Source organism: Fukomys damarensis, unplaced genomic scaffold (genome assembly GCF_012274545.1).
Source record: "Fukomys damarensis isolate Sample0158 unplaced genomic scaffold, DMR_v1.0_HiC HiC_scaffold_25, whole genome shotgun sequence".
In the NCBI taxonomy this organism is placed as follows: domain Eukaryota; kingdom Metazoa; phylum Chordata; class Mammalia; order Rodentia; family Bathyergidae; genus Fukomys; species Fukomys damarensis.
This window is the reverse complement of record NW_022900937.1, coordinates 30,463,858-30,535,946: the sequence shown is the minus strand read 5'-3', so window position 1 is coordinate 30,535,946 and position 72,089 is coordinate 30,463,858.

Genomic DNA, 72,089 nt, shown 5'->3' with positions numbered 1-72,089 from the left:
TTCTTATCCTGCCTCCTCCCTTCTCTCTCTGGGCTGCCTTGGGATGAACACCGTTTCCTGGCCATGCCATTCTTCCATGCTCTTTCTGCCTTGAAACCTCGGAGCCAGCCAAGTATGGACTGAAACTGTGAACCAAAGTGAATCTCTTCTCCTTTACCTCACAGGTATTGGTTATTTGGTCTCAGCCACGGAAAGTAGCTAACATAGTCCCTATCTCGGGATGTTGCATTCTCAGCACATCCAAAAGTTACTGTTGAGAACTGCATGGAAGAAATTTGGAGAAAGTGGTTTGGTCCAAGACCACTTTGAGAATGGCCCTGCAAAGCCGTTCTTGTTGATGAAGAACAGATTACAGTTGTTTTATCCCTTCCACATTTTGCTCACAACCTTATCCATTAGAGCGTGGAGCCCAGTATATTATTTGAGAGTCTGAGACAGAATGTGCCTACCTGGTATTCAACTGCTAGCCCTTCTTCTCCCATTACTCGGGTTTATGCTGCCCTGGTGAGAGAGACTTGAGCAGGCCAGTCCTCACTTCCAAGCTCCCTCTGCTCTCCTCCCCAGCACACCCTGCACGCTGGATTGTCTGCTCTCTTGAGGGCTGAAAGGGGGAGAGAACCACACAGACCCTTGAAATAAGTCCAAACCATTCATTCAGGAAAGTTTAGATCATTAGAGCATGGTGCTAGACAGAGGGGTAGGTGGGGATCCCTCCTGTCCACAGTGCAAGGCTAGAACCAGCCCTAAGTGACTATGTAACTTTTGCAAAGGCTTTTGTTCATGCCGTAAAACAAACCAAAGCAAATCACAAAAATTACAGCACTTTTGCAGAACATAGAGAATGAGAATGAACCTCTGTCCCCTGCCCCTCTCATTTTACTCTCCTTTGTTATAGAAAAAAAGTTGTGGATATGTTTTTCTTCTCTTGACTTTTTCCTTCTGATGCTCAGCTAACTAGTCCTGCTCTCTTTCCAGTTTAAAAGTGTTCTCTTTTGCCTTCAAGGGTGAAAAAGCAATGAACATAAAATAGTAATTTGCTAGCAGATCCTTGAGATCTGTCAGCACGTCCTGAGGCTGAGGCAGCTCTGCTGTGTCACATGACGCCCACAGATGTCCGCAGCTGTGCTAAGGGTCAGCCCTGTGCTCTGAGCTGTCCTGCCCGCTGAAGTTGAACAGAGGCCAGCATGGCCGAATGCACATTGTCCCTGTGTGTTCTGGAGCAGTCTGTCTTATTTCCCAGAATTTCCTCAAGATTTGAAAGATTAATGAAAGACAGGCAGTTATGTGTTTCTCTAGGAAACTAAATCAAACATGAATGACAATGCCAGGCTCTGAAGAAAGATTTCCTGTCCTAATAAAAAGTGAAATATTGTCCTGTGCAAAAAAGTAGACCTCCATCTGAAACAACAGTGGCAGCTGGTCATTGGACTATGAGAAAGATAACTCAGAGTGCCTGCATTTTTGTTGTTGATGTTGTTGTTTAAGAAATAAAGACATTAATAGGAAAGATACTTCTCTGATAAGAATGTGCTAGTTAAGAGATTATCACAACTTGCAGGTTGGATGAGTTCCTGGAATCTCCATTCAGGATAAACATAATCAAGTACACAATTCTTTTCTAGGTGCAAAAGAGAGCTTTAAAATTTTCGAAGACCACTTTGAACTTGAGAATTTCTGACCCATTTTTATGGTAGAAGTGGTTACGAAGACTGAACACCATTTTCCGGTGTCAACGTTGGAGCTGCCACACCGGGAGGGGGCTGAGGCGATTCTTGGTGTTTTGATAATTACATTTGTTTCTCTGATTTTTGGAACTTTCTAAATTGATTTCCCCCCCTCTGGGTCCCATACCTTGGAACCAACTAGGATTTATCAAGGTAGTACGTGTACACATAGAGGTCTGTTTTCAGTTTAACTTTGCCTGTACTTGTGATGAGACTGTGTACACGCACTGCTGAGATCAGAGTACGCACGCTGCTATTGTTATCGTGTTATTTCTTCACTTGACTACAGCTCTCTCCTCCACTTTCTGTCCTCCCACTTCCAAACCCACCCTTCACAATGTACTGTTCGTGCTGACAAATTAAATGCTTGTTGGCATGAATCACTTGGTGTTACATATTTTGCGGGATATGTATATGTCTGTGTGTGTGTGTCTGTGTGTGTGTTTATAGTGTAAACATTTGTATGTTTTTATATGTACATATAATGTACTATATGTGCGTATGTCATTTCCTGTTACATACTCTGAAAGCAGCAAAGTTGGCACTGTTCGCTTGTATTTCAAGCTGAGACCATATGATACAAACTTTCCAGCTTTTTATTTTCAACACTTTTGGTTTTCAGCATTTTTGTAGAGATTCTAGCATGATATATTATGACATTCTCAAGTTGACTTCCTTTTGCTGTTTCTCCCTGCCCTTAATAAGAGTTGCATCAAATGAGCCTTAATGTATTTGTGGTTTGGTGTTTGGTGTTTGGTGTCTTATTCTTGTTCCGTGGTACTGGGTTTGGAAGCCAGCACCTTTGCACTGATCTGCACTCCTAGTCCTTTCGGCTTTTTCTTTTGAGCCAGAGTCTCTACCATAGTCACCCTGAGTGCTGGGGCTACAGGTTTGTGTCACCAGGCTCAGCTTGGAGATTTTTGATGTTTCTGTTGTGCTGAGGATAAAGCTTGGGGATCTGCATTCCGGGGAAGTGTCTACCCCAGAGCCACACACGCAGACTTGTACTTGTGTTTCCATTTTGTGGGACCATTTCCTGGGGTAGTGTTACAGCATCAGAGGAAGGTTTTCCTTTCATACACTGATGGATGTTGCTAGACATCATTTGAAAACTCGAACAATTAAACTTTCTGTCATGGTAAGAATCCAATCGGCTGCAGCCTTGGAAGTCCTGTGCAGTGCACAACTTTTTAATTTTTATCAGTTTCATAGCTGTGAAGACTTCAATTATTGTTAACTCGATGCTCATTTCCCTGGATGCTATTGACTTAATTTACTTTCTTATGTATGTATTGAGATTTGGATCTGTGTTCCTGTGTCTTTGTACCTTTCAGCCACTTTTCCATTGGGTTATGTGAGTTCTTTTGCAAATTTGTAATCTCTCTCTCTCTCTCTCTCTCTCTCTCTCTCTCTCTCTCTCTCTCTCTCTCGCTCTGCATGTATGCCTTGTTTACCTACCTACCTATTTAAGAACTGTTTGGATGTAAGACTGAGGCATCTCTGTTTGGACTTTCAGTCTTCCAGTCAAACTTATGACCCATATTTAGATGTATGACTTAGGAACAAGAGTAGCAGTGTGGCCTTATGTTGGCATCTTCTATAGCACAATACTGTAATTTTTGCTGACTGCACTGTGTAGTACAGTGCTGTTGTTTTATGTTCTGTTACACATTACAGTACTGCATGTAAGAGCTAGGCAGATAGAAGCAAAGTTATCAAGTTGAAGTTTCCTCTGATCACTTCTTTGTTCTGAATATTTTTAAAATCTCTATTAAGTTTATTGATACATTTTATGTATACAATATAGTTACATTCATCATTGGGATCTTGTAACTTTACATGACTTATCTTGGTTCTTATCTTTGTTCTGAATATTGCTGTGTACATGCGAGAAACAATTCCTCATTTAACCCTCCAGTCATTTAACAATCTAGTCACAGGAATGGAACAGTCTGTAAATGGAAAATGTTTCTATGTGTATCCTATAGATATCCCTAGATATCTATATCTAGAGATATATGTATTCTGTTGCAGTTTTTAAAATGTCCACTTTCTGTTGCCTCTAATAAGTGTAGGTTGCCATTAAATATTTTCGAGTGTCATAAAGTCAAATATATCAACATTTTCTTCGAGATCTCCTGAGTTCATTTTTGGAAAAAGAGTTTTCATTTTCAGATGATATTTATAGTCATTACAAATATTGCAAAATCTTTAACCATATTTATTTATTCATTTAACTGCAGAACCGGGGGTGGAATCCATTGTCTTCCTACTGAGCTACAACTTTAGCCTTGTGTTTTATTTTTTATGTTGAGACAGAGTTCTTGCTAAGTAGCTAAGGTGTCCAGGCTGAATTCCAGCTTGCCTTGGCCTTCCAGAGGGCTGGGTTCACATGTGTGTGTGTCCTGCCTGCCTTTTCATTTTGGTTGCCAGAATATTTATACATATTTATGCATTTTAACGTGCTTTTTAAATTCCTGTACAGACTGGGTAGAGACCAACTCAGAGATTAGCATATTCCTCTTACATTTTCATCATTTCTGCATGGCAAATACATTCGAAATCCTCTTTTTGAGATGTATAGCACATTATCATTAACTATATTTACTCCACTCTATTGTAGGGTACCAGAATTAATTTTTCTTCCAAACAGTAACATCATACCCATTGATCATTGTCTCTGTTTTCCATTAAGCTTCAACTTTCCAGTCACTGACAATTGCTATTTGGTTCTCAATTTATATGAGGTTTTTTTTGTTTTATTTTGTTTTTTTTTGTGAGTGCGTGTATGTGTATGTGTGTGTGTGTGTGTGTGTGTGTGTGTCTGTGTGTCTGTGTGTCTGTGTGTCTGTGTGTCTGTGTCTGTGTGTAACCAGGGATTGGACTCTGGACCTTGACACTGAGCTAGATCCCCAGTCCTTTATTTTTCATTTTGAGATAGTCATTCTAATCTTTTCAGGTAATGATTGAACTTGTGATCCTCCTGACTCAGCCTCCCAAAATGCTGGGAGAACAGCTGTGCACCACCACACCTGGTCAGATCAACCTTTACATATTCAATATATGAGCAAGAACATGTGGTGTTTGCTTTTCTGTGCCTAACTTATTCTACTTAACATCAACACCATGCATATTGTCGCAAATGACAAGATTTCATACTTTTTATAGCTGAAAAGTATTCCATCTGGTATTTATATTACATTTTCTTCACCCACTCACCGATTAATAGGCATTTAGGTGGATTCCACATGTCGACTACGATAAATAAGGCTTCATTTAACACGAGAGTGCAGATTTAGTTTAATCTGCAGATTGCATTTTCTGTGGATGTATTCCCAGTAGCAGAGTTGCTGGACTGGGTCATAGTTTCATCTTTAAATTCTTGAATAAGTCTACTCCACTGCAGCAGGAAAGTTTAGAGTCTTGGTACTGGACACACAGCTGGCTTCCATCATAGCACGGCAGAGAGAGTGAAGGACAGGCATTTGCTACCTAATCACATGCATTATATTCTTCTGAAAGCAAATCCCAGGCTTAGTATTGATACTGTATTTTACAATGGCTCTACTAATTACACTTTGGTAAACAGTGTCTACAGGATTTATTCCCCTCTTTCTCTACATCTTTCTCAGATTTGTTATCTTTTGTCTTCTTCATAACAACCATTTCAGTGAGGTGATGTGGAATCTCTCTGTAGCTTTGATTTGTATTTCCCTAATGATTCATGTTATTCGGCGTCTTTCATTTTTCATGTATCTTTTGTCCCTTTGTTATGACCTCTCTTTGAGAAATATCTATTTAAATATTTAGTCCTTTTAATTTTTCAATTTTTGTGCTTATTTTATTTATGAAATATATTTTTGTGTTTGGGGTCCTACCTTTTTATATTATATATTTATATATATAATATATATATATTTATATTGCAAGTTGTGTTCAATTTATGCATGTTATCTTTTCTGCTTTGAATAATGCAATAATTTTGTTACAGTAAATTCTCATACTTTGATTTAATTTGGAATTATCAGTTTTTTATTAAACTTAATATCTATTCTTACATAAATGATAAATGCTCAGATTTCAGATGTTTAAAAGTGTTCCACTTTTAACTGAAATAATTTCTTCCCTTTTAATAATATCTTTTGAACTTGTGTCTATTTGGGGTTAATTGTCCATTAATATAAAATTTCAAAATATTATTTTCAATATCAAGACAATGTACTGAAGTACCGATTAGTAGTGAATTGAATTTATTTCTTAATCTTGTTTAATGGACATTTCATTTTGTTCTCTCTTATTAGAAAGAATGTGATACATTTTTTCATTTTATTTCCAAAAATGTGTTTTTATGTAGAGCTTTATTTGGGGTCTTTAAAATTATATCTCGCAACCACACATTTTTAGTTTAAAATTCTTCTTCTTATTATTTATTATTATTCTTTTTAAAAAATTCTTCTTCTTGTTATTTATTTCAAATTTCTCCTAGCTTCCACATATTTTAGTTGCTACAAAACAGAATATTTTACCTAATTCTTCTTCAAATGCCTTTGCTACCAAACAGATTAGCTATTGATACTTAATGCTAGAAATTTTATAGTGTATGCAGTCATGTCATGGACGGAAAGACTTCTTTGCCAATGTTTAATTTTATTTTCCCATCTTAGTCTATATTTCAGAATTTAAAGTGAACAATTTAAATAAAAGTAGTGGTAATAGGTTCCTAGCTCCTGACTTCAATGTAAATGATTTTACTTTCTAGGATAATAGCTAGTGATCATTTTCATTAGGTCTCATTGTATTTAAAATGTTCATCTCTTGTCATGATTACAAATCTCTGTTGAAGGATGAGTAGAAGAAGCTCACTTTTTCAATAAATTGTGTTCTTGATTTGAAATTATTGCTTCCCTCTATACTAAAAACTATTTTACATTTTTAAATAGTGTATTTACCAAGATTTGCATTCAAGATAACTTGTTTTTACCGAATGTAGGGAGGATGCTTAGGTGTTTTCCTATGTCCTGGAATGACCTAAATAACTGTAACTGTTGATTCTATTGAAGCTAAGTGATGGATACAATGGAAGTGGTTGGCAATTGCAATAGGCATCCTTTTCTAATACTTCATAATAATTAATTTCAAAATCGCACTTATTTGTGGAGTTATATTTTTGTTGGCGATTTTAGGTGGTTCAGTAGGAAGCCATAGAACTCCTTTAAGGTTTTCAATTCTTTTCACAATGTATTTCTAGCATGTATATTTATTGTATTCTACTCATCCTATTTTATTCTATTGCAAATTCCACTGCAGCTTTAATATCATTGATTTTAATTTTGATAGTATTTAAGATGTTTATATGGTCCCTCTACCTCAGGATTCATAAGCATTCAGTTTCATCCCACATTCAATGAGCAAAAGTCTCTTTCCCTTCATAATGAGCATGAATATTAAGCCTGTGGTTTTGTTTTAGCCGAACTGAACAAAGATGAAATTAGGTAACAGACGGCCCTCTCTGTTCTCTCTGGCTTGCTATGATGGAAGCCAGCTGCATGTTCTAGACAGGACTGCCCTGGTTAGGAGCTGGGGAGGAACACAGGAGCACAAACCCACAGTCCAGCAACCTAAAATGAACCAAATGTTGCTGACAACCACACCGATAAGATTAGAAGCAGAACTTCCTCCTTCTTATGCATCTAAATCAAGAAGAAATCGTGATTATAACCTCTTGAGAGATGTTGAATCAGAGCTACCCAGTTAATCCAAACCCAAATCCCGACAAATCAATTTTTTTCAGCTTTAATTGAGTTTATCGGTACATTTTAGGGATACAGTACAGTTACATTCATTGTTGGGATCTTGTGCCTCTACATGACAGGTCTTGATTCTCATTTTTTCCCCTTACCCCTGCCCTCCCTTCACCTCCTCCTCCCCTCCCCATTTACAAACACTTTATTTTCATCTTTTCATTTTCTCACATTTTTTCTTTTCCCTTATTACCCTTCCCCTAACCATCCCACCTTCCCTACACCTTTAGCTCCTTTCTTCCCATTTCTAAATGCCAGTAATCTTATTAGGATCTTATGTATTATTGCAGACAAATCAATTTTTGATGGTGATTTGTCACGTAGGAACTGGAAACTAATACGAAACCCTTTTAACTAGTTACTTTGATTTACTTTGTTTCTAATTTCTTTGCAAACCTAGACTTTGATTTTATTCCATATGATAAAGAAATCTGAATTTAGAGGAGCTAAACACTTTTTCTTCTGTGGAGAAAGACAGAAACACAGGGTGAGCTGGTTGGTGAGGTCATGAATATATTAGAATCTAGTTCTGTTGAACTCATTTGTGGCCACAAGGCCATCATTTCTTTTTGTGGGACAGGATTAAATTCTCCTAGGCAAAAAAATGATTGAGAAAAAGATCAAGGAGAATGGCTCTTGCCTTAAGGATTTTAAGTATATTTTTATATCACATTCTACTGATGGGACATTTTGCTGTATGCCTGCAAAGCAGACAGGGATAGGATATGCTTTGTCTGAGCAGTAATCATGCGTCCAGTTAAAAGTCAGAGTCTGTGAACATAAAGCCACCTGCAACTCTGGCTAATGAGTCAACTGTGGCCCATTTCCTGCTTTTCTAAATTAAATTTTATTAGAACTCAGCCACCACTTGTCAATTGTTTGTTTTGTTTTCTATGGCAGTGCTCACATTTTAATGGCAGACATGAGTAACTGTGACAGACAGGGAACGGCCTGGAAGCCCCAGGAGTAGAGCAGCAGGCCCTTTGCAGATCATGCCCGCTGGCCTCTGGTGACAGGGTCAGGACAAGTCTGGACATCTGATTCCAAGACGGGCACAAGGAGGCAGAGTTGCAGAGAGAGTAACCATTACTTCCTGAATTTGTCTTGACCAAAGTGTAGGAGTTCAGGTAAGCAAATGAGCTGACACAGAAGGTAATTAACTGCGTCGGGTAATTATTGTCATGATGGCACGAAGCACAGAATGTCTGGGACATGCAGTGACAAGCATGCACTTCACCCAAGAGGCTGTGAGTTGGGTGAGATTCACAGGCCATAGGCCAGACACAGCTGAGCTTTTCTACTGGTCCAGTTGGGCCAGCCATGTATCTGCAGCGAGCTGTTCTTGCTGTTCCGGGCTTAGCTGGTGGGAGGACACTGTTCCATATTTGATTACATCCTTTCTGATCAGTATAAGCTGGTCTGAACACATTTTCGTCATAGTGATTCAACTCACATCATGGTTTCAAGATGCACCCATTTTCCTACCCAAGACTCAGGTTTATCCTTCTTTTCTATATTAATTCATATCTTATATTTCGGGAGGCTGGAAGTTCCAAGACGAGGGGCCACCCTCTTGTGATAGCATTTTCACGTGTCATCTCCTGGCAGAAGATGGAAAGGCAAGAGAGCAAGAGGTGGGGGTCCCCATGAACCAAAGAACACCCATTAGATCTTACCTCCAACAGGGCCACACCGCAGCCAGATCGGGTGTCCAACATACAAGCTTTACAGGAGACATTAAAACCATAATATCATAGCACCTCATTTCTTATCTCTAAGGCTCTTTATGGCCAAACTTGGAAAATATTTATAAAGAAGGGAGCACAGACAGACTTATGCACCACATGCCTGTAATCCCAGCACTCGGGAGGCTGAGGCAGGAGAATCGCTGTGAGTTTGAGACCAGGCTGTACTACATAGTGAGTTCCAGGTCAGTCTCAACTACATAGTGAGACCCTGTCTCAAAAAGCAAAAAAAAAAAAAAAATTTTTAAAAAGGGGGTATGGGAATGTAGCTTCGTGAGAAGGCCCCAGGTTCAATCCTCAGTACTACAAAACCAACCAAACAGGCAAAAATTTAATATCATAAAGAGAAAAATATTACTTTTTGTTTGTTTTTTGCACCAGAGACTCCCTAATTGGGAAAAAGAAGTGGTGAGCTGGATGCAAGAATATTGTATTTTACTGAATCTTGAGTGTTTGAATTTCTAAAATAAGAAGCCAATGACTGAATTATTTAGTTTAGTAACCTATAGGCTTATAGGTTTAGTAACCTATAGGCTTATATGTGTCTAAAAAAGTACAGGAAGAGAGAGCGCCAATAGTATCTAGAAAAAATAACATTTAAGTTTTTATTATTTTTTGTAACTCTTTGGATTAAGCCTCATCAGTATATCAATTACAATAGTTAACAAACCATGGCGGCCTATGGTCTGGCTTTTAGAAGGGAAATTTAAATAGACTCAGTGATCTCATAAGAGACAAGCATTTAAAATGTGACACTTCAAGTGCACCATTGGCTTCTATTGTTCTTTTCCTTCATCTTTTAGGTAATGTGTTGTTAAGCTGGACTCTAGAAATTGACATGGACTCCTTCCTCCACCTTGAATATACTTTAATTTAAGGGGATATTAAAATACCTGAGGGGGTTGAAGACAAATCTCTTCTGGGAAAGTCTCTGTAAGATCCTGGGAAAGACCAGAACACTGACCCCAGTATGAACTACACTACCCTTTTATCTCATGGCTATTTTTTATTTTGTCCCATTGCTGGTTCAGTAAGAAACTGACTTGCGCAGAACTTTGGGTGAGTCAAAATTGCCCCTTACCGGCTCATTCCCCAGATTAGTCTTTATGTTCTGCTTTGCTCAATCTCTGGTCCACAAGGTTGTGATAAAGCAAAACTGGCATCCAGTGTGATAGAGCGTAGATTATCATTCCCACCACCACCACCAAGCTCGTGAGATTTGGTGGTGATCAGGATTTGGCACAATGACCCGTGTCAAGCCTTGAGAAATTTCTTGTACAGATGTCCCAGGGTAAAACCATTAAAGGAGAGCGAGCGTAGAGCTATATCGAAGCTGTTAGACACACGTACAAAGTACCCAGGAGCAATGGCCAGGCTGGGGAGTGGGTGGAGGACCAGGTAAGACCCTGAACCCGGTCTCCCTCATCTCACCTCTCTGTGTCCAGCCGCACTACATCAGCTTGTATTTGTGTGAGCCGTGTCCCCACTTCATTCTATGTTACACTTCCCTGCCATGCTCCTTATCCTCCAAGGAGGAGACCATTGTCTAGTGGGGATAATCCGGAAACGGAGGCAATGCCTCATCCGAGTGTGGCGATGACAGCGAGGAAGGTGGTGAGGCGTCTCCAAAGGCCAAGGCAATGGGGCTGCTGGGAGCTTCTCCCAGAAGAAATGCTTTCTGCCAGGCATGGTAGCACATACCTACGATCCCAGAACTCTAGCTGGCTGAGGCAAGAACACTGCATGTTCCAACCCAAACTGGGCAATTGGGCAACTTAGTGAGACCCCATCTCCACAGAAAGAATAAAATGGGTAGGGTTGTAACTGAGTGAAAAGGCCCTGGGTTCACTTCCCAGCACTGAGAGAAAACAGTCTTTTTGCTGAATTGTGAGAAATGAGTGCACATGGGGCAGGCTGAGTGGCACAGGGAGGGCCCTGCCCAAGTTCGGACAAAGGTACTGTGTCTAACGAATGACACTGAGCTGTGACAGCCCCAGCCGGGCCTCCACCAGCTCCATTGATCCCTGAAGCTGTGTCCTTGTCTTGGATGTGGTCTCGCCAAACCCTTGTGGTTGCTTTTAATAATCGAATGGGTCACTACCCGTGAAACCTCATTTAAACTTTTATTAATGGTTTGTATCTGGCTCTGAGAACATTGTTCTGCAGACAGCGAAGAAATCACATACTCAAAGTTCCTGAACTTAATGTTGCTCTGAAAGAAATTCAACTAAAAACCTAAATACCTATTTGCTTCTCTGATGAGAAGAAAGTAGGGATAGACTATCTCAACTTTTAATGATGTAAAAATATAGGACACTGAGTCATTTAGAAAGGGAGAAGTTCATCTAGGGTCATGATTTTGGAGGCTGAGAAGCCCAAGACCATGGCAGTGTCTGTCCTTGCATGGTGTTTCCTCCTGGTGATAGACACCAGCTATATTGGCTTAAAAGCTCACCCTACCCCATCTGAACTGGCCACGTCTGTACCAGCCCTGTTTCCCAATAAGGTTACAGTCATAGATCCTTGGGATTGAGACAACCACTTAACGTTTTCCCCAGTTCTTGGGACTGAACCTAGGGCCTTTCGCTGTGCTATGCCCCAGCCTTCTTTATTTTGAGACAGTACTTCAGTAAGTCTTTTAGTTGTCGTGCCTGGTCTCTAACTTATAATTCTCCTGCATCAGCCTCTAAGATTGTTAGGACTATGGCTTCCACAGAACTTTTTTTTTTTTTTTTTGGTACCAGGGATCGAACTCAGGACTTTACACTTTCCGGTTAGGCATGGTCACTGAGCTATATCCCCAGACTTCCACAGAGCTTTATAAGGGACACTTTCATTACAAGAAGGTTACTAGGAAGTAAATTTTTAAGGGTTCAGTCCAGGAAATTTCTAATTTCTTTTGCAATTCCAATAGGCCATAATACTGAGATTTAGGCCATTAAGAGTGTCCTTATATTTCATAGAGCTTGTTTTAAACTGAAGGAACATTTAAAAAATGCTACTGTATATATTTATGCACATGTACACAGTATGCCCCAGAATTCAGTGAGGGCAGATTAAAGCAAGCAGTGGTGGGAATGGACAGAAGTCTTTAATATACACCCAGCCCACTTAGACCACCAGGAGTTTATATATTACCTTGTTTCTGATGTTGGCCACTGAACAGCCTGCAGGAGTTTTGTTTGCACAAAGATGAATTTAGGGATTAACCAGGTGCTTTGCCGAAGCCCTGAAGGAGGCTTTTCATGAAAGCTCATAAAGCATATTGGTGGGTGTTTGTTAATGTTTAAAAAAGTATCTGCATGTGTACATGTGTCTGTGTGTGTGTGTTTTATTGGAGTCCCCGTTCCACAGGAACAGGAACTCCTAAGCTTCTTCCTCCTCATATCTCATTGTCTAAATGACTTACAGCACACTAAAAGTCAAACAAAATGTTTGAGGCATGCAGCCACCTATTTGTTGGAGGTCAATTTTATAGTGCATTAAGTAGTAGATAACAGAAGCTCTTTCTCAGTTTTTCCAAAGACTTTGGACAAAGATGTGACACGCTCTTGTGTGCCCAGGATGCACAAAAAGCCAGAGATTTGTAACAGGGATTTTTCTTCCAACTTTCAAGCATTTCCTTTCATTTGTATTCTTATGCGTATAGAAGAGAACTGAAAGAGAGAAGAGGGAGACCTAACTTATTTGGCTTTAGTAGGAATAGAGGAAGGCACTGATTGTTTTAAGTTTATATGACAAGTTTCTTGTACAGCTCATCACATCTTAACTTTACTGTTCCCATTTTATGGGAGGAGTAATTGAAGCTTTTGAAGTTAAGTCATTTGCCTCTGATTGCAGAAGTTATAGGAAATGCAACAAGAATTTGGGCTGAAAGCTGCTGTACTCAAAATCTGGAACACTTTTCCGTTGACTGCAGTGTGTGTGTGTGTGTGTGTGTGTGTGTGTGTGTGTGTGTGAAGATAGACCTCAAAGGAAGGCCATTTGGCAGGGATGCTATTAGGAAATTTCAAATTCTCCTATTCATTCCTTGCTCTAGAGATTTATTCAGATTCCTTCCTCTTAGTTACTTTACGATCCCTGGAACAACAATATCTAACAGCCACATCTTAGAGGGGGAGAGGATGAGTTTGGGTTACAGGTTCAGTTCATGGTTGGCAGGTTGTAAAGCAGAAACAACATTGCAGAGGGGCTTGGTGGGGCAAAAGCTACTCACTTCATGGCAGCCAGAAATCAGAGAGAGAAGGGCAGAGTGGGAGCAAGAACGCGCCCTTCCAGGTCACACATATGACCGCTTCCTACAGCACATTCAGCCATGAACTCAGCCAGGCGCGGATCCACTGATGAGCACAGCGCCCCTTGATCCATCACCTTCCAGACCACTGAGACATTTAGGGAATGTCTTAACTCTCAATCATGATGTTCTCCTTGAGCAATATAGTAGTGTTTGCAGTACACAGGAGTCTGTTGAACTAGATTAAGACTCCCTCAGGAATAAGTGGGTGAGGAATGAGGATCTTGGTATTGGGCTAGAGTTCTCCAAAGAAACAGAATCCATGGAATGGTTACACCTGAAGCGACAAAGGAAAGAACAGATTCAGATCCAAAAGCAGAGGGAGGGAGGGAGGGAGAAATGGGGGTACAGACAGATTTATGATCAGGAATTGTGTCTCATGTTTATGGGGTCTGAGAAGACCCAGGATCTTCCAACTGAATTGGCAAGCTGGAGGCCTATGAATTCTGGGAGCGTATTTGTAGTTAGTTGGAGTTCAAAGGCTTAAGAATTAGGAAGTCAGTAACATAGGACCAGTCCAAAATCAGGTGGTCTTGAGACCCAGGGAAGGTTAATGTGGGAGTTACTATCTGAAGACAGAAAACAATGATGCCCATAATCAAAGGCCTCTGGGCCAGTGAGATTGTCTTTCACTCAAAGGAAAATTCATCTTTATATTCTGCTCAGGTTTCCACTGATGCGGTAAGGCCTAACTGCTTACACAATGGGGCTCTACCTTACCTAGTCTAGAGCTTAAATGTTAATTTCACACCAGAATATTTTTCCATAATGCACCCCAAACAGTGCCTCACCAAATATCTGGGCTCCTTGAAGCTCAGCTTCCATTTACTATTTTCTGAAAATGTTTGCCTCTGAAAATTCATTATTAGTTTCTTAACCCCCAATGGGATGGGTTTAGGCTGTGAGGCCTTTGCAGAGATAATTGGATCACGGAAGCAGAATTCTTAGGAATGATGTCGTGCCCTTATGAAATAGGCCTAAGGGTGATCATTCATCCCTTCCACTGTGTGAGAACAGAGATGGAAGAAATCTTGTATGAGAGAATGAGCCCTCGCCAAATGCCAAATCCACCTCAGCACCTAGAACTGTGAGAAATGAATTCTGTTTGTTCATAAGCTCCCCAGCCTATGATATTTTATTAAGGCAGTCTGGTCAGACTAAGACCATACATTTTTTAAAAAGTGAATAATTCTAGTTGGATTTAAAGAGAAAAATAGGTATACTTTTGAACATTAAGAAGAAAAAAGCTTGCAGCATTTCTATAGCACAACTCTATCTCCCCTTTCACATCTAATTAGAGTTTTCTAAAGTTCTCCATAAGCATCACTTCCTTTGTTTCTTCCCACACATGCAATGTACAGAAAACGCCAGGGCATTCATGCTCCCCGAACACCCCACGTAGCCATGCGCACCTGGTCCCTCGAGTCTTTCTTCACGCTGTGTCCTCTGGGTCACTTGTCTTTTCCTGCTGCTGTCTCCTTCCAAAAGGAAACCAACTGATTTTCATAGGCCAATACCCACATCATCTCCTCTGTTGAGGTTTGCCCAGCTGAACCGACCAGCCCTGCAGAGAAGGCCTCATTCCCCCAGCACCGTCTGGCCTGGTTCCTCACTTGCAGCCACACACGTTGTTCACGCTGCACACCCACCAGGGCGCAACAGCAGCTCTGACCCTCCCTCTCCTGGACAGCCTGCTCAGGGCCTTCCCTCAGCCTGTCACTCATCACCCTCTTGAATTCGCATCTCCTTCTGAGGGGATGCTGTGTTGGCATTTGTCCCTGCGGATGTTGGGCTTCGGAGGCACTCCAGGAACAGCTGTTTTCTATACTGCTACATTATACTCTATTGCTTTCAGCTGGACCTTCCCAAGGGCCAAATCGCTAGCAAGAGCGGTCCTACACCTGGATTCATTCGTACAGAGCTTCTCAGGCTGGCCCATCTTCTCTGCGCATGGTGAGTTCTTCTGGTGTAAAAGTTATATAGTATTCATCGTGATGCCTCTTGAAAGTTTTCTGATGCCTTTAGTAATTTTTATGCCTAACAAATATATGTAGCATGATAAAAATTAAACACATTCTTACCTTGAGAGTCCTCTCTGATCCTCTCAAGATCTAAATTCTTGCTGCCTTTGAGGAGCCGAGTCTAATCCTCTTGGAAGTGCCCGGCCAGAAGTGATTTCCTATGGAAAGCACAGATTTCTCCTTTAACTGGTGGTGGATATATTCTCTGTCTCTCCAAATTGAAGAGCTCTGTGAACAATCAAAGCCTACACAGCATACATTTTCAATCACAAGTTTGAGCTGAAAAGCTGCCTTCAACTTATTTAACTCACTGTGCTTGATGCAGAAATCTCATTGTGATAACTGGTATCTAAACATCTGCAATATTCTAAGCTACTTAGTGCTGGATTCTGTTTCTTAAACTCATGTGGGTATCTTCTGGGGGCGAAGGCAACAGTTCAATGTCTCTGTTGCCCTAGCATTGCACACATGTGATTGAAGAGTGATGGGATTTGGGTATCCACTTGTCTCTTAATTATGCAGGAAGGGCAAAAGATAGTTCACATTTATTAAGGGCCCACTTCGTTTTCTGATGCTTGTTTTCAGTGGATGTCTGTGGTGCACAAAGATCACGTTCCTTCGGAGGAGTTCGTGCACACATGTGATGCATCTCTACTTTGTTCAATGATTCCTTTTTGGTATATTATGATCCCATTTCAAACACTTAACATTTCTTGCTCTTAGTTTCATTCCCTGTAAAGTAGAAGTAGTTTCTGAACTCCGTAGGATTGTGAGGATTGACTGCAGAAAGGGTAAATTGCTGCACCATGTACAGTAAAAGCTTGGATAGCGAGTGAATTGTTCTGCGACTGTTCTGCAAGACAAGCAGACTTTTGTAATAAATCCTAACTTGTTAAATGAGCAATGTCTTGCAATACAAGCAGTAGATGGTATTGGATGTTACATGATCACTACTGAGGCAATGGCCCTTCTCTTTTTGTGGAATTGTGGGTGATTAAATCCCAACAGCAAGAGTTTATGGAGATCTCATCTGCAGAGGAGGAGGAGAAAAAGATGGAAGAATCTTTCACCGCAAGTGGGATTAGAGAGATGTGTAACATGTTGGAAACCATGCAAAGTATTTTTGGAAAAGGAACACCCAAATAAGGCTGTCGCAGTGCAAGACATGAATCTGTTTAATGACAACGTAGTATCAGATAACCATGGAATTCTCAAAAGGAGACAGAGCAAGTGTCCCTGCACAGGTTCCTTGTTACAGTTCCGTGAAAAGAACAAGATTCCATTGAGCCAATAGAGAGCAGTGATTCCATGAGTGATAGTGAAAGTCATGCTACACAATAACCGTCCTCTCTCGTCTCCCTTACACCAGCCATGAAAGTTTCCTAAGGTAAGTGCAGATTAATTTGTTTATTTCTTTATTATTTTATATTGTATTACAGTATTATAATCACCTTTATATGAATATTTTTGGGTTGTGGAATGAGTCATGAGTTTCCATTCTTTTTTATAGGGAAACTGGTTTTGATTTACAGATTCTTTGGGTCGCAAACTTGTTTCCAGAAGAAATTCTGCTAACAATCCAAGGTTTTACTGTATTTTAAAAGTGTGGATTTAATAATATGAATTATACCTTAATAAATTTGTGTAGTTGCTCAGGTATAGTGGTGACTTGATTTGCTTTTGGATCTCCTCAGGGCTTTGGTGTAACTCACTCGTGGACGACTCAGTGGGTCGTGTCTGGTCCTATGTCTGGTACCTTGTCCTGTCCCGAGACTCTTCCTGTCTGGCATTGTTTCTCTGTTTTCCTTTCTGGCCGCCGTAAGGCAGCTGTGCTCCACTGCGCCCTTCTCCCAGGATGTTTCTGCCTTGGAGCAGCTGACCAAGGACTGAACCTCCATAAACATGAGCCAAGTTAAACTTCTCCTCCTTTAAGCTGTGAGTGCCAGGCGTTGTGTCCAGAAAGAAGAAAACTGACTAGTGCTATCTTATTCATTTTCAAAAGCACGAGAGTGAAACACCACCAAATGTCAGAAGTCACAATACTATAAAATGAAATTTTGGTGCGACAGCCTGATATGATTTTATTTTCTTACTCATCTGGGTTTCACTCAACAAGGTCATGCTTATTTTTGTTTTGTTTCTTATGTAGTCTGTTAGTCATCATCTGATCTTATCAGTTTTATATTCACTAATATTTCAAAACCAAATATTTTTCACTCATTAACTAAAACCTCTCATCCTGTTTTTTTCTCTATGCTTACAAAAGGCTATTAACTATGCCTGGTTTTCCCCTTTTCATAAAATTCTCTAAAAGGCTGTGAGGTGATGCTTCCAAAACTAAGAGTGTTATTCTATTTAGCTTAAAACCATTTAATTACTTCACACAGCCTATAGCTAGCTTTCTTTTTCTTTGTTAGCTTGTTGTGACATTCTAGGTGATTAAGATCTGACTTAAAATTATATAGCAATTAAAACTGAAATGCATGTTCCTGTTAAGTGCCACATTCGGATAAGCAAATGTGCCCTATCTAGGCCTGAAACTCTGCTATTTCTTCTGTGCCTTCTTTATCCAAACAATGCATTTTTTGCCAAAACGACCTCCAAATTTCTGTTTCATTTCCTGTTCTTACCGGCATATGGGTTGTCTCATCTCCGCTGTGGCCATGAAAAACTACTTTTTCTCAGAATACCAGCACACATCCCACTGCTCTAACACCTTCCTTATCCACCCAACCAGGAGTGGCCTCCCCTAGCTCTGCTTCCACAGAACACTTGTTGGTTGATTGCTTTACACAATGACACATTGCTCAAAGAAATAGGTTCAGAGTGTTAAAATACCTGCATGGACTCTCTCATCCTGCTCTTATACATTCAGGAGCTACATTCCTGTCTGAAGTCCACTCAGTCTGTGAACATTTTTGTATCCCGGGGATGATGGGGTCTGTATGTAAAGTGACCTCCTGTGTGGGTTTATTTTCATTTTCTCCTCACAGGAAAGAGCCCTTTGGAGCATGACTAATTTATTTTAACATCTTTGCTATTTCCTTGGTGAAAAGTATCAATTTTACTATTTCCCAGTGAAATAATTTGAGCAAAAAAAGAGGGGAAACTCAAGGAATTGTAATGGGAGAGAACTGGGAAATCTGGCTCTCTAAATTGTAAGCCTACAACTTTTAAAACTTGGTGTTGAGTGATTTATCTTGTACTGTAAATGGAAAACTTATTAGTACCCTACTTCCTGTGTAATCATTATAAATACTAAAGTGTAAATCACCAAGTTATATTGAGCTTTTTGTTTCTATTAAAACCATTTATATTCATAGCAGTACTAAAAGATTGACTTTCTACATCTTACAGATGCAGGAATTGAATTTTAGAGATGTAAATAACTGTAAATTCACAATAATATGCACAGATTAGAGATTGCTTGGGACAGAGCCCCAGATAGCTACATTTTTCATCATGACGATGGTTGAACACTGAGCTAATTTTGTACTCTGTGATAACATAACAGCAAAAAGAGAAACACTACTAATAATATCCAACAAAAATGCAAAGGAACTTCTATAAACTCTGCACGTGTAGCTAGTAGCCAAATCACTATGGTTAAATTTAGGAGCTCTTAACTCCATGGAGGTATGAAGGCAATAGTTATTCAATACGAACCATGCTCTGAATTTGGAATGTTGACTTTTCTCCAGCTAGTGACTTGTGGCAAAATCCTCTTGGAACACAGGCAGTGGTGAACCACAGGCCCCAGTTGGCCATGTAGCCATGAAGGTAAAGAGCACACCCTGAAGTTCTTCCTCACTGACAGACTCCAGATAGCCACTTGGCCCCAGCAACTTCTCCAAGTGCAGACCCCAGCAAAGTACTCATCCTGAGCAATAGCGCACACCAGTGAGAGTCTGGCAGAAGGGAGACCCAAAGCACTCAGGCCCCCTCCCTGTACCCAAGCCCTGAAAGCTTCATCCCTCTCCTCTTCCTCCCTAGTAAAAGCCCACTTCCTCTTGTATTTGGGGCCCACTCCTGCACTCGTGACCTAGGTATACAGTCACTGGAGAAAGTGAACCTCCACTGTAAATTTTTGTGCAGGTGGTCATTTTATTGATTTTGCCATGGATCTTTTGTGACCTGACATTTCCTATTACCAATCTTTTACTTTCCTTTTAAAATTATTTATAGTTTTGGTTTCTCATCTAAGAGGAACTACCCACATTTTAGCCTTCTCTGTCTGATGTGTTTTGCTTAGCATTATGGTCTCAAGGTAATCCCTTTTTCTACAAAAGTCTGAAAACCTAAACTCCTTTGTGCTGGTGTTTGTTGCTAAGCCTTCGGGAGAACTGAGGCTGGAAGGTGGATTTCCATGAACGTAATTAAAACTCTTATAAAAACAGATCCCTCAGAGATTCTTCACTCCCTCTGCCAGCAAGAGCACTCTGAGCCAGAAGATGTCATCAGATGTCAAACCTATTGCACCTTTGTTCTTGGACTTCTTAACTTCCAGAATGGTTCTAAGTGAACATCTGTTGTTTGTAGAATACATTACCTAATGCATTTTATTATAGGCGCTCAGAAGGATTGACACGTACGTACATCACAAATAACCAGTAAGCGAGCAGGCTGAAAGTGAGTGAACCCAGTGTCAGCACTGTTACAGTAAGCCCAGCCTCTTCCCCTCCAGGCTCCTCTGATCTGGCTTGCACTAAGTGACTATGACATTCCACGCAGGTGAAACTACGTGGAGAAGTGAACAGTAAGCATACCTTTGATTTGGACCATGTGTCTTTCTTTGCAGTGACCCCTAACCCTTTCCTTGAAGTTGTTGCACACAGAGGTCCTTATTTCCAACCTTAGTGGCCTTCTGTGACAGCCAAAGTAGTGGACTGTGTCAGAGTGGCTCCTTTGATGTGCAGCTCTTGACACAGTTCAGATGCTCCTGTGAGATGCACAGAGTGCGGGCTGACCTAATGAAAGCCTTCTGAGGACACTTGTACCTATCACCCTGTTCCTTTTCATGTTCTCAGACTCTTAGAAAAACCCCAGTCTTTCATCCTGGTGTTGTGGTTCTGTCTTGGAATTCACCCTCTGTCCAGTAGCAGGGATCAAAATGCTCCTGATCTTTGTTTATTCTATAACTATGGGCAAATTCTCTTCCTCCCATGCCTCGATTGCTATATCCTAATAACATATATCAAAGAAACGCTGGCCGCTTAACATTTTTAGTTATTTAAGAATGAATGAATCAATGAATGAATGGCGAGACTTAGTAGCACGATATGAAAAGAAGACTCCAAGTGCAACCATGCAACATTTCATCGTCTTTGTCATCTGAGGACCACGTCGAGCACTTTCTCATGGCTCATTTTTATTTATACCTTCTATGAAACATTGGGCCTTTACTGTGTGCACCCGGAGGGTTGTTTGACCTCAGAATGGATATAGCACACTTGTAGGATGTCACATTTGGTCTTGGAAGAGGGGAACCTGGTACCGAAAGAAAGAAAGAAAGAAAGAAAGAAAGAAAGAAAGGAAGGGGAAGGAAGGTTACCGAAAGAAAGAAAGAAAGAAAGAAAGAAAGAAAGAAAGAAAGGAAGGAAGGAAGGAAGATGCATTGAGCAATCTCAAATTAACTGCTAGGTCCTCTTCTTTGAATGTGACCTCTTCTTTAATCTAATAGCCATCTCATTCCCATTTTCTGGGAGAGAAAACTAAAGCACTAAGGTGCTGCCTTTGTAAATCATGCACACCTAGTATTTCAGGTGAGGCTTCCAGGACAGAATGTCCGTGCTGGAGACCCATGGGGCAGCAGGTTCCCTGCAAAGTTTTCTCAGAGACACCTGGTACCCAGGACAGAGGGCGCAGGTGACCCGCGAAGGTCTCAGCTGAGCCTCTGCACACTCTACCCAGAGATCTGGAGCTGGGAAAGTCTTTCAAAGTTGTCCTGATTTTAAGGTCGAAGGTGCACTGGCCTCTGTTTACCATGCCAGATAACTGGAATATCTGAGTTCCAGCTCAGTTATTCTGATCATTTAATGGAATAAAATCTCATTTTAGTATTCTTATTAATCCTCATGCAGTAGTTCCTTATTATTATCCTGGTTACAGTTCCTAAGAAGTTATGACGTTTGTTTGTTTGTTTCTTTGCTACTGGTCAATGAACCCAGGACTTTGACTCTAATGGTTTTATTTATTTGTTTTTAACTTATTTAGAGGCAGCTCTTCTAAGTCACTAAGTTACTCAGGCTAGCCTCCAACTTGAAATCTTCCTGCATCAGACTCCCAGACAGCTGGATTATAGGTGTGTTCCACCAGTCCTTGCTCCTTGTTCTTTTCAGGCATGTAACAATGGACCATTACATGCATTTGATGGGAGTGACAGCAAGTCAATGGTCCCAAACTCTTTTTTTTGCCAAGTCTTCATCCAAGTTACCAGGAGGCCTTTAAAAATGTAAAGTTCTCTACAACTCATGTGGTAATTCTGACTTTGTAGCTGTTTATGGTATAGAAACTCATTGTGCATTCCTTGTAAGGTAGCTCATGAGACCATGTAATAAATAAAATAAAGATGCAAGGGCCAGGTGTTCAGGCTGCAGTCCAAGTCACCTGTTAAGGTTCATTTGTTGAATAATGCAGCCTGCTATAGAGCAGTGACCACTAATTTTAGCATTTAATTTTTCCCCTGGTGTTTAGCGTCTGGAATAGAAACCACATTTCTTGCATAATTTTGCCTGAGAAGAAATAAATACAGCAAATTCACTTGAATTCATCCAGTCAAAATTTAGAAGGCTGATGAGTTTGAGCAAATAGCCTACAAGGCACAGACACCATCCTAAACACTGCCCTTGGGTAGATCGATGAAGTGAAATGTTATTTCAACATAAGCTAAAAGTCTGCCTGCCATCGAGTCTCCCATCAGACCTACTGGCGTGATATAATGTCATTCCGCATGTTCCAATAGCCACTAATTCTTATACTCCTGGGAAGAAGCTGTAGTGTTTTATGAGGCTGATTCCTACTCTCAAGTTCTATTCGCTTTCTAGTATTGATGGTAAGTTACTTACCCTTATGGTCATAACTGAGAGCTGTAAATTGTTCTTATCCCAACTCTTAGTTTTTTTTTTTTTCTACTGTACTCTGATCTGATTACAAGGAACACAAAAACAAAGATCCAAATAATACAAGTAAATTTACTAGCATTTACTTTTACCTCACCAATTTTCAGATAAGACTTTGGAGGAGTTCCCAAAATAACAAACAAAGATTAATATATCTACAGAAAAGGAGGAAGTATGCTTGTTAACAAGAAAATCTAAGACATTTACTATCATCGGTAAAATGTCTAAATCTAATCTTGCTTCTTTGAGCACAGAAAAGAGTCAATTTGTTGTCCAAAGCTTTTAGGAAAGCCCAGTATGGTGATACATGTTATAATCCCAGCACTTTGGGAAACTGAGGCAGGAGAACTCCAAGGAGTCCAGCCTGGACAATTTAGGAATTTAGCGAGACCATGTAATAAATAAAATAGAAAGGAATAGGGACACAATTCAATCTGAATTCAGTCTCCAATACCACAAAACAAAATAAAACAAAACAAAAAAAAATTATTAGAAACATTGAAAGATAGAAGCTTCTCAAGGATGGATGTTGTTATTGATATTATTCTCAAAATACCTAATGTTTCAAACGTTTCTTCTTTCTTTTTTTGTGGGGGGCAGTACCAGGGATTGAACTCGGGTCCTTGCACTTGCAAGGCAGGCCACGAAACTGCTGAGCTAATTCTCCGGCTGAAAGTTTCTTCTTTCTTCTGAGGTGTTTATGTAGAGGATGCCAAAAAATGAAAAGAACTATATCTTCATATAGATTTTTCACAAGCAAAAAACCAAATTTAAATATTTTTAAAATTGTACCTCTGGATAAAAGATAAAGGTCACAGTTTTAGTTTCATATTAAAGAGATAGTTGTCAGAACCCACTGTTCTTTTCTGCTGGATTTCCAACTTCTTCATATGTTAGCTCACTCAAATGAGCTAAGGAAATCCTAAAGAATAAAAGGCCAAAAGGTAAACCAGGATTCAGGAAGGAATGAATCAATTTTTTTCTGTATACATCTAAATCAAAAGCATTGAGAAATATGCACAAGTTTGTGGAAACACACACTTTTCCCTCAGGGTGTTCAACCTGGCAGAGAAAAGCAGAATGCTTACAATCAGTAGCTGTGATCACTACATATTTATAAACCTGAGCAAGATCATTGACAATGAGGAAGAGCCACATCAATAACTTCATATTAAAATTGTATCCTCCTCATCATCTGAAATGTGCAGAAGCCTGTGAATGCCTCATGTCTGAAGTGTACAGCACACTGTTCCAGGGTCAGAATCCCTCTTGGCTCTTGCGCCAATTTAGTCACTTTTGCAGGTGAGAATACAAACTTCAATTGTGTATTGGTCAGGTTTTCTGTTGCTGGGACATAATACCCGACACCCACAAGGTGTAGCAGGAAAGGTTTGATGTGGCTTAGTGTTTCAGAGGATTCAGTCTATGGTTAACCAGCTCCGAGGCAGAATCAAGATGGTGAAACAAAATTGTTCACTTCATGGCACCTGGGAAACACAGAAAGGGGAAGAATCCTAGGACAGATGTGTCCTTCAAAGGCACACTCTCAAGGACTGTTCTCCAATTAGGCCCCACTTGCCAAAATCCCTCTCTTTCCCTCTCTCCCTCTCTTCCTCTTTTGTGGCCTCCCCACTCTTTTTTTTTTTAGCATACACTTTAAATTCTGCCTAAGAAATCCACTTATGCCTCTTTTTAAAACATCTATTGGATAGGTAGAGTAGAGAGGCAATATAAGCAGACAACATAAAGGAGAGAAGGCAGCTACAACAATGATAAAATACATAGAATGTGCTATGGACTCATAGAGAGGGCTAACCACTCCTACCCGAGTGGAAGCAGGGAAAGCTTTCTACATAGAAACAAGCAGCCCGCACAAAGTGTTTTATACAAAACTATTGGAGTAATATATAAAGGTCCACTCCCTTAAAGACAGAATGTATCCAGTGAAAGGTTTGTGGTTTGTTCTTCACTGTTTGCTTAACTCCTAACAGTGATCTGATCTGTTGTTGTCTGTGTAGGCTAGAAATATCTACTCTTGAGACAGAAGAATTTCAAGTTCCAGCCCAACTTGAACAATTTAGCAACAAGAGCCTGTCTCAAAATATAAACTAGGAATAGGACCGGGCATTAGCTCAGTGGTTCTGGCACTTGCCTCTTAAGTGCGAGTTCGATCCCTGATATATGGAAGAGCTAGGGATGTGGCTTGGTGCAAAGGCCCCAAATTCAGTCCCTGATAACAAAAACACACACACACACACACACACACACACACACACACACACACACAGGAATTATCCAGAAAACGGGAAAGGAGTGAGTTAAAGGGTAATGTGTTGTAAGTGAGGAACACAGAAATGTTCATGAAGTAAAAGAAAAAAAAAAGGGAAGCTCATCCTAAACATTGGATTTTAAAGAACCCAGAATTTTAAAGGCCATCACTTATCCGTTTATGGTGATTTTTACTCCAACAGCCTCAGTTAAGGTTAGGGTTTAGAAAGCTAACACTGAAGAGAAAGATAACTTAGCAGGAAGTGAGGAGTGAGCATGCTCGGAAGTTGCTGTTGGTTGTGCAGATTCTGAGGCCGAAAGCTGATGAGGACCAGGGGGCTTGATGACGGAGATCACTAGGCCCTTCCTGAATACCTGAGTGCCTAGCATTTAGCCGCCCTATCCCTTCCACCATCCTCCCTGTGTGAAGCTGGGGAACTCTGCAGATTGGAACAGAGTGTCTGCATTTGCCCCAATATTTTTCCATGTTTACTTTGAAGATTTTTTTTCATCCAAGCCTTCTGTTTTCCTCCCTGAGAGTAAAACACTCCACTTAAGGAAACAAAATAAAGCTCGCGGAAGTAGATGTCATATAGGAAAATAGTGGGTTTGCAAATGCATCCTTAAAATCTGCAATCTTTTTCTTCCACTTTTTAAGTTTCCTCCATTATATTTACTCTCTACTTGTATCAAGAAAGTAAATCTAAAGCCACACATATCAATACCTAGAGCAGAATAAAGCTAATAAGGGAAAAGAAAAAAAATATGAGAAAATGAAAAAATGGAAATGAAATGTTTGTAAATAGGGAAGGGAGAAGGGGGTGAAGGGAGGGCAGGGACAAGGGGAAAAAAATGAGAACCAAGACCTGTCATGTAGAGGTACAAGATCCTGATGATGAATGTAACTGTACTGTTTACCTAAAATGTACCAATAAACTCAATGAAAGAAAAGAAAATAAAATAATATAAAATAAAATAAAATAAAATAAAATTTCTGTGTGAGAGCTGTGTCTGCATTTCTATTTTCCTTGGCATACTATAAGTTAAAGTCAGCTCAGTGCATGTGTGACCCAATTTGTAATAATTTGTCATTACTGACAGAAAAGAAAATTAAAGGAACCAATTTATTTCAAAGAGTGAAGTGGGAGATTTCCCCTCCCTCTACCGAGATTTAAATTTATAGAGGCTCCTTAATATTAATTTCATAGTCTTCCCACAATGACAGAAATTTACTGCCAGAGAGGACCTTCATTTCTTCACAGCATCTACCATGAAAAAGTCAATTCCTCTGCATAGAATACTTTATATGTTCCATAACTCACCATTGTGTGCTTTGGGTGTGGCTTGTTAAAATGTTCAGGGTGACCATAAGACGTTTCCGTCAGCAGCAGCTACAAGCCTCTTGCCAAGAACTGCATAGGCATTTCGCTGTGTTTTACAGACCAGGTAAATTCTCACATGAATTCCTGTCATACCTCTCAGACAAAAATTAATCCTGAAGGTAAGGCTTTAAATAGAGAAGCTCTAGAAACCTCTCAACGAGATCAAGAGTGAATTGTGAATAGATGGTAGAAAATAAAGGTTTGACCTGTTTTCTGGTTCAGACAATAATTAACTGCTTACTTAGGTCAATATATATTCAGTGCCTGAGATAATGGGAAAGATATGCAGACCAACTCTCTTGTTTTCCTCCATAAATATCCCCACACAGTCACTAAAAGACATATATAAATGTTTCTGTTTCTTTTAGCCTTAATCTAAATGGAGAGAAATATGTTCCTGCATATAGTTTGAAGGACAGGTGAAATGGGGTCCAATTCAAACTTAAAAAATAACATTTTCCTCCAAAAGCAGGTCTTTCTCGAGTACACTAAAAGGTTACTTATAGATTGAAGTGTCAAAGATCATCTTGACTATTTTTTGTAAATGCTCTGTTTTCTGATTTAATGAGGTCAATTCTTGGCAAATTATGCTGTTTTGAAATAAAAATCTAATTAAAATTGCAACAAGGTTCTTCACAGAATTTGTCTACTGAAACCAAAATATATGTAGATGGACTAAATCTTTGGTCCAAAAGAACAATAAGGGAGAATTTTTTTCTACTATAAAAAGTTTCTATAAATAATCATAGCCTAGAGAGTTTAGCAATAGGATAGGGATAGAAATAAAGTCCACTGAAACACAGTTTTAAAAATTCAGAAACAGCCTAGTGAATTTTAACTTCACTTATTACAAATCATATGTTAGATGTGGTAATGTAAGCCAAGTGCTAAAGTATGGAACCTAATAAGTGACTATGATAGCATCGTGCGTGAAATAACATCAAACTATATCTCAACTTTATTTCACATCCTAAAGTGCAACCTACAGGTAATTAAAATCCTAAATGCAGAAGACAAATATTTGCCATTCTAAGAGAAAATACACAGGACATTTTCTAACATTCAGTGCAAAAATAATACACCACAAAACATTGTACACTTAAAGGCAATGAGAATACTTGTATAAGATATGTGTACACATCTATTTTAATGAATTAATACTCAGTATTATGCTTCATTTCCAGATGTTCCTCCAAATCCCTCCATGAGCTCAGGCCTGGGGTTTGGGGAGGTGACTGCATCATGGGGTGTGATACTCACCTGTGGATTACGCTGTTGAGTTTGTAGCTAACTGTGATGTTAGGAGGTGAAGCCTTCTTAGAGGAGGTGGTCTGGAAGGTCTAATTCCTCCTCCCTGCTTGATCTCTCTTTGCTTGCTTCCTGCCCTGCATGAGCTGTTTCTTCTCTGTAGTGCTGCCCTGCCTTGGAGCCAACTGACTATGACCTGCAATCTCTACAAATGGTGAGACAAAATAAACTTCTCCTCCTTTAATTTCTGAGTGTCAGGTATTTTGTCTCAGTAAGGAGGATGTAAAGAAGGCACAAAGACTATGTGAAGAAGCTTCTGAAATGGATGGCAATAGATGGAGAGAGGGAAACGGAAGGGAAAGGAAAGAAAACCCAAAATAAATAAGACGTGTTATGCCATGCACCAACTCCCAAGGATGAATGTAATCATTATGTACCATAAATGTGTGCTAATACATTTTTTAAAAATTGAAAAAATTAAAATGAATGAGCAAAATGGAAAAAAATTAAACACTCTTGAAAGATGTTGGAAATTAGATTGTCAGTTTGGAGACTTGACGATGAAAAATAAATTAAACACTGCTCAACTTCATATGCACCAGAGAAGAGCAACTAAAAAAATGCTCGTGATTAGTTGGGCATGGTGGTATCAGCCTATAACCCCAGCAGCTGGGAGGCTGAGGCAGGATAATTTATTGGCACGAGCTCAACCCTAACCTGAGCTACATCATGAGTTCAAGGCCAGCCTCAACTAGATAGGGAGACACTGTGAAATACAAACAAACAAACAAAAATCTAGACAAAAAGAAACTGGTGGGTATGAGTTTACAGCCATTTGTTTTGCAACCATGAAGAAATTATGCCAAAAATACATATAAGTAGTTGAGAAGAAAGAAACTGTAAGTAAAACCATGTTTTGGGGAAAGTAATTTTGTGTAACCTCTTTAGAAAATAAATTTTCAAAATGTTGTAAAGACAATTATGCAAATTACCAATGTTGCTACTTCTGCTTGTTTGATTAGTTGTTTAATTAATTTAACATTAGTTTATTACATGTTTATTAGCTGTTGAACACTTGTCTTAATGTAGGGTTATCATGCTTAACAAGATCGAGAGGCTTGCTCTGCATAAGATATATTCTATTAAGAGACTTGTAAAAATCCAACTAAATACATGAATACACTTTTTAATAGTGAATTATAATAATGGCTTCAAAGAAAGATTAAGATAGCACAAGAAAAATAAAGCCTGAGTGATATGCTATTTTCATATACGTTGGCCCTTAATCCTGCCTGGCTTCTCTAAGCAAGTAAGATTTGGATAGAGATCCAAGTAGGATGAAGGAGGATCAAGGTCAAGGCCATGGAGATGTGTTTAATGAGATGTGATTAGTTTGGTGCTCTGGCTATATCAGAATAGAGTGAAAGAGAGAACATGAGTAGCTCAGATCAGAGAAAGTCTTCCAGAATGAGAAGTCTTAAAGGTCCCAGGAGATCATCTGCTCTTTATTCTAAGGTCTAGAGGCATATTTCATGTAGGGCAGCACTACAGTTTTGAAAGCTCTCTTGTTATTTCCTAGATAATCTGTTGAAGAGCTAGGGGAATAGGCAGGATAACATTTAGGAAAAACCAGCATTTGGTAGAAAGGAGACCATAGCTGAGAATCCTAGAACCCTAGCTATGTAAACAGGAAGGGTCTTTTCTACAAGGCCAGTGGGATGGATAGCTGTGGGATCTGGAGAAATGAGATCTCTACATCTAACAGGTAGCTCTGTTCATGGCCTTCTAGCCTGAGCAGCCCCGTGTATGGTGTATGATTGACGAATTGACAAATGCAACTACCAAACTACACTTTAGGGTGACTAACTTTCATTCTTTGTGTGGGGTTGAGAAGTTTCCTTGGAATTTTAAGATGTAAAATTGGGAGAGACCTTGCCAAATGAATGGCATACACATATCCTAGAGGAGAGTTTTTTTCTTGGGTTGTTTAAGGCCAACACTGCCACATGAGTGTGCAAGAGAAACACTGTCTGTGCCACATAATGTCATTTGGTATGTGACTGTGGTCCCATAAGATTGTAAAGGAGTTGAAAATTTCCTATCATCTAGAAACTCCCCAGCTCCCGAAGTGTCGTAGCCTGATTCATCACTCTGAGTTTGGGGTGATGTTGGTGGAAAGGAACCTACTGTGACACCAATCATGAAATGTGGTACAACATCACGATACAGCACACGATTCTTGGCCATCAGGACACTTTGCTGTCACACCACTATGATAATAAATGATTAAGGTACAACAGGTGTGTTTGCTACGCTGTACCGTCAATCACTATTTTAGGATGTTACTTTTTTGACTTATTCACTGTTGTGGTTTGAGTCCCGATGTCCCCCCAAAGCCTCAGGAGATCCTAGGCTGGATCTAGAGCGTGTGAAGCTACAATTGATTTGTGATGCAATGCTAGGCTCAAGGGCACTAGGATTAAGGGTGTGAGTTCTTCCCACCCTAAGTAGTAGATAAAAGCAACAGGAGATGCTGTTAAATACCCCCATTGCCTTTGCTGCCTTGTATACACCATGTTGTTTCTGCTCTGCCCTGCCTGTTTGTCATCCCTGCCTTGGAGTTGGCTAATTATGGACTGAAACCTCTACAAGCTGTAAACCCAATAGACCCCTTCTCCTTTAACTTTTGATGCTGGGTATTTTGTCTGAGCAATGAGAGAAAAATAGCTAACAATTAACACAAAGTGAACTCACAGGCAGCCTTCGCAGGCGATCAGGAAGTGTTGCAGAAGAAGCTGGCATTATCGGTGGATACAACAGCTCTGCGTGTGCTGTGACCTGGAAGACATTCAGGTGGGAGGAGAGGTGGAGGTGGGAAAGGATGATATTGATGATCCTGAGTGTCTTTACTTGCCTCCATGTCACCACGTTTCCCTTTCATGGTCACTGTGACTTTGGGAAGAGCCAAAAGTCACACAGTACCAGATCTGATGACTAAGGTGAATGAGGATGCAGTGTCATGTTGTTATGAGCCTGCATTTCTGTTGGATGGCACTCAGCAGCAACATTCATGGTCTTTTTTAATCATACCTGGTATAGACATGCAGGAAAGAGGACTCCAGAGCTGCTGTGGAAAGTGGTGAGAAGGATGGGATGTCCTAGGGAAGAGGGAGGGATTTGCAGGGGGATTCGTGGCAATATATCTCTTTACTGTAATAGATTTTTAAAACTTACTCACTGTATTTTTGATAAGCAAAACACCTGATGCCTTTCTATCTGACGTGTCATCAGTTTACAAGCCTTGGGGTAGAATCTCTTCCAATAGTGGTCGTAGAGAAAATCCCAGTGTTATTCTGTTTGGGTGCTGGTCATGTCCCCATTAGGCATGAACAGGGAAGCTGGCCTTTGCTAAATGTGGGTGAAGAGCAGGATCCCCCTCTTCTAAACCAGAGGGGAATGAGTCCGTGAAGAAAAATGAGTTTTCCAAGCACAGAAACTAGCAGATTCCTACTAAGAACAAGATACTATGTACAAATAAATTCCCAGTGATCTTTAACTCACTCTCTGCCCATTGTCATGTTTTTAAACAGACGTATCCATCAGTGAGTACTAAATTACTGTTCGATAGCATCAAGAAGCTCTGTTGTGCTATCGATTGTGATAACACTCTTACTGTACTCTACAAAACTCTAAAGAATGGACTTTGAAAGTTTCCCCCATAAAGAAATGATGATAAGTGTTTGAGGCGATAGGCAAGTTTGCACTGATTTAAACATTGCACAATGTACATCTGGATGAAAATATCACATGGTACCAAATGTACGTGTACACTTTATATGTATGCATGGGCCAATTGAAAAATGAAGTAAATAGAAATAGAAATCAATTTTTGTATTACAGATTTCCTCAGCTCTCAGAAGTTTAAATGAGAACTTTCTTATCTGGTAGGTCACTGGGGACAGTAGCTTCTTTTTTATAGACTTATAGATGAGTTAGTGATGATATCCCACAGTCACTGTGAATTTCAGCGCCAGAAGAATACTTAGGAACACATTTAGTGCCTACTAACAATTTGTTAGCAAATACTTAATGACCAGAAACACTATGAAACTCCTAATTATTTCTTTGGTTGCTTCTGAGAACATTAAAAAAAAATGAGGTCAAAATCCAAGTCCTTTCATTTTAAAAATTACAGGGGGGCCAGGGATTTAGCTCAGTGGTTCGGTGGCCTGCCTTGCAAGCCCAAGGATCTGAGTTCAATCCCTGGTGCCACCCCCCAAAACAACAACAACAACAACAACAACAATAAATAAATAAATAAAAATTACAGGGGGGAAAAATCAGGTGTTAATATGCAAATGTAAATGATGCTCAGCTGAAGGTACATATTAAACAGAGAACAACACCCTGACAGCAAACATGGTCCCTGCTAATTAAGGAGTTTCCAGTCTCGGAGGGGACATGCTCATCAGATGTTATATTCTTTGCCTGTGCAATGGGGCGATTTTCTTCTGGGTAAAAAAATGCATATGCTATCACTTTCTCTCACCAAGAATGGGCTGGACAGATGATAGAGTCCAAAATAGTTGGTCTTCTGTGCTAAACTGCGGAGGATTTGGAAGCAGTTTTTAACTGTTTTTCCCCCTCAATATAAATGGAAAAGTCTTTTGAATTTTCACAATATACTTTGTTCTGAAATTGGTTGTTGGCTAAAGTAGGAGCAAATATTTTCATTCCTTGCTGAGTGAGATTGTAGTTTATGTCAATTATATTGGAGGAATTTTTTTCTTTTCTAGTGAAGGACATTTTTCTTCATTTATTTTGCAGTTCATTCATGGGATTGTCTTCCATTCACTCCAGATTTGTTGGTCGACAGTATTTTTCATCAATGGGCCAAAACAAGTAAATAAAAAAATGGACCTCATCTTTTCCCTCTGGAAATGAGCATGCAGCAACACAAACACCTTGGGAACAAAATGCAATCAAACAATGATTCTTTTATGATGTACAATGAGGTACAAATTAGCGAGGAATGCTGATGAACACCGGAGAGCTTCTCTTCCTGGAAAGCCTTTGAGAAAGCTTTAAAGAGTTAATATGATTTGTATTCATACGTTGAACAAATCTTTAAATGTGGATATGAGTTCATAGTGCCACTAGCACGCACACTATGGGATCCCTCCGGGACTGTAAGTGTCTACAACTGGGTCATTCCTAGCAGCTGGGCAGAGTGTGCAGTACAAGTTGAAACTCTGTAAGTTTTCCCAGACTCCAATCCTTCTGCCTGTGTCTGCTATTTGTGCAAATTAGTGACTGATGTGTCCTAGGGTCAGGCTCCTTTGTTTTTTCCTTCTTTCGCTTGCATAGGTATGCTTTGGGGATCATCTCTTTGAAACAAATTCTTTGTTTCTTCTGAATGCGCAAAGGACTAGAAAACAACCCTTCCAACCACTTCCATGGGCCACAAAGGGAGAGGCTGCCATCTGTTTATATTTTGGAAAGGACAGGGTCGTGCCTACCGGGAGATGTTTGCTGTAGTTTGTGGTTATTTACCAGCCCTGCAGAGAACTATCTCAGGCTCATTATACCAGTGAATTAAGACCTCTAATTAAAGACAGCCATGGTCATAATGGAAGAGCATGGCTCGTACTTGTCATTTGGGTTTTACTGCTTCGTTCACTACTTGTTCCCAAGGTACAGCAAGGTGCCCTCACACATGGCAGAGAAACACTACTGACTATTTTGTTTGTATGTTTTTATTTTCTGTTTATTATGATGTTCCTACTTCTTAAGAACCTTCCTGGCTAGGGACACATTACTCCTACAGGGGATAAGGGTGACTAATTCTTACAGCAAATATTTTAGGACACGTAATGTAAGTAGAATAGCTTTATTTTCTTGAACCTCTCTCTGTCTCCCTCCCTCTGTCCCTGTCTCCCTCCTCTCTCTCCCCCCTCTCTCTTTCTGTCTCTCCTCTTTCTCTCCCCTCCCCTTCCAGTTTCCCCTCTCCCTACCCCGCTCCTCTCTCGTCCTTTCCCGCCCTCCTTTTTTTTGAGACAAGGTCTTGCTGTATATTTCAGGGTAACTTTGAACTCATTCTGTATCCCAAGCTGGCCTTGAACTTGCTGTGATCTTCCTGCCTTGCCCTCCTATGTGCTGAGATTACAGGCATGAGCTACCGCACCTGGCTTCCTGACCTTTTGTTGTGTTTCTTCTTGTACTTGCCCTCGACTAATGCCAAAAAATGAACACACAAAAATGAGTTTCCTTCTTTAAGAGAGAAATTAGTTCAATGCTTTGTAGCTTTCAAAGCAATTCTCCATGTATAATCATATTTAATTGTTAAAAACTACTTAACATGGGGAAAGTACACAGAGAACTGAATATGTTTTGACTAATCGTGCGAGTTTAGGAAATGTTTAACATAGTGTTCATGTTTAAGCAGGAATATCAGCCTCTGTAAGTCTTAGAGAGTAATAGGAGGCCATGCATTGTAAAATGCTACCAGAAGGTCAGAGATCATTGAAGATCTGCTGTAATACTGTGGTTAATGATGTTTGGGCACCCCTTGTCTGTTTCTGGCCAATGACAGGTGAGTAGAGGTTTCCCTACACTTTTGAGCTTCTGGAGTGAGTTAGCCCCTCACATGACTCTCATGTTGTCATCCCATACCTGTTGCAGACAAGAAAGCCAGATATTGGTTTTTTTTTTGTTTTGTTTTTGGTGCTACCGGGGTTGGAACTCTGGCCCTTGCACTTGTGAGGCAGATGGCAGAACCATTGAGCCAAATCCCCAGCCCTAAAGAAGCCACATATTCTGGATGAGACAGATACAGAGCTTGGGACTCTTGTCTGCCTGAGAGTCTGAATGTTTGCAAGCGTCTCCCTGGTTTAATCCAGACAACCTCTGAGTCAGTTATTATTCACTTCACTAGAGGAACAGACAATAATAGAAATATGACTAGATGATGTATAAAAGATTAGCTAAATAAGCTTAAAATGGCCAGCTGCGGAAAAAGAGATGGAAGGGTCCAAAATGGCGGTGTGCCTGTCGGAGAACACATGGATGGAGGCAAAGGTCGAGGGCCTGGAGCTCAAGGCAACCTTATGTGCATTTTCCCTATGGGGAAACCAAGGCTTGTAAGGCTGAAGAGTCTGCGCTGGAAGCCTGAAGGAACTGGAGATGAACATCCAAAGACAATGGTGAAGACTGGAGCTTCTCTGAAGAAGCAAAAAGAAAGACTTCCTTCTTCTTTACCTTTTATCCCACCCAGGCTATAAGCCTATTGGTTAGTGCCCCACATCCTGGGTGGGTCTTCCTCCTCAGTTTGCTGGCCTACATGTCAATCATTCAGACATACCCAAAAGTGTGCTCCACTAGTCTGCTGGTTGTTTCTTAATCCATTCAAATTGAAATCATAATGAACTATTACAACCTCTGTCTTTCAATCTGAGTTCTTCCAGGACAAAAATCACAGATATTCGAAAGTAGAGAAAATATGAGCCCATGTGGTCCTCCCCTAGTTTCAGCAATCATTAACTGACAGTCAGCTGGGCTTCAGTGACAACTGCCCAGCCCCTGTAATTTTCCCACCTCCAGATTGAAATCAAATTCCTGATGTCAATTCATTTTACTGTGTATTTCTAAAGTCTGCTTCTTTTAAATGGCATTGAAATTCCCCATGACATCTAAAATGTCATATTTTCTTAATATCCTCAAGTATCCTAACAGCATGCAAATTCCTTTTTAGCTCTCCACTGTACTTTTTCTGGCTTGAACTAGAAAAAATAAAGTTCACATATTGTAAGTGTTCAACGACATGACATGACCATAATATCTGAAAAACAGAGGCCTTCCTCTTGCAACCATTTTGTGTGTGTTATTTCTATATTTAATACAGAATTTCCCTTTTTGTCAGGGAATCCCACAGTGTGGATTTTAATGAGTATATAAAGTAATTTAGCATATTTTCCTCTCCGTTATAGTTTTTCTAATTGGTACATAGATGTGGAAACTTCCTTAGTTTCAGATTAATGTCACAATTACCTCCGAAGTAATGGGTTGCATTTCCACCAGAATTCTTACAAATATCAATAGGTTTTGATAAATATTATTTTGAGCCATTCTTTGAGCACATGTAAATATAATTTTGTTATTATTACATCATGTGTTATGTGTAATATGTTTGAGAAGAAAAATTACTTCCCCTCAACTCTTTGGCTATTCAAAGGCAGACTGATCAGAAAAGAACAGGTATAATAAAGATAGAGTTATGTTGATTTATAAGACTTGTGAGTTTACTGATTCTAGTATGCTTGGTTTGCTTTTAAATATGGGTTCCCCAGGTATCACACCCTAAGGCAAAGGCTTATTTCCTACTTGTTAGTGGGGATTGTCGCATTCCTAGCAAATCTGTTGTCAACTACTATGTACACATTTTCCATCTTGCTTTTATCATAAGCTATAAATATTCCTCACTTCATATCTAGAATATAATTGTATCATATTTCTTCAACTGTCCTTGTTTGACATTTAGTTTACAGCTCTTTTGCTATTATAAATTATGCCCTAATAAATAGTGTTGTGCATCTTTGTCATATTTGTGGCAGGGTGTCTCTCTGACAGTTTGCTGCTAGCGACTTCTTTGGATTAAATATGACAAGCATTGCTAATTTCCCTATATATTGCCAAATCCCTCTCTCTAGGGAATATTGCCACTGGTAATAGATGAGAGAAATCTGCTTCCTGGGAGACCCTCCAAGAGTGTATGTGAATAGGATTGAATCTGAAAAGGGTACGGGGAGAAAGAAAGGTGTGGTATCTCACAGTAATCTTTTCACATGTTTCTGGGCCATTTGGTTATTGTTTTTCTTTGGTACTGTGAACTCTCTGGTCCTGTTTTGTGAACACTGTCTTATCAGGTGGCTGGACACATTCTTCATGCTTTAGAAAGCTTCTCTTTTAGGATTATTAATCTTTTATTTATATATAGGGTGCAAGCTGTTGCCTTGGGAAATTATGATGTTAGTGTGATTTTTGTTACAAAATAAAACATTTTTTGGAGGTGTCCACCATTTTTTATTATTCTTTTTGAAAATCTAATAACCTTACTTATAACTATTGCTACATTTTCATATTTGAAAATCCCCTAATTTAGGAAATAAACATTTTTTGGAGGTGTCCACCATTTTTTATTATTCTTTTTGAAAATCTAATAACCTTACTTGTAACTATTGCTACATTTTCATATTTGAAAATCCCCTAATTTAGGAAATTTTAAATTAAATTTCTGTTATGGACTCTTCTTGTTTTGGAATACTTTTACAGTAGTTTTTATTTTATGGGTTCTTTTTAACATGTTAGATTTGTCTCTTATTTCCTAGTGTAAGCTTTAGTTTTGAAAATACTTTTCATCTTTTTCTTTCTTTAGATATCTCTCAGCTCTCTTTTTAGATCTTTATTTTGTCCAATCTCAATTTGAGAATTTATAATTCTGATTTATATTGTATTGTCTTAACTTCTACATTTTTTTTTTGCCTTTTTAGCTATTTTTGAAATATCAGATTAAGATTTTTGTTATTTGTCTTTTTTGCTTTGAATGGTTTTAGGGACTGGAGTATATTTCTATTCTATATTCACTTGCCTTCTTGTATTTTTCTCATACTTAAACCACGTAGGTCTCACTATTCCGTCCCCCCCCAAAAAAAAGATGTTAGGGGCTGAGGATTTAGCTCAGTGGTTCTGGCATCTGCTTCACAAGCACAAGGATCTGAGTTTGAATCCTGGTACAAAAAAAGTTAGGCCATAACAGCCATTCTACATTCTGCTTTTGAGGACTATTTCTAGTTACTAATGCAAAATATTAAACAATTAAATCCTCTAGTGTTTGAGATCTGCCTTCCTTTTGTTTCTTTCATCATGAGTTTTAAAAATTTTTGAATTCTTCAATTTAGACTCTATTCCCTTTACTGAGGAAGTCCTTCCATTGTTGATCTCTGTCCTATGGTAACAAAGCCCTTTGTGACCATTACTAGCAAAATAAAGGCACTGGATCCTCCTTTTCCCTTCCTGCTGTTCTTCCCTCACTGACCTGGGCCACTTTTGGCCTCAGAGTTTGCTAATGGTCACATCCTGTGTCTGCAGCCCTCTGTTCAGGGGTGATGGTGCCTGGTGTCCAGTTACCAATTTGGTCTGGGCTTTGTCAGTCATGGTTACATGGTCTTCATTCTCATATTTTAGTGTTAGTGAAAATTCTTTGTCCTTTGGTCTTATGTACATATTTTCCTGGGTTTTGTTTGGTTATTTGTTTTTGTAGCCTTGCCTGGGGCATTTCAATAGTATCCTGCAGTGGCTATAGACTCACTGGGACTTCTGCCTGTTTCTCTGTATCTATGGTGGTGTGAGTGGGGCCTGCCTGATACTGCTGATGTTTCATTCAGCCTGGAGGCCCCAGAGGAGGACAGAAAGTGACTCTCCGTGTGTATTCTGTTAAAGAGAATGGAACTTAGTTGTGTGAAAGAGACACTACATAGTTATATATGCATATTTATATTTTTAGGCTACAATGGGAGTCTTATGGAAAAGAGGCTGGAGAGAGAGTGTTTCAGGTTTGGCTTCTGAATGAGTGTGAGAATTCTAACTGCCATTCTAGACTTTTGTTTCAATCTCCTCGCCTCACCCACTAGATAGTGATTATAGAAGAAATGTAACTCCCGACCTGCGAGGTGTCAGATACAGAGTGTGTGTTCCTCAAAATTGAGGAGTGAATTTTAAGTAACTGCTGCTGTTAAGAGTAGGAAAAATTTATTGAGAGAGAGATAGCTCCTGAAAGACAGGTGGGGACCTGAAAGTGAGTTGCCAATGATCCCACTTCTCCGAGGAAGTTTTGTAGGGCAAAAGTGCATACAATATGGGTCAAAACTTGATCAACCAGTAAGATGACAAGTACAGCTGCTTAGGTAATATGGATCCAGTGGGGAAGCAGGTGACATAGTAAGTGTTCATGGAAGGAACAAAACCTTTTTAGGAAGGGATGGATCAGGAGGTCCTGGTCACCCACCTGGGTAACTGATGTCTATCTAGACTTTACTGGATGAGGGGATACCAATTATATACAGTCTTTACATTATTGTTTTTCCCTTGGGGAGGCATGTACGAACTGGTCATCCATCTTTATCCTGAGTTCTGTGCTTCAACAGATGCATCTCCAGCCACAGTTATAATGTGTTCTCATCTGCTGCAGTGACTCCCTCCAGGGCCCAGCCCTGTGTGACGGCTTGGCTGTCTATAACAATAGTACATTACAACACAAAATAAAATATTGCAGGGGCCGGGGATTTAGCCCAGTGGTTCAGTGGCCTGCCTTGCAAGCGCAAGGACCCAAATTCAATCCCCGTTACCGCGGTAGCAAAAAAAAAAATTGCATATTTTTACATTATCAAATTATATGTAGAGATTCCAAAGGCACACCTGTCCACATGCAATTATCTCAGCAGGCATTTTTGCAAGATGCATCCACAAGGACAATCTTTCCAAGGTAGTCAGATCAGTCATAAATTTACGTTATTTTCCTGGATCGGCAGACTGGGCATCTTGGAGACTGCTTCATGTTAGAGGTGACTTACAGAGCCCTGAGTCTTCAGCTTGATTCCCCGAGATCCCCCCATGCAGCCTTTGTCACCTGCCCTGAGCACCTAGACCACTGCTGAGGTTCACCTTTCTCTGTTGTGCAGGAAACTTCAGACATTCACAACGTGCAAAAGCTTTCAGAAGTCTGAATATGGGAAAGGAAAATAAATTTCCTAGTGTGTTTCACTACCCAATTGGGTGAATTTCCTTTAGGCCTCCATAACTTCAGGTAATAATGAATATTGCTGAGAGAAACTCATCCATAATATGCCTGCTGGGATGTTCCCCATCTCAAAAGGTGCTCCAAAGATGACAGAAGACCCAGTTCATTATGTCACCATTGTGAAAATATTTCATAATTTCTCTTACATAAGAAATTCAAAATATAAATAAATGAAGGAAAGAAATAAATGTTTGATAATAGGAAACAAGGAGGCAGATCTTTTGCAGAAAAAAGACCAAGAAATGGAGGGAGAGGGGAGAGATGGAAGGAGAAAGGGGAAGAAACAATAACGGAGATGTGTTGTGTTCACGGACCAAATCCTCATGAATATAATCATTATGCACAGCAGACATAGGCCAATAAAAAGAAGAATTAAAAGACGACAAAAATCCCACTTCTACAAGAAGGCCACTTTTCTTATCAGCCTCATTGACAATTCTGGCTTTTAAATGTCTATTTCTGCATAATAAATTATCCCACATGAAAATGAAAACAAACTCTAGGAAGTGCTGTGTATCACTGTGATGTGGTTTTGCTTTTTTTTAATTTAAAAACAATTTGTATCGTATAACATTAAAAATGCATGTTGTTATTAGTACCAGCTTGCAGTAAATAATGATCCCATTCATCACGGGAGCTGGAACATCTTAATCCCCTTGTGTACTGCTCCTCTCAAGGAATCAGTGGAACTATGTTTGTAGGGCACGGACCCTGGACTGATCTGCTCTTTCCATACCATGAGCCTCCATTCATGATTATTTCCTCTTTAAAACTATGTACCTAAGGGAAGTGAAAAACTTTTCAAAGTTCACAGCTGGAGTTTGCAATAGAATTTGAGTTTGGTGGGGGACAGATGATTACTTTTCTTGTTAAGTAAAGCTACTCTTTCGTGGGATCATTAATGGTAGCTGAAGACTCTACCTATGGGAAAACCTGTACAACTATCACTTTTCATGGGTAAAGCCAAATATTGCAAGACTGTCAGTTTTGAACAGATTTTTATTGTTGGTTCTTGTGAGCTGAGCTGAACCACAAAGAAGGTAGCTGTGGCTGCACTAATCCCAGCACTCTGGGAGGCTGAGACTGGAGGTTCCCCAGCTCCAGCTCATTGTGGGAGATTAGCAAGTTCCTGTCTCAAAATTTTAAGCAAAGAAATTGTTTTAAAGGGCTGGGGATGTTGTTCAGTGGGAAGCCTATCTAGTCTATTACTAGTATTCTCCTTTCCACAATGCTGCAAGGGCTCTGCTTTGTTTTGTTGGCCAAGAACTACAGTAAAATTAGATCCTTTACTTTATTTTTCTTTTCTCTTGGCTAACAAAAACCCAAACTTCTGAAATTCCTGGAGCACTTACTGAAAATAATTCAGGTCTCATTCTCATCACTTCAGACACAGAGATGAAGTGAAGAAAACTAAATTTTTACAAGCCTACTGGGAAATAATTATTATGAGTATAAGAGTAGTTAATGTTTATTGAACAACCATTTCACATGCATTATTGGTCCTCATTTTTATAACATCAGTAAGTAGGTATATGATTATTGCAGTTGCCAATATCATTTTATAGATGAACCAACTAGGGTTCCCTCAGCTATGGAGCCAATGTAATAACCATTGCACTCAATACACTTTGAGAATTTATCAGAAGCACTGCCAAAGACTTCACCATCCTACACTTTCTGGGTCCCGGACACCTCATAGTTAAGAGACCAGCCCATGATGGTGTTCTGCAAACTAAAAATCTAAAAATGTCAAGGAAACAAAGAAATCAAACAGGTGAGAAGAAATGACTGTTATCAGAGCTGGCTTTCCCTGCCTTTCTCACTATACTGCATTCCTTGGAGGATGATATATTTTTGCTTGTTCTCGGGCATTTAAAATGCAGTTGCCTCTCACCCAATTGGTTCAGAGTTTAGTTGTGTCAATTTTGTTGCTATGAAAATTTACAAAGAAAGCTTTGTTTTAGATCATCTTAGTCCAATATCATTTCAAAGAAGGAGGAAAGTAAATGAGGAACAAAGTGATTTTAATTCAAACAGACATCGAGTCATCCCCAAGATGACAGTGGAATTCAGATTCCTCATGCTGTATGCAGAATCTCGGTCTTCCTTTTAACCTTAGACATTTTTGCATCTTTGTATCTCACTTTTAGAAGTTTTTCAAGATCTGAATCAAACTGCAAGTGTCTGCAGGAAGAAAATAGTGCGATTATATTGACAGAAGAAGTGGAACGAATAATTTAACAAGTAGGAAGTTTTCCTGGCCAAATTGTAAAGTTTTCCTAAGGTCACAGATGCCCAATTTGCTTTCAGTACTGTGGCTTTACTAAGGAAAGAGAGAGGCTGGCTGGTACTGCTGTGATTTGAAATGCTTACATATTTTCCATTGCCAAATATGTTTATCTTTTTCATTTCAGATTTTAATTATTAGCATCAATAGCACTGCTGGGATTGTACAAGCATTTTGCTCAGATAGTTTCTGAAATTTTTTTCACTTAATGTTCACTCTAATGAAAGTCAAAATGGCTATGAAACTGAACATTCACAGAGGACTCCTGGAAAAGCTTAATTAGAGCTCGCTTTGAAGAAAAATCATAGGAATTCACCTGACAGAATTCCATGCATACTCCCACTGACATAAAATTTATTCTATTCTTAAGTATGATTCACCCAGAAAGAAATATATAGCAGAATGATTCTCCTCAAAGGCCCAGTTTGTAATGAATGTGCCAATGTAAATGAGACTTGATTTCCATATTTTTTCGCTTTCCTATGACAATCCTCACCATTCCTTCATTTGTAGAAGACAAAATTTAGGTTGCATCTAAATCGGACACAAATATTTGGTAAAGGTTTAAGATAATCCTGAGTACTTTTCTGCACTACAAGTAGAAACTATATTTAGTTTTCTCTTGCCATTCTAACTTTTCTAGTTGAATTCAAAAGGAAAAGGTGATCGGAGAAAATTTTCCACCTTCCTGGTCATTGTATGTGTGTCTGTAACATGTATGTGTGTTTATCAGCCCTCTGGACACCCAGCCTAAACAGGCATATAGCTTGTACCTAAAGCATGTTATTATGTTACAAGAACTGGGAGCAACTATCAAAGTAGAAACAGAAATATTTACTATTTTCTGTACACATGTGAAATGCTAACCATATTTAACCATGAACCATAAGCTCTTGTTGTTACTCTTCATGTTTATCTATAATTAATGAAAACTTGTTGCACAGTCTGTGCTGTAATACCAATGTACGAGGTTCAAAAGTAATCTGCCTTAATATTAAAAAAAATATATATCATTTAAGATTTTCCAAATACAGAGGTAAAGTAAATGAAAGAAACAAGTGAGGGAGATTAGAAGAGGAAAAGGGAACTGTCATTACTCTCAGAAAATGCTATTTTTGATACATAGCACCTGAAAGCAATCAACAGAAAACTATGAAACCAGTGAAAAGGTGGAGCAGGTCTGTCAGATGTCTGATCTTTTTCATTTATGTATTAGTAGATTTTTCCAGGAAATACATTTTTTGCTCATCTTGGGGAGTAGGTATATGTACATGATAGAGCTTGTGTCTTCCTCTTACTCCCATTCCCATACCTCTTTGACTTCTCTTTCCTCCTTTCTTTCTTGTTGCTCTTGTTAATCTTTGTTTATGCTTCTGATTTGTGATGTCTACATTCACTGGGATCATTAGGGTGCTGTGTACAGCACAGCTTCCCTGTACCTATTTCCCCCATCCTCCCTCTGTCCCTTCTCCCTTGCTCCCCCAGACGCTTTCCCAGCTGCATGAGATATATCCCCTTTTCTCCATCTACCCTTCTACTTGCTCTTAGTTTGTACTTTTCCTTGCTCCAGTGAGAGATACAGATGCATATGGTATTCAAGCTTGTGTGTCTGATTTATTTCACTCAGCATTGCATTTTCAGCTCCATCCATTTTCCTACAAATGTCTCGAATCCATTCCTTCTTATAGCTAAGTAGTATTCCATTATATATATAGACACTACATTTTATTTATCAAGTCACCTGTTGAAGGGTATACAAACTGTTTCCAGAATTTAGCTATTATGAATTGTGCTGCTATAAACATTGTATCGCTGCAGTATGATGTCTTCAGCTCTCTGGGGAAGATATCTAGAAGGGGGATCCTTGGGTCATATAGGATTTCCAGTTTTAGTTCTTAGGGAAATCTCCATACTGATGGTTGCAAAGGAAAATTCTATCATTTCCTCTCTAAGGATGGTGCGAGTCATTATCATTTTTAATCTACAGGGGCTCATTTCCTTTCCTGTATTGAAAACAGTACAGTTTTTGAAAAGCACATTTTATAAATACTGAGGGTAGTTAAAAAAATGCAACAGAAAATGGCAGACTATGTGACAGTGATATATATTCAACAGAAACTCTCTTGAAAATACTGAATTTTGATTTTTCCAGGCTAGCAATGTGTGGTACGATTTTCTCTCAGGGTTCTCCAGGAGACCCCAGGGAACCAGTGACTCTCCAAGTGCACTGTGATCTAAGTTATGAAGTTCAGCTGATCGGGTTTCTTAAAAGCCTTTTCAACTTATGGTCAGCTTATGGGGGTATAACCCACTGTGAGTCAACAGACATCTGTAGGTTTGTAATCAAATCCTAAGAAAATATTAAGAAACAAGATCTTTTCTGACTTGGAGAGAGGTTGCTGTGACCAGTGGGGAAACACCTTGTGGTAATCGGTGTTGTTGGTAATTTTCTATTTTTAAATGTTTTAGTGAACATATAGGTATTTATTAGGAACATCAATTAAACTACCCATATTTGTGTGTGCCTTATATTCCATCAATATAAAAACCTCATGCACTCCTAAGTGAGGCTTTATGGAGGTGGCTGGATCTAGGATGTGTGCAAATGGATTAAGGGTGCTCGATAACTAAATTACTCTGCTGATTGATTTAGCATAGTTCTTGGTGTTGATAATGGGAAGAACCACCCCGAGGTGTGGGTGGAAACAACCAACAGGTCTGTTGGGGTACAAGGGAAAGGAAGGCTCACTGTTGGCTGATTCATGCTTTTCCTGCCGTGGACTGTTTCTTCTCTGCCGTGCTCCTCTCCATGCCACCCTGCCTTGAAGCCAGCTGACTGTGGACTGAAACCTCCTCAAACCGTGAGCTAAAATAAAACTTTCCTCCTTTAACTTGTAGGTGTTGGATATTTTGTCCCAGCAACGAGAAAAGGTAACTAAGACACTAAGCAAGATGGAATATGTATGTACTCTACTTCATCCAAAACGAGGAAAAATATCTTTTCTCAGAGTTAAACTGTAATAACAATATATTGGAAATCAAGTCAGTACTGCTCAACTATTGCTACATAAAGAAACATCCCTATGACTTGGCAAGAAATTTACTAAACTTTTAAGTGATTTACAACTGGCAACTTGCTGAGTGTAAGAACATGGATGGAAAAATATTCTCAAAGGTGCACTTGGTGGTGATCTAAAAGAAGAATTTAAGCTTAAAGACAGTCCTTTTTAACCTGAAAAAAGGCCTGTCATCTCTGAGGAAGACTAAATATTAGAGTTTTGTCTTTGAATGTCAGTGAGCACTTATTGAACCCTAACTCCAGGATCAGCCAGTCATTTTCTTGATTACGAATGCATATTCATAGCAGGAGAACTTAACCTGGAGCCCACAGACAGCCTCAGATCACCTTCAAACTCCCTGCAATTCTGCACAAACATTCATTCGAATTTGGTAAGGGAGGCTGAACACATTTTACTAAATTCTCAAAGAGGTTCATGAAACCATAAAGGGTAAGTACTTTTTGCCTCACTCAGACTGCAGATGTGGACTTCAGAGCTTCAATGGCAGTTACTTCTTAATCCTTACCTTTCTTTCCAAAGCTCCATCAGCAAGGTCTGTTGCAATTGTGTTTTTTCTCATAGCAATTTTCTTTCATTTTTTTTTTCTTTTTTCCTTTAGTATTGGGGATAGAACCAGAGACCTCACAATGGACTGTATCCCCATCCTTTTTATTGATTTAATTAATTTATTTTGGACAGAGTCATTAAATTACCCAAAATGTGCTTGAAATTGCTACCTTCCTGCCTCAGCTTCCTGGAGTGGTGGAATTATACGTGGGAACCACCATGCTGGCTTCCTTAGCCTCTCCTTTCTGTAGATCTTTCTGTTTGACTTTTCCGTAATTATCCTACAACCTGCCTCTGTTTCTTTTTCATTGCTGCTCTAGCTTTTCCACGGTAGTTGCCTCAAACCCTAGGGCTCCCAACTCTGCACCTCAAACATTTTCTCCTTTGGGCAGCAAGTGCCAATCTCCTTCATCCCAAAGCTTAATTGTATGCCAAGACTTACTTTAAGATAGATGGAAATGAATTGCACAGGACCATGCACGTGGCTGAGTGTCTTGGCCACTTCTTGCTGGGACAAAATATTGACCGGGCACAATTTTAAAAAAGAGATGTTTTTGTCTTGATTGAAATCCATGGTTGGCTGGCCCCACACACAAATGGCATTGCAGAGGGGCATGTTGGAGAAAAAGGAGCTCAACTGAAGCTGGCTGGAAACAGAGAGAAGGAAGAAACCACTAGCACAGTTATACCCTTCCTATCACAATGCCAGTGACTACCTCCACCCAGGGCCCACCTTCTAACAGCATGATCAGCTCTGAACCCATCCGTGGATCAACCCACTAATGAACATGGCATCCCATGACGCAGTCACTTTCCCAAAGCCCATCTCTGAACACATGAGACTCTTGAAGGGACATTCTAGGTCTAAACCCTAACATCAGTACACATGTTGCCATGTTCTTTTCTGCTTTGGCTGGCCTTGGCAAGCTAACTAGATGGATGTGTCGACTCTAGTAAACTATTATTGAATGCCTAACTTGTGTTAAACAAATCCATATACCTTCTCATTTAACTTCCACAGAGGAACTGAGAGTCATTTCTCACACTGAGAAGATACCCAAGTACAAAGAAATTTTTTGGCATCTGTTCCAATCAACAGTGCCTATCTGTTAAAGGCCAGAAGTGGCACCAGGAAACTTATAGTACTGGTACACTCAACCCCTAAACCTACACAGAAAACTGGGATTGTTACCCTTATTAAAAATGAAGGGGAAGATCATCAAAGAAAATCAATAACTGTGGCAGCCTACCTGGTTAATGATGAGATGAGGATTCCTACCAATTCTAGGAGCTGTGCTCTCTTTCCTGCTAGCATAACCCAGTCTCTTCACAATGGAATCAAGGTTCTTTCCATTCCTTCCCAAATAAGAGTTTTTGGAAACACTGAAACAACTCATTTTACATTCTACAGTCATGGAGTCATGCACATTGGTCCACTGAAGTTTTGCAGTCTTTTAAGTACAGAAATGGAGGCTAAAATGCAGCCTAAAATATATAGACCTTAGAAGCAAAATCAACTTTTTTTTAATCCAATGCCCTTTCCTTAATATAATGATGCTTTTAGTCTAATGAAAAAAAAAAAAACTGGAAAAATCTCAAAATAAAATACCCTTTGAAGAATATTTTTATAATTCAGTATGCATGGGTTTTAAACCCCACATTCACTTTTGCCTGTGTAAAATAATCGCTGCAGCTCTTTTTTAGAGCAACACTTGGCAAACTGTTTTCTATGCTATTTCACATCTGGTCCTTCTTTACACAGATGTTTATAGCAGTAAAAATAGCTGAAGAGAATGGGCTAAAAGAATAGCAAGTCTCTGAGGTTGCAAATGTGGTCTGTAAATTATTTTTAGTCTGTGGTTTTATTTGTCACAATATGTATTCTAGAAATACTGTCAACGGGAATCTGGGAAGATTTTCCAAAGTGTCACAGCAGTCAGAGTCTGAAGTCAAAGTCAGGCTGATGCAGATTTATAGACATGCTCTTTGATAAACAACAGCCATGCAGTTGAGAGCTCAGGGAACAGTGGGTACCTCAGCTTCTTCTTCTGCTCACTCACGAAGGATGCTGTATTAGTGTCCTTCCACTTCAGGAAAAAAATCACCGTAAACTCGCTGGCTGGCGTCATCACAAACTTCTCATCCTACAGTGCTGTAGATAAAAAATCTGACGTAAGTCTGACTGGATTAAAACCAAGGTCTCCGTAGAGTTTGAGTCCCTTCTGGAGGCCTATGTGCCAAGTAGACATCGAATTGACATTTCTATTGACCATCTATGTATCTATCATCTGTGTTTTTTCTAACTTCCAGAGGTGCCATAGTTTGGTTTCGGAATGTTCCCACAAAGGCCAACCAATGAGAAAACTGGTCTCCGGCTCCTGACGCTCTTGAGAGGAAGTAAAACTTGTAAGAGGTGGGTTTGAGGGGGAGGGAGTTAGGTAATTGGGGTCTTGCTTTCAAAGGAAATATTGGGACTTTAGCTTTTTCCCATCTTGCCTTTTGTGTCTGACCTCCAGGCGGTGGACACGTGCCACTGTGACATGCTCCTACCATCATTTACTGGGCCGTCACAGGCCTAAATTACCAAAGGCCGTGGGTGTGAACCTCTAGAAACGTGAGTCCAAATAAACCTTTCCTACTTTAATGCTGACTAACTCAGGTATTCGGTCATAGTGATAGAAAGCTGAGTGATGTAAGAGGCTGCCCACATTCCTTGGTTCCTGGCTCTCTTCCTTCATTTTCTAAACCCACAACAGTAAACAGGATTCATCTATGTATTCAGCTCTGCAAATGCCTTTCATGCCTCCTACTCTGTTTTTTTAAAGCTATATTGGAGATTGAACCCACAGCCTTTAAACTGAGCTACATCCAAGACATTTTTTTAAATTTTGAGACAAGGCCTCTCCAAGTTGCTAAGCTGCCCAGAATGGACTCCAACTTTCCATCCTGCTTCTTCATTCTTCCAGAATTCTTGGATTATAGGTGTGTGCACCAAGTCTGGCTCTTACCCCCATTCTCAAATGCTCTGGTGATTATACACGTGTGGATGATTCAGGACAATCTACCTATGCTAAAGTCAGCTGATTAGCAATTCAAATTCCCTCTGAATCCTTAATTTCCCTTTGCCATTCCACACATTCACAGGTCTTGGGGATAAGGACACAGACATCTTTAGGAAGTTTTGTTTCTGCCTTCCAAAAATGCTAAGATTTCCTCTCAAAGAAAGATCGCCAATTAAATCCAAGTTGTCTGAAATATTTACGGAGTAATAGCTCTGCATATGGAGGAGAGATGATTTTGGACTCTTCCCACATGTGTAGGAGTGAGCTTCTTAGATGTACAGTTAGCCTTGCTCACTCAAGATAGAAGTAATGCCAGTTTCTCTGCCCAGGCAGCCTAAATCAGTGCTACCCTGATCCCAGCCTTCATCAATTATCTACTTGCACTCAACTTCTGTTATTTTCTGAATAGGCCACAGAACCTCTTAATTGAAACTATAAATTTTGTTTAACTCATTAAAAATTCTCAGCAGCAATTGTCTTTACCTGAATTCAATGTTTATTGATTACCTCCTATGTGTCAGACACCATCAAAACAAGGGTTTGACTCTGTAAGGAACTTACGAAAAGTTCAGTACAGCACATTACTTAGTATGGTGAAAGGTGATCAGACACTGGAAGGATAAGACATAAAAATAGAGTGTTCTATGGCAGCATCAGAGCCGGTGAGGGGATGGAGGTTGAAGACATTTTAAACCGAGAGGTTAGAGACGTCTTTTCAAGAATGTTGTATTTGGATAAGAATCTTGAAATTGAGGAAAATGTCCACGTGGATAGCCAGGAGAAAGGTCTTTTACAACAACAGTATGGAAAAAGAATTCTGGGGGAAAAAATGAACACTGGACATTACTGGGCCAGCTTTTAGTAGAGTTCATGTCCCTGGGCCTTCTCTGGCTGATCTCAAATTTGGGATCTGGGAGGTGAAAACAAATGAGGATCGACTCAAAAGAGGACAAGGAATCAGAGGTCCCAGGAGCAGAAGTGGCGGAAGGAGCCCAGAGAGCTGCCCCAGGGGGCCAGGGCTATTGAACCAGAAGGGAGCCAGCCAGTCTCGGGGGCCTGGTCGTGCATATAGTGTGACTGGGTCTGGACAGGCTTGGAGGGCACCGCAGAGAGAATCCAGTCATGTTGATGTTCCATCGCCTTCTTTTTACTGTGTCTTAATGAAAACTGACTTGTGCCTGAACTGCCCCCATCCCTCCACTTTCTGTGTCCTGACTCTTGTCTTTTTCACATCTCTCCCTTTATACATTTAAGAGATCTTTCACCATTAATTCTGTGAGCCTTTCTCAGCATCTTAGAAAACATCAGTAGCTCCAAATTGCTCTCTGATGTTAGCACAAACTCCTTAACATCGTGTCCTATCACCCCTATTGTCCAGTGTGAATTGGCAACCTCTCATTTCTTTGTAATTTGGTCTCCAGTCTCGCCACAGGCTGGGTCTCTATGTGTCTCACTGGTCACCTTGCTTGGCTTTGCTCCTCCCGTTTTTCTATCAAAGCTTTTCAGTATCTTAATGTTAAAAGAAAATCTGACTTCTTCTGGAATGCCTCTTGTCACGATCTCTGACAAAATGATGTCCAACTTCAGGATGTTCCTTTCTCTGTTATGATCACACTTTGCTTTTTAAAATTCCTGCCATGTGAGGATGGATTGTATTCATTTTTATATCTTTCTATCATCTAGCACAGCTGGTAGAGAATGAACAACAAGAGTTTTCTTAAATGAAAAATGAGACATAAAAGCTGTCAACAGGTAGAATGTCACTTTCATTCCAAATCTGAAACTGAGAATCTTTAAAAAATAATGTGCCAGTAGTTTTCATTTATTTAGTAAGGCATTCACTAAGTTAATGCATCTCTTACTCTCTATGAAAAGAAAGCCATATTTTGTTCAATTGAACTTTGCATTCTTGTAAACAGTTATTTAAGTGGTATTTGTTTGTGTACTATATAAGTTTTTCTTAATTCTCAAGCTTGCTGTAAGTGTATAGCTATCATTTGTGTCTTATGCTTTTATTTCTGTACAAATTCAATGTGGTCTGGAAACACAAACAAAGACCTGCTTGAGAAAACAGCAGCTTTGTTTTTCTAGCAATCAAGGAGAGAGAGAGCCTATGATAACTACTAACTAAGCACGTAGCATTTCAAGCAGTATGTTCAGTCTTTTTCATGCAATATCAAAGCATCCTCAAATTTCTGTGCAGATTTCAAATGTCCAACCTTTTTCTAAGATGTAAATATTGAAGCCCTACAGTCTAGATAACTTGCCTAAGGTCACACGGCTTCTGTGTGACAAAAAATTTTAGTTATTGTATTCATAACTTTTTACGTGACTTTTTCTCACATCTTGATGATCACAGAGAATCCTCTTCGGCTCCTACCAAGACGTGCAGATGCCTATTGTTTTTCGTATTTTCTGTACAAAATAACTTTCCCATGGTCACTTTGGTAATGGTTTATAAGAGCTTGCATAGAGAGGACTTCAATCATGAGCAATTAAAAGTACTTGTCCATAAGTACTGAGAGGACAATGGCTAAGTTTGTAATTTTTTTCTAGATTACTTGCAAGATCATTTGGAACTCAAACACATTTATGATAAATGATTTATTTGTAGTTGTCTGTTTTCTGTCGAATCTACAAATTACAGGACAGTGGAAAATTTATAAATAATAAATGTTTATCTATTTCCCAGTTCTGGAGTCTGTAAAGCATGGGGCTGGCTTCTGGCAAGGGCCTGCTTGGTGCATCTTAATAGCTCAAGAGCATTACATGGACAGATAGAGAAAGCCTGCCAGGAAAAGCCCCCTTTTATAACCAAGCCACTCCTGCAATAAACCATTAACTTACTGATCCACTGCATTGGTCTCTTTCCCATCACTGGGACAAAATACCCAACACTCACAACTTAAAAGAGGAGACTCATTCTGGCTCACATTTTCAAAGGGTTCAGTCCATGGTAGGCTAGCTGTATGGCAGAAATAGCATGGTGGACAGGTCTGGTGGATGGGCCTGGTGGAGGGAAGCTGCTCAGTCCACCGCCAACAAGAAACAGAGAGACAGAGGAGCTGGGAGTAAGGAGGCGGAGACAGGAATACACTGTCCTGGTCATGCCTGCAGTGACACACCTTGAACACATCAGTAGAGTGATCCACTGATAAGTGTATTCCCCGCTCCCATCATCCAATCACTGTCCAAAAGCCCACACCTCTGAATATAGGAGTTGGGGGGGCTATTTTAGACCATTTAATTGATAGATTAACCAATTCATGAGGAAAACCATTAACATATCAATTTGAAGACTGTATTTTCAACATTTAAACCATAGTAAATGATAACACAATCTTTTATAACATAACCCAGTTCAGGAGGGTGGTGTTCACTTAAGATACTGATTTAGTCTGGATTGAGATTATTTTACATTTTCTGCTCAGTTAAGTGAAGTATACATTGAAATGTACACTCAGAAAGGATTTGAAAGATTGTGTAACTGAGGTCTTGGCAGATAAAAATACAGACAGCCCAAGAGGAGAAAGACCCATCCAAAGGTCTTTGGCAGCCGGTCCCTACTGCTCATCATTTTCCCTTTGGACAAATGGCTCATGTCCCCCAAGGCCCTTCCACAAACCCCTGACTTATCTAAAACTACCTTAATCCCTAGAAATGATAGTTAATTTCTTTAATAATTTAAGCAATCATGGTGCAAATTCCTGATAGTTTCCAAATCTTTTGTAAGCTAGAATTCTGCTACCAGTTCTTTACCTATGTCCTATTTCAGGGTCTTGTTTTCTTTCTTCTTCCTTTAAAGAAAGAGGAAGAAACTCATTTAAACTTTGAGTTATTTATAGTTGTTAATTTCTCTCTGCTACGCATGAATTACTAAGCCTACTTTTTCTTGGTACCTTTTTTCTACAACATGTTTGAAAAATAGATATTTTCATTTTGTTTTGCTTACAGATATTAATTGATGTTGTGGTCCCATTTGAAACTTTTAAAAATTTCTCCTCAAAAGTTGTTTACTGAACACTGATCTCCAATGGGTCCATTTCTCCATTCAATGCTATTTCAGTTTTCCTGAGGGATATCACAGACAAGGATGTGAGTGCTGAGGGGAAAATACCTCAAGTTTCTTTCCTGTAAAGTGCTCGCTCTGAGATTTTAATGGATTATTTGATGGCATTTCTCAAAACTTAAATGGAGTGACTTCCTACCTGACGAAGTTCAGGTGAGTACGAATGAGAAATTCCCAGGGAGTCATGAGCACCATGCCTGGAATGTTGTAATGATTTAGTAATATAACGTATCGGAATAATTATTAAAATTATTAACATTGATATCTTGGACTTCATCCCTAAATCATTAAAGAAAAAAATATTAATCACAGGTGAGCGAATAACAATTCAAGGGATGTTTGGGTTATTATTGGAAGAAGTAGCAGAGTGATTGATGGGGGGCATGCAGGCAGGCAAATGGGATGCAAGTCTAGCCACGATAAAACTGTAATGTTGGACAAAATACAGGAGAAAGTTCTTCTCATCCGCTGGATAATGGGCAGCAGAGCTCTGTGAGCCTGGGGGGCTTGGCATACTCAGACCTGAGTCACATAACTGCAGGTACTGCCTGCAGTGGCTCTAGGAGAGAGCCAGAGGTGAACGGCAGGGAAGCTGAAGAGGTTAGACTTGCAAGGCCACTCAAGCAAGTAGCTGTGCAAAGGAGTCTGTGGACGTCTGTGATAACCAAGAAACCCCCAGGAACGAGCAGGGGCTTTCCAGGCAAATTAGCCTGGGCTTGTCCGAGAGTGGACTAAGGAAGAGCAAGTTGAAGCTCTTCTAAACCACACTGTGATTCAGACAAGCTGTAGTCTTCAGTAACTATTGGTCTTCGTGTCTGATGGGGAAATTTTAGAAGAGTAAGAGATACAGGAAAATTTTACTTTAGGTAAAAAAAAATTCATTTGTGGGTTTTTTTCTGTTTGTTTGTTTATCATCAAAGAGCAGCGCTTACCTTGGAGGTTGGTATTTGAATTCATAGGGATGAACTAGCTGAGTATGAGTCTACTTTACCCAGCTTAATCAGAAAAGTACTGTAAATGCCAACTTTAAAGCTACAGAATATATAACAATTAAATTTTCATTATTTGATTGCCTGTCCAAGATTTACTGAACAATAATATTTGGCCAACTCATGCCGTTTAATGAGATGGAAGTGTTTCCTTTTAAATTTCAGCAATAACTTCTGAAAGTAGCCATGCTGTAGCCCATGAAAAGTTCCTTTTCCACTTGTCACAGTCCTTATCATATTTACCAAGGTCTGTGATCTTATTACAGAATCATCTCCTAGGTTCACAAGTACAATGAATGCTGACATTTTCAAGTTCTGCTATTCCCAATTTACAACACCCCTGGTAATAACAAGTCCTGGCACTACCAGGCACTACCTGGCACTAGGTTTTGTGGAGGAAATAAAATGATCTGTCACCACTATCATTATGGCATGTTTCACAGTGGTATGTGGTTATCAAGCTTAATCAGTCATGAATGCTCAGCACTCTGTACTCCGTTGTGGTTAATGTCATCTTTTCTGGGCTCAAGAATTCCCAATTAGCTGATACAACAGTGTAGCTAGATGTGTTCAAGGGAAGGTTTCTAGAAGAAACTAGTTTTTGAATAGCTGTGTATCATTCTTGTTAATTCTTACATAATCCGCCGAGGGACTGAACACCCCCCCACCAAAAAAGGAAGGAAGGGTAAATTCTCTTTCTTTCATTGAGTCTATCTGTGTTTTCTTTTCATCCTAGGATACTGCTTATGGCTTCTAGAAAAAGAAAAGACCACCTTCTATTTATGGTATTTATGTTACGTAGACATTATTATTGTATTTATTTATTCCCCATCACTCACAAAAAAGTTTGGTAACACTATTTTGTTGTTAAGAAAATAGAGGTGAAAAACACTGAAGTAATTTTTGAGAGATTTTGGAGGATTCTAATAAGGTCTTAAACCTAGATTTGATCTTAGATTTGATTGATTTCTAAACCTGTTATTTCTGTGCTCTGTCTTTTCATACTAGCTAACAAGATTAAAATAAGACAGATATATTAATATTTATTAATATTTCATGCATTTTAATTCCTCCATACAGGTAGGATTTCAGTGAATCATATTCATTTTAAGAAAGTGTTATTTCATAAATCAATTTGATTAATATGTAATAAGGTTCATAGTTCCTATATTTAGAAATTTTATATATATAATTCTCCATGGAAAGCCTGAAGAATGATTTTTTTCTGTGCTTTAGAGACAAGCATAGAGTAATTTGATTACCTAAGTCAAAGTAAGAGAGTAAATATGAGAAACCAAATTAGAACCAAGATTAAAATGAAAAATCAAGTATGATCTTTGATTAAGTGTTTGGACTTTTGTTATCAAGCATGATAATCATTTTTGAAAGTATAGGCTTCAAACCCATAATAACCTCTTTCAAAATGCAGTCTTGATCATTTATATATAGTTATTTAAGTGTGAAGTAATATTTAACCCAAATTTTCATGTTGATATACATTGAGAAGTTTACTTAACTACATCTGGCTTTCTTTAAGAAAAAGATCCATTATTGAGTGATTAATTAGAAAATATCTTTAAAATTAAGACATCAACACAAAATTTCAACTTTAGGTTACTAAAATTGAAACTGGGAGAAAGGACAATAGAAACCTTCAAAATTGCAAAAAAAAACTATTCTTACTTGAATACTTTCATTTAACTAGAGATCCAAAAATGACGTAAGAACTATAAGTCTCAATGAATATTTTTTCTTTAGAAATGGATTATCTTAGATATTTATGGTTTTTTAAAATTTTTTTATTTATTGGTTTTTTTGAGACAGGGTCTCACTATGTAGCTGAGACTGACCTGGAACTCACTATGTAGCCCAGGCTGGTCTCGAACTCACAGTGATCCTCCTGCCTCAGCCTCTGGTCTACTGGGATTACAGTATCTTAGATATTTTTACACAGTTGTCTCTTGTTCCCTTTTGCCTCTCTTTCCTTGTCTAACATTGAAACTGACGAAAGAACTGGTCAGAAAACTTGAATTTCTGTGCAGTATTCTCTAGATAAACTTTACATGTACTGCTCTAATTGAAGAAAATGTCTGAAATGATCAACACTTCTATGCTTAATTTAATCCTCATGGGTATCACCAGGGAAAACATCACCCATATGTATAGGAATGACTCCTCAGGAAACATTGGCCTTTGGATAAAAGGATTCCCTTTGTCTCCACCACCAGCTATCTCTATGCTGAAATTTAAGTTGTTTGAAAAAACATTGACACTGTTTTAGGTACCTATGGACAATGTCAGTCTTTGATTGCATCTCTTGGTTGTATATTTTTAACTATATCGGCTTCTTTGATAATGAAATTAGTTTACAATTATATATACATATATATTATATAATTGTATTATTTATCATTATTTCCTTTATCTGTTATAACTGAATAGCATTACATGTTATAAACATTGTACCTATATATGTTCAATCTCCTGTTGCTGAACATTTTAGTTGTTTGGATTTATTATATGGAGGGCATCAAATGTATGGCAAAAATTTTTTTTTGGAAAACTCATTTCCATTTCTCTTAAGTGCACACTAGAAATAGAAAGCTTTTCCAAACTCTTACACCATTTTCTTCTCTTGTCATTAATTTAAGGTGATTTTGGTTGTTCCAAATTAGGATTAATATTTGGTGTTTATTTAAGTAACTTTTTTTGAGACAAGGTCTTGCTCTACAACATGGGTAGAGAAGAAATAAATAAAATTAACAAGATTTAGAAAGACAAATATCATGTGATCTCACTTATTTGTGGAATCTGAAATTGTTGGTCTTATCTAAGTAGAATTTGTGAGAATGGTTAACCAAGACTAAGATGGTGAGGGAGGAAGGCAATTGAGAGATATTTTCACAGATCTTTGTCCAAGTTTACATAACTATTATTAGATTGAAGGGGTAAATCCCAAGGCTTCTTTTCTTTTTGTTTGTTTTGTTTTCTTTCTTTTCTTCTCTCCTTTTTTTTTTTTTTTTTTTTTTTTTTTTTTTTTTCTTCTTTTTTTTTTTTTTTTTTTTTTGCTTTCTTTTTCTGCTACTGTGGATTGAATCCAGAGTCATCCCACAAAGCTACATCCCATCCCTACTTATTTTTAGAGACAGAGTCTTGCTAAATTGCTAAATCGCCCAGGCTAGATGGGAACAGGTGATCCTCCTGCTTCAGCTTTCTAGAATACTGAGATTACAGGCATGCACCTCCATACACAGCTGAAGCCTCTTTCTTTAAGGCTGCCAAGGTTAGTGTAGTGAAAGAAGCAGAGATGAAGGTGTGAAAGGAGCAGGTTCTCCCCAGACATCTTGGATTAATACTCACTTTGAGTTTTTAGTTGGCAGACAGTTCCTGGGCAACAAACGAACTTTCCAGAACAGCTAAGTCCTTCTTTTGGATTCTCACTTCAACCCTTCCCTCTGCTGCTCCATCTCCCAAAGCTGACTAACATAGACTCTGCATCCTATGCTGGGGAGTCTCCTCGTCTCTCTTTCTTAGACCCTGCAACTTCTTAGCTGGTGAGGAACTCTGAGGTCCTAGATGGTGTGATCATTTCCTCCAACCTGGTCCACGCGGTCCCGCTTGATCACTTCCTCCCAGGGGGAAGGGACCTAGCAGAGCCCACGGTGAACGACAATATGCTAAGAGACTGAGCAATTCCAGTCCCTGAGCATCAACTCAGCTGGGACGCTGCACATGCGTGCTTTCTTAGATTTACCTGCTGTGCACACTGTGAGTCCAGCTGGGATCCAGTGACTTACGACCCACACAGACAGCAACCTCCAGGCCAGGGCGGAGTCACTTTCTGCTTTCCACCCAAGTCGCAGGGACCAAGTGACCGACCGAAGCAGCAACGGGTAGGTTGCTTTATCGGAGCTCACTCCTTACTACCTCCAAGAACTTCACAAGGGCTGGTGAGTAAATGTGTGTGTTTACGTGAAAATGAAGCACGGTAAAGGAAAGATCGCCACGAATCCATCTTGAACTGCTTCCCCTTGCTTGCAGCACAGTTATGCCATAGCTCGTGTCACTTTCCTGTTTTCAATTTTTACTTTTCATTAGTACACATTTGCAGTATATAATAGTTATATTTCTCGTGGGGGTTGGTGCAGGCATACAACATATTTCAATTAGTTTTACACCCCTTCCCCTCTTTTCCTTGCCCCCTCTCCCCATCTCTTGGTACCATTACCATTTGCAAAAGATATCTCTCCCTTTTTCCTGTTATCTAGCTTTTATTCCTCTCTTTGCTTTTATTTTGGATTTATCATATAAAGGAAACTATGCAATATTAAAGTTTATGTCTGATTTATTTCACTTAACATTATGGCCTCAAGGTGAATTCATTTTCCTGCAAATGATTCTACTTCATCCTTTATGGCAGAATAATACTCCATTGATTATAAATACCTCTTTGTCTTTCCATTCATCTGTTGATGGGCAGACTGGCGAGATCCAAGATTTAGCTGATAGGACTTGTGCTACTATAAACATTAGTATGCGTGCATCACTATAAAGCGATGTCTTTAACTCTTTTGGGATGAGATGTACCAGGGGAACGGCTGGGTGAAATATAATTTCTAGACTTAGTTTTTTTAAGAACTCAATATAGATATTTCTCTGAAGAGTAAGTACAAATGGCCAACAAATTCATGGAAAAATGCTCAGCACGCATTACTAGAGAAATGCAAATTAAAACAACACCGAGATTGCATCTTACTTTAGAACAAATGGCTGTCATCAGTAAATCAAACAGTGACAACTGCTGGCTGGGATGCAGGGGAAAAGGAAAGCTTCTCCACTGTCAGTGGGAACGTAAACTAGCATAACCAGATGACATTTGATGTGGAGATTCTTCATGCCGCTTTCTGAAGCAGTTCTAGCAGTGAGGTCTTACGTCTTCACAAAGTAATTAAAAATATAGTGACTGCTGCTGTCAAGCACCTTCCAGAAGAAAGTCAGCTCGTAAAAACACGGTGCTGTGTCCTCATCCACTTTCATCACTGTATCTGGCACTGTGTGGCTTCTGGCTCCTCCCCAAATTCAAAATGAACATGAGAGGGAGACGGTTTGAATCCACTCAGGACATCAAGGCAGCCAGGACAGCGCAGCTAAAGACCCTCAGGAAAGAGGACTCCAGAGCTGCTGCGGGAAGTGGCGAGGACGATGGGATGAGGGTGTTCACAGTGAGAGGGAGGATTCTCAGTGGGATGCATGGCACTGTGTCTTTTGCTGTTGTAGCTTTATATGTAAATACGGACATTATTTTGTGAGCACACCTTGTATATCCTGCAGTGGTTCTTAAACTCTGTGTGTGTGTTTATAGCATACAGCAGTGATGGAGAAACTTTTAGAGACCAAGTGCCCAAACTGCAACCCCAAACCCACTTATTTATAATGAAAACTGCAATTAAACCTGAACGCTGAAATTTGAGTTAAAAAAAAAAAAACAGCTCACATATTAACATCTTTTATTTTAAAAGAAAAGCAGTAAGAACTTGCAATGGTACAGCTTTTTACTGAAAGGTAAAAGTTTGCATTTGGTGTGCCTTTACATAATGTGATCTTTGCTGGCATGTGTGTGCTGATAATTGGTCAAACCTTGGCTCACACTTCTTTAGTTTGCAGCAGTCAGGTCCTCCGTTAGTAGCGCGTGGCACCGCTGCACCTTTGTGAGCATGCGCGTGGCCCCACTGGTGTAGAGACTTTAAGGCTTTACCCTAAGCAGTAAAGTAGATGAGGCACTTCATGGAAGTCCAACATGAGAGTTTGTCTTTAAGACTCTTCATAAGATGTAATCTGTCCTGGGATCTTATGCGTCTTGAAGGTTCTGTGTGTGAGGATGTCCAATGCCAATTCGTGGATGGTTAAAGGGAGTTATACTGTGCTGCTAACCTGTGCCGTCCGACAGCTCTGTGGAAAATTTTGCATGGGAGAACAAAGTGCTCTATAGGCACTCAGAACTGCGGTGGAAGCCAGAGGTGGTGGCGAACTCCTGTAATCCCGGAACTCAGGAGGCTGAGGCAGGAGGATAGCCAGGAGTTTTAAACCAGCCTGTGCTAAATATTGAGTTCAACGTCACCCTGTACTGCGTAGGGATTCTAAACTCCCCTTCAATAAGAAGTAAGGGTAGCATCCCTTGGGATCTTGTTTAGTTTTTCTATAATATGTATTTACTCTTATTTAAGAAATTTAGAATAGATGAGTAATATTACCATCTTATACTGGGACCATCTAGATTTTACTAATATAATTGAATCTGAATTGACCTTATTGCTCTAATTCCTTTGATGCATTTTATTACCTTCATGTAGCATGATGATTTTTTGATATTTTCTACAGACTTATCTTATTCCAGAGGTATTTCCTAGCTCATTTGGAATCAAACATATGAATGTACAATGTTCATATTAATATTCTACCCAATTAATATATTTTTTAGAAAACAAATAAAATATTCCAAGCCAAAAACAGAAGTATAGGTATCTCTTGAATTAATAACTTTCCAAATTATTGATACAAGTTACAAATATACAAAAATATTGTTTTAATATGCTGTGTTTCATTATACATAAGCAGAAAATATTTTAATGTCAGATATTATTATTAATCTAAAACAAAATATCAGCTAAAGGAATATGTAATAGTACAAGAATCTCAAATTTTAGTCTTTAATAGCTTAATAGATTTAAAAAAAGGAAAATAGCTCATTTTGCCTCTAGGTTGCCATGTAATCTAAAATTTTCTTCTAAGTGTATATATGAGACACAGGAAGATACTGTAGTTTTTCTACTGTATTGTGTATAAATTATACACATAATATACATTATTTCAGCTCTCTCTGTATTAGTTCACTGTTAAAAACCGGGATTAAACAGCTTAGAGCTTGAAAAATTTATCAGAAAATATAAAGCACAGAGTCATTATGAATTTGTCACCCAGGCTTTAATTTTGCCTTTCCTACTTGCAGCAATGTAATCGTGAGGCGTTTCCATTCTTTTCTTAGTTATTTCATGCATAAAATACTGCTAATGCTACATTTTTCCCAGAGTCGTGATGAAGAATAATCTATATCATAAATATACTTGAACCGAACTTGATGTGTTTTACATATTCAATAATGCTGTAAACCAAAGCAGCAAACTTTATCAAAGTACCTCACAACTTTTTATAATTTATTTGTGTACTTTGAGGGAAATGTCAGTTGTTTTGGCTTGCAGAATTTCTGGCCTAGATATTACCATGTGTTCATCTTGATCCAATTATTTTCTTGCAATACATATACTTACAACAACAGAAAAAATACCGTAAAAGAAAGCAAATTAGAAAGTAAAACTTTATCTACATAAGATCGTGGAGGTCCTCAGGGTCGTGACACAGACTCTTTAAGGTTTTTACAAGATGCACCTTAGTTTGGACAAGAGAACAAAACTTGTACATTATTGTACACAGATGTAAGAATTTCATAAAGATCTTAATTATGAACTTGAAATTGGAGACTTTGGATTGGGAGAGAGAATATCAGGCCCTTGTCAATTCATCATGGAAAATAATAAAAGCAGGGCTGAAGGCAGCATTGGGTACTTGTAAAACATTTCCATTTTGGCAAAAATGATCTTACTAGAAAGGATGAGGATAAATATTTGCCCATAGCAAACACCAAACTAGGATTGTAGCTGTAGATAAAAATGAGTTGTGCATACAAAATAGGGTTCTGGCCCTTAAAATTTACCTTTGCACTACAGAATCAGAGGTCTCTGCAAGAAAAGCATACAAGGCCGCATTCAGAAATGAAACTTTCCTCACTCCATGTAGCCTTTCCCTGGCAGACACAGACTAGGTACAGACATATCTTACAAAAGAAAGGGCAGGGGTATAAGCTTTGGGTGTGGAAGGCCAGAATTACCTTTCTCTTGTGTCGTCAAGGGAGTAAAATAGCATGAATATTCAAATGTAATATTGAAACTCAAGGTCAAAGGACAGAATTTTAAAATGTTTGGCTAACGAATGGAGGGAATCATGAAGATTCCCCCACTAATGAACTACTTTATCAAACAGAAAACTAAAAACAATACACATAATTGTACATATCCAAAATAGAATTATGTGAGGCACAGATATCAGGAACACACACGTGTGTGTGGAATACACAAACTTATGCTCTCAGAAACCAGATGCAACACAGTGAATTGTGCATGATTTTTTAATGGAACATAGCATTCCAAATATTGAGAAACTCACTTAAGATATAAAAATAAAAATGAACCTTAAGGAATATAAAAATGATTTAACATATAAGTTTTCCTTTAGGAAAGTTTTTAAAAGATATCACAGTTTGTTTCTTCCCTGTAAGAGAGAAGTTTTGGGCATGGGTTTCTTGAATTCTGTGTAATTACTTTGATGACAATGATAGTGTATTAAATATTGTTGTTCTTTTATTGTTTTCCTATGAATTTTTTGTAAAAGAAAAAGGAAATGGACACAATTAAATATTTGATAAAAATAAGAGAAAAAGTAAGACCACCACCACCAACAACAACAACAAAAAAGAAGTGGGGAAGAGAGTCATATAAATTAAAGAAAAATTAATACAATTGAGGAACTCACTTTGAATATCTGAAGCACAATGACAGTCTCAAAATTGTGAAGAGGAGAAACTTAGAAGGATCACATGAGTTTGCAAGGCAATTTACAAAATGACTGAAATGGTTCCGAAGAAAAATGAGAGATATGGAAGACAGGTGAAATACCTACACGGGAAATTTGTATACATTTATGAAAATGTGTCAAACCAAAGATGAAATCTAATATCAAAGAAATGTTATTGTGCAGATAGGGAATGCTGACTGCATTCCAGAAAACTAAAATTAACAACTCCAAACTATCAGGAGTTGTCACTTAAAACGCATAATAAACTCTTCGAACACACATACTGCATAGTTCTTGGCCCCTTCTGGGCCAGATTTAGCAATTCTCATTTTAAGCGTCATTCCAAGGGGGGCTCAAAATTGGGTCCGTGCTGCTCTGAGTGCCACCCAGTGGGATGGCAGCTCATAAAACCACGACAGTGCTCCTGTCCACCTTAGTCATCAAACCAGGCACCATGTGACTTCTGGCTCTCCCCCAAACTCAAAATGACCATGAAAGGGACACATTTTGAGTCCTTTCAAGAACCCAGGAAATGAGGACAGCTCAGCTCAAGACACCAGGAAAGAGGACTCCAGAGCTTTTGCAGGAAGTGGTGAGGATGATAGGGTGAGTACATTCAAAGTGAGGGAGGATTTTGAGGGGGATACACAGCAGTGTTTCTTTTGTTGTAGTAATTTTTAAAAATTTTAAATTTTCACTATATTTATTTATCACACATCATAGATGGAAATTTAACAATTAATAAAATGCAGTCTTGCTTTATTGGTCACAGGCAGAGGCTGGCCACTTTGGATGTTGTTGAAACTCCTCACAGCTAATCTGATTCCCTATAGAGAAGCTACAAGTCTCAGAAAGTATAAGAAACTCTGCTTTAGGAGCTAACTTTTTACCTACTTAAGTCCACTGTATCATAAGTTACATGTTACAGTTGATGAGTAGCTGCTAGTTAAATAGTAGATACCACAGTGCAAATGATTTCTGACCTGTGCAATCAAACATAGGTGATTTTGACACAAAAAGTAAATAGCCCCAGTGGAACCAAGAATAAATCTATAAGCAGAATTGCACAAGGCCTTTTCGGAGATGAATACATTTTACAGCTTTATCCATTGTCAGGATCTTCACATTTTTCATATGTTGCATGAGGTGAGAGATTGAAAATTCTGTAAAGAAGCAGAAGGGGCCAAAATAATACAGCAATTTAGCAGCATCATAAGTGTTTCAAATGAGAGCTAGAAACACTACTGTTTTACAAACAATGGAATAAATGTTTATTTTGTGCATGATAGATCTTGAATGATTGAAAAACTCATTAAAGTATTTGCACCATTAGCCAAACTCCCATTTTCAATGCAAGACTGCACACAACATCTTAGATTTGTATAATAAACACTTGAATATTTTAGTCTTATGAGGAAGTCTAATGTTCTTTATATTTTATGCCACAGGCAGCATGAAAGGTTGGTTTAGTTCTGTCATAGACCACTCACTGCAGGGATTGTCTTAATAAATGTAAATCATAATGACCTCCCTGAAATGATCAACACATACTTTTATTCTGGATTTTTAAAAATTACTTCATAACCGTATGATGGCATTTTTTCCCTGACTAATCATGGTTCCCTATAACTAGTAAAACTTTTGCACTTGGTGGATAGGGGGGAGTAAGAGGACCCAAACTCAGGACATTGCTCTTGCCAGGCAGGTGCAATGCTGCTGAGTTCCATCTCTGGCCCCTACTTTTACTTTTATTCACTTCATTGTTACTTCTATAATTCCTTCCATATGAAAAGAATGGCAGGGTACCCGCAACAAACCAAGTAATGTCAAGAGCCACTTGATAAATAAGGGAAAAGAAAAAAACATGAGAAAAAATAGGGGGGGGTGAAGGGAGGCCAGGGGTAAGGGAAAAAATGAGAACCAAGACCTGTCATGTAAGGTTACAAGATCCCAATGATAAATGCAACTGTACTGTATACTAAAATATGCCAGTAAACTCAATGAGAAAAAAAATACTCTGTTCACCTGGTCATTGAGTTTGTGGATGGGCAGAGATCTTAGTTGATAAATTTCAGTGGTAAAACAGCTGTTTAGGAATTGAAAAGAAAGTGCATTCTATAGCTACACTACATTTGGAAAGTTCAAAATAAATGAGTACCAAAAAAAAAAAAAAGGAATCCGTGACGTGTGTACACAGTGGAGCACTACTCAGCCATAAAGGACAACCAAGGTATTTGTAGGAAAGTGGACGTAACTTGAGACCGTGTACTAAGTGAAATAAATCAAATACAGATGGTTAAAGTATATGGTTTCTCTTACATAACCTTAAGCCAATGTAATTTAAAGAACAAAATAGAAAATATAAAACAGGAAACAGATGTGGACTTTGTGAAGACAGGAGGGGCTCAGGATGAGGGCCAGGAAGTGGGGAGAGGAAGGTGAAGTGAAAATCATGACACGCGATGTTTCTATGTACCCGTTCCTCAGGAGGACTGTGGTCATGTCACAAACACATCCTAACAACAACAGCAACAACAACAACAACAACAAACCTTGAAAAATAAAAATAGTTTACTCAGGCAGAGTCCACTGTCAAGGAGGACACAGGTGAGTTACTAAGAAAGAACTCACGCCCTCCGCCGGGCACTTACCGGGCTCTTAGAGCGCAGGTGGAGATGCGGTACCCGAGAGGCCGCCCTGATCATGTCGCTTTGTGTAGCTCTTCTTCCGGGTGCCTGCGTCGTGTCTAAGACACGTTTAGGGTGCGGTGAGAGGATACCGTTTCCTTTGGCTTGCAGAAAGTCCCTTCGCTTCACATGAGGCGGTCTGCGCTCATGAAGTCAGTACAGATGGCCCAGGACTGGGGAAAGCATGGCTGGGCCTGACATTGAGGTGATTTTCGCCCCGTGCGTCTTTGGCCCGTGTTGCTATCCTGTCGGGCGGGAGCCGGCGGGAGGCTTTCATGGTTCTGCTGTTATGGATCGGATGTCAAGCCCTGTGCTGCTAAAGCCAAGCCAGGACACACGGTTCAGCCGTCACAAGGCTTCTCCTTCGAGTCACAGCAGAGGCCTTGCTGTCCGTCTTCTGTGCTCATACACCTTTCCTCGTTCAATATCTTCACTCTGGTATATTTCATGGCCTGTCCTGGTATTTATCAGAGTTCATCGTTGCATGTATGCATGATTACTACACATGATTAACTACAGAGTTCTTGTTTACTTCCTGAGTCTGTGTGGGATTCACTGTATTTTCTTTGGGCCTAGACTAATGTCTCCAAGAAGAATAGTCTCTTTAACCATTTGCTGAATGGATACACTTCTAAAAATCCAATCTTTGTTTTTTGTTGTTGTTAGATACTTGCCTTCTGAATCGAATGTTGAGTTACTATGTAACTGTGTAGGTAATTACATTCACTCCAAGCTTTCTTTGTATCTCGAATCCCTGTGAAATGAATGCAACCTAACTTAGCAGGTACACAAATTACAAGGGACCTTCACAGTATGTTCCTCTAACAAATCAGTGTGCCTCAGCCAACCACAGCATCTGAGCTTCAACCAATCACAAGCTGCCAACAGTACAAACCATTTGTTTAAAGCAAGGCAAAAGTGCCATTGTTCCATGCCCCAAAAGGGGAAATGTACAGTTTTTCTAGCTAGTTAAACTCCTTTCACAAGATCCCCTCTTCTATGTGAGCTTCCTGCTGTCACCCTGTCCACCCTCTTCTGGTTCTAAGCGTTACTCAGTTCAGCAATTTTCTTTACTCAAACTACCAAATCTGGTTGGCGGATATAGCACAGTGGGAGAACATGTTTTTAGCATATCCATGGCCTTGGGTACCAAAAAGGAAAAGGAAAATAACTGCTAGTCTTTTATTTTCCCAATTTTGACAACTTCACACGTTATTCTAGAAAATACCAATGTTTTCATGGATAATAAAAGCTATCCCACTGAATGAAGTCACATAAGTTTATCTTATATGAACTGCATCTGTGTTTTGTTTTATTTTTGAGACTCACTACGAGATAGTTGAGACTGACTTGGAACTCACTATGTAGCCCAGGCTGGTCTCGAACTCACAGTGATCCTCCTGCCTCAGCCTCCCAAGTGCTGGGATTACAGGCGTGCACCACCACACCCATCTTGAACTGCATTTTAAATAGTATAGTAATTATAGGATTTTAATTCCCTTATATGATAAAACACTTTAAATTATATTGTCTTTACAAGATTCTTATCGAATTATTTGGATACAGACATACTTAATTTCAAAATGAGGAATGGATATTCATAGTGATTAAGTCCTGCTACCTTGTAAAATGAAGTACTATTTTAAAAATGTTGTTATCATTAGTGTTTCTTAGTTTCATCCAATTTCTCCATTTATTATGTAGCTGCTTGTTGCGGTTTTTATCAGACTATTCCCAAAGCCTCATGAACTCCTCCGTGGGGCTCTTGGGAGGTGACTGGATCATGGGAGCCTGACGCTGATGCTGGAATGGATAGCTGAATGTGGTGTGGAGCCTGGTTCCCCCGTCTCTCTCCTTCCTGTCTACCATGCCATGGACTGTTTCTGTTCTGCAATTTCCCCCCATCATGGTGTCTTGCAGCCCACTGACTATGGACTGAAACTTCTGCAAATCAGGAGCCAATTTAGCCTTCTCTTCCTTTAAATTGTGGGTGTGGAGTATATTGTCTCAGTGTTAGAAAGTAACTAAGACACTGTTGTCTTGAATGTGTTAGAGGCCGATTTATCTTTCACACCTGGGAGAGCATCACCGACCAGAAGCAGGTGGTGGGGTTGGCACCAGGGTTTCTGCTTGCTGGAGTTGACGGTGTTTAAAATGCTCTCTGGAATCGCCACGAGAGGGCGCAATGACCTATGAAACTCATTCTCAAGGCGGTTTTACTTGAAATTAACGAGAAGTGAGAGTGAAAAAAGAGTGGAGACAGAGATTACTTTTAAGTAATTAAATTCAAAGTATTTTAACTTCTGGCAGATGATCAGAAATTTAAAATACTTCTATTCAGTAGGCTAGATAAACATAAATTCTGAACCAGCGTGAATATTTGGAAAAAATTAGCATGAATGTATTTATCTATACATGTTTTCTATGTTTTTCCATTCAGAACGTGTTTTCTTGTGATAATCACGTAGACGCACCTTCTACCCACTATAGGCACAACTGGAAAGGTCTTCCCTCTTCCGTCCCACACACCCTTCAGTTCCCAGCTCAATATTTATTTTTTGGGGATTCTTCCCCTAAGGGTGTCAGCCCTCATGAGAATTAATTCTTCCCTCTCATGAGCATTGATAATTCCGTTGTACATCTGTTCACGGAATCCATATGTTGAGTGATTTTAGGGTGTCAGACGCCGCCGAATTAAGGATTATTTTCAGCTTGACGCAACTCCAAGGCTGGAGAAAATGAGAAGGAAAAAAAAAAAAAAAGGAACTAACAAAAGGGAGGGGGCATGCTTATTTACAATGGTTATTTTATAGATGAGATAAATGAGCCATGAGCTTCAGTAATTTCTCAACAAGAAGACAGAGGTCAGGTGGCTTCCAACACCTGTGATTTTTCCCTTTCCTCATGCCAGTAAGATCATAGAGTTTTAATTTCCTCCCAGATCTGAGAATCATACCAAATGCTCCAGTCATGCATGTAGGTGTAATTGAATCTTATTGGTAACTGGTGGGGTTACATAGTAATTTGAATGCGATATCTTTATATTAAAAACTTCTCAGAAATCCTACTTGTAAGAAGTGATAAAATTCTCTTGCACTTGATATAAGGTGTGACTATATATAGAATTAAAAGAGATATAAAATTTGTAATAGTAGTCATGTAAAACATAAGCATCAATTAAAACTCAAAGAGTATCTTCAGATACTCACTGACCATGCTCTGAGCAGAGACTTGAGACCCAATTAAATCAGTGTGGTGATTGGCCACTAGGAGAACTTCCCAGAGCAGGTTCTGGTAGAATTTTGTTGCTGTTGTTTTTTGTACTGAGGATCGAATTCAGGACCTTGTGTTTGTGACACAGGATTGGTGCTCCTAGCTAAATCCCTGGCCCTGGTAGAACTGTTTCCTAAAGGCGTGGAGCAGGGGAGCAGATCTTTTGTAAATGGGAGGGGGGTGACGAGACGGAGGGAGTGGGGAGGGAGGGAAAGGAAGTTCAATAGAGTGAAGTTGTGTTACATACGTGGACCAGTAGTTCCTGATGAGTGTAGTCATCATGTACTGCAAACGTGGATGCATAATTTTAAAAGAAATAAGGGAAGTGGAAGGAACTCTTGTGGAAAAGGGGAGAAACAAAACAATCCCAAGGAAACCTTTATAAGAAATACCATGTCATTGCTTCTTGGCCTTTCGGCAAAGATCAAGTGAAGAAATACCATGTTGACAAGAATTTAAAATGACCCATAATATATTTGGACAATCCACAGTTTCTGGTAGATACCAACTAAGAAAGTACTTGGAAACAAAGATTCTTCATTTAAAATTATTTTTATCTAAATTTTATTAGATAGCACAAATAACAAAAGGCTCAACTTTATTTGTCTCTAGCAAAGTATACGTATAAAATATAAATATATCTATATACATGTAAAGTATATGAAATACACTTTTCATTAAGATCTTCTTATATATTTATATTATATTTCAGTAATGTAAGAACTTCCCATGGAATTAAAATAAAACAAAGTGTCTGAATATGTGATGATTTTGTAAAGTAGAAGGCAGATAATTTGAAATATGCACAAGACAAGAAATTCCACATCATCAGTAATTATCTGTTAGTATGCAGAGTCATGGGAAAATTGAAATTCCTCTTCTGAAATGGCTGGTCTTATTTGTTTCACAAGCTTGGGCTGGTAGAGAGATGGCAAGCATGGGTGAAAAATAAGTATTATTCAGGAGTCTTTGTTGTGGTCAAAGGATGAAGAGAACTCTGATAGGACTAGACTGACTTATTTTTAAGGTTCTTCTTTAAACAAATGCTCTGAAAACAGCTTTCTAATAATAATAATAATAATAATAATAATAATAATATCATAAGATATATTTACAGCCACAAAAATATAAATTTATGATCATGAATATTTACCACAGACATTAGACAGGACATAATATTATAAAACAGGCATAAGTTTGATAGATTTTTCTGGAGATAGCGAAGAATCCACTATGTGGGTATAGTGTGTGAGGGAAGATCATAATTTTTTTTTTACTGTACTTAGTTTTATAATATGTGGAACATTAGTTTCTTTTTAAAACTGGTTGATCCAAGGAGAGTTATTTTTATTTACACTGTAGAGACAGCTAAGAGGTAACAAACATGAACATGTATCTATTTTCCTGCAAATTCTCTAAATGAGAAAAATCAGACAAGAATGTTAAATATTGCATGGCTTCTCTTACGCGAGAAAACCAAAGTGTAAATCATTTAAAGAGTTAAATGAAATGGAAATGGGAGGAGCTGGGAGGTAGACTTTGTGGATAGAGGAGGATGTGTGGATGGGGAGACAGACAGAGGGGTGGGGGGAGGGAAGAAATGGTCAAGTTGCACGTGTCTGTAGACTAGCTTCCCAAGAGAAACATACTTATTATTTATTGTGAACATATACTAATAATTTAAACAATAGGGTAGGCCTGCTCCTTTGACCCAGTGGGCCAGAGGAGCCCAGCCATGCCGCGCCCACACAGGGTTGTTCATGCCCCCCAACCCCCCACCCCTGCGAACAAGAGAAGGGCCTCTCTGAGGCTCCTAGATGGAAACTGAAGCCCCAAGTGAAGAAAATCTGTGATAAAGTCACACCACACTATCATTGTTGGTAAGTGGGAGGGACCAGCACCTCACATCAGAACCTGGTCTAACTTCAGGGGAAAGACAGCTGGAACCTGCAGTAGAACCTTGCAGAATGACAAATTGTCATTTTCTAAGCTGTGCTTGATGCTACTGTGTTGCTGATTGTGTCATTTGGGCTAAGGTGTTGTGATTGATATAACTAAGCAGTTGTCCTCTCTGGTATAATGAAAATGAGTTTGCCTCAGTGACATTAGAGACTCAAAACCTAAAGATGAGCTATATCTGGAAGATCAAAGTATTAACCAAAGAATTAAACCAAGGACAGGATCAACAACAAAAATAGAAATGAGAAGTCATTTAAACAAGACACAAACACAGACTTCTACCCCATGAAAGGTAAACTCTGGGGGAAATGAAGTGGAAAAGTCTGACAGTCAACCATCCGGACACCCTGAACCGATAGCACAGGAATTGAAAGAATAGATAAATGAGGCTCCAGAAAAATCCAAAACAGAAATAATTTCCCAGATAACCACAGAAATGGTGAGAAGAATGAAAGACATGATTAGAACTCTAGAACAGAAAAAGATAAAAAATAGATGAGCTCAGGACCATGATGGAAACCATGAATGCCCAGAATAGGAAAAAAATGGAAACCTTGAATGCCCAATATAGGAAAGAAATGGAATCCATGAGACAGATTCAAACAGATATCCAGGAAAATAAAAACCCTGTCAAAAGCATTCACAGCAGGATGAATGAATTTGAAGGTAAAATTTCAGATATAGAAAATAGGATTGTGGTCAGTGACAATGAAAAGAGAGATCTCTTAAAAACAGTAAGGGACCATGAGAAATCAATCCAACAACTCTTAGATAATGCAAAGAATAATGTAAGACTGATAGGAATCCATGAAGCATCAGGAGAAAGTACAAATGACATTAAAAAAAAAAACTGTTCAAAGAATTAATGACAGAAAATGTCCCAAACAGAGTGAAGAATTTAACATACAGATAACTGAGGAATACACGACTCCAACTAGCCATGATAAAAAAAAAAAATCTACACCTAGCAATATAATAATCAAGATGCTGGAAACCCAACAGAAAAAGAAAATACTACAAACAGAGAAAAGAAACAAATCATATGCAAAGGAAAGCCCACAAACCCTCAAGTCAAGGAGAGCCTGGAGTGAGGTATTTCAAGTCCTAAAAGTAAACAATCTCTAACCTAGGCTGATGTACCCTGCAAAACTATCTTTCAAAATTGATGGGGGAAATAAGATACTTCATGACAAAGAATGCCTGAGAATTTCATGAACACCAATCTGGTATTCTCAAGACTTCTAAACAATATCTTGGAAAATGAAGACCACAAATCCATAAGGACTACAGAGCAAAAATACCAGGAAAGGAAAGGCAAGAAATTAAAGGGAGAGAGGGAAAAACAAAAAAATAAAGGAACCAGAAACAGGAAAATAACATGACAATGAGAAGTTAATACATAACAGTTATAACCATCAATCTTAATGGCCTCAATTCACCAATTTTGCAATGTGTAGTATACACTTTGTGAATATTTTAAAGAAAATAACAAATAAATGTAAATGAGAACTTAAATGAAGAAATAGTCTAGGTTTGTGTAAAATGTAAATTCAGTAATATTTACAAAACTTTCTTTTAAGAACTCTGAGTCAAAGAAAATAACAAGTTGTTTGTGTCTCCCAGATACAAATGCATCCAAAGACACACACACTGGTGCCAATGGACACACACTGGATTTCTATGAGTAATGTAAGAAGGAAGATAGAATCTGATCTCCAAATGGAAGGAAACTATTAAGGAAAATATGAGCTGAACTTTGATTATTAGAGGATAGGTTCTAGTAGAATTATCTGTGAGATTTGATATGAGTTTACTGAGTTGTTGGGACAGGCTAGGTTTATTTTTGAAACTAAAATATTCATTGAAAGTTAATGTCTACGGATTTTTGCAAAATGAGTGTACTGAAGTACCCATAAAGGGGGAATAATACCAATCTATAGCTGTATAAGGAATTGAAATACATGTTTTCTTTGGAAAATAATTTAATTCCATAGAATTCA